The following is a 72,089-nucleotide window of genomic DNA, read 5'->3' as shown; positions in this document are numbered from 1 at the left end:
TGGTCAATGATGTACTGCGGATGTATCATTTCTCGTTTGAGGTTTGGCACTGCCTGGGCTTGATTTTGCAGACAGTGTTTGCTTCTTGAAAGTGTTGCGTAAAGTACGCCTAAAAACTACTTGGAAATACAAAGTAAATAAGAGGTTATGTACTTCAAGTAAAGTAGTAAGTAAACAGGCTGCAATATACCTGAGGTAAAGTACTATAAACACAAAGTACTTTCAAAGTAAACTAAAAGTACCTTTTAACACAATCTTTCAGGGTGCCCTTTCATCCCCTATAAAGCGTTTTTTTTAAAAACTGGTATACATTGCTTTAAGGGAAATCGGAGGTGCATCAGTTTTGTTTCGGAAATGGCGGCAAAATATATAAGTTACCGTCAGGGAGGACATCAAAATGCAGAGACACGTTTTATCCTGATGTTCGGGCCACTTGCCCAATGACACGTCTGCAACAGACTCACGATGCCTTTTTTTGGTGAAACAGACATTTTCGCCTGATTGTGTTTTTACCTCATACTTTTATGTATCTGTGTACAGGACAGTGCACTGCTGCTCAGGCCACTTGGCTGCTTGCAGGCACGCAAATAAACCCCATCTATCTATCTATCTATCATCATCATAGCGGGGGTAAAACTATGGCCGCCTCATAAGCTCGCCCATGTAGGCTCTCCGCTAGAGTATATGTCCGCGTGCACGTGCGAGAAACTACAGAAATTTACGTTTATTTTGCCGCATGGACATGTTGGGAAAGCAATTTGATCGGAAAATGGTATCATAACGTTCCGTTGTTCAGTGGAGTTTGAATCGTGGCGCGGGCGTACGGCCGAAATTTAAAGAAATCGTTTGTTTAAACCTGCGGCGTCGTCTCCTGCGGGGGCACGTTGGAACGCATATAGATTCCGGGGATGGATGCCTGTTTCTGGGACGACTGCACTGTTTTTGTTGACTTCAACTTGATATTTAAGAGGTTGCACTGTTTCGAGAGCTTGGAACTGCGACAAAACGAGAAATGCCAGGCCATATATTTAAGTGATTTTACTAGCACAGGCAGGCACAGATCGCAGCTTCCGCAGAAATATAAGTATGATGCATCAAGAGAAGGTTCCTGAGTGTTACTTGGAAATATACTATTGCCACTAGCTTCTAGAAACAAGAGGTTCGTTGCCGCTGCAGCCCATGCTTCCTTTCACTGCACACAGTGGCCATTGTGACTGTCGTCTTCGATATCCTGTTGTCCCCTCACCGAGAGCAATTTAACTTTTGGAGAAGGACCGAATAGGTTTAAAATATGACAGAAGTACGCATATTTACAGTTTGGAATTTTTAGCATTGATGTCAACCATATAAGTGAGCCTTTATTTTGCTGTTTAAATATAGCAGAGTTCTTGAAGAAACTGTCCTCTAAGTCGTGCGCTTGAATGAGCGCAACAAGTTTTCGAGCACACCACGGCGTAACCGTACACAACTGACGCCAGTCGCTGATTTCACTGCATGCCTGTTGGTCGAAAAGCGATTTCCTTGATTGTGAAGCATCGTTTTCAGCTGAGTGAACACACATTTTCCAAAGGGCAATTCATGACGACCATTGCAGCCACACGGGAACAGCGCAAAAACCAAAACAAATACTACGATAGGAAAACTAGCGTTGTTCCTGCCGTTTTACAACGTGCTTTGCGGCGAAGAAAAGACATGACTGCGAGGAACCGCAATGGAGCGGCTTGTTTTGTAGACTTTCGCAAAAAATTACGGCATGAGCGTTTACATTCACTAAAAGATTCATCCTTTGATCCGTTCAAAGTACTTCCAAGGGAACAACATTCTGATAAAAAAATCTACATATTGAGATTATTGTTTATTGCTTAGGTGCTCATGGAGAAAATTCATACCTTCGAAACCAAGAGGATAGAGGTCGGAAGCGCAGTGTACGAAGTCTGTGAGTGTAGCAATGTGCTTTTATGTTGATATTTGTATGTACTGTATCTTTATATGCTTCCTCTATATGAAAGGCTCATCAGCTGTCGCTATCGTATATTGTGGTACGCGAGAGGTCCATGTGTATGATAAAGATTCATGAGCAAACATTAATTTTAGGGGCTTATAAATCGGGCGGTACTTAGAGCCACCTATCCTAGCTCTTTGGAATTATTGTGCTTGAGCTTGCCATGTGAAAGCTAGCGATTTAGCCTTACTTCACGCTTCACGATGTTTTCTGGTTACCGTGCAGCAAACCAAGTAGGATGATTTGAATTGTATATCTTCAGAGCATCTTTTGATTTCGTGAATGTTTTTCCCGCTCTTCGGTGATGCGCGGTGCTGAAGGGTGTGGGTCGCCTGTCAATATCGCCCGATCAGGCCGAGTTCCATTGGCCCCGAGGAATATCATCAAGAAAGGTTTTATCTATACTCAAGGTGTGAGTCGGATGCTGAGGAGGGCCAAGGCTGCCATGTGGTCCGGGTCTTCCGTTGGAGTGGCTGCGCGGCACCGGCTCTTTCGTCGGTCTCTGCCTTCGAACTCTGCGTGTCCTCGCGCCCGCCACGAGCCTCGCCCTTTTCCCTTCTTCTTCCTCTTTATTCCACAAGGAGGAATTATGGGTCGAGGAATAGCGAAGGTAAGACGCGAAGAGAGCAATGTTACTGGGTATCAGTTGTCGCCGTTTAACATCACAGTTTTGACGACGAGAAGTCTGAGTGACTCTTTTCGAAACACGAGTTCACTCAAATGCACGGGCCCAGCTAGCTTCGGCAATACATGCAGTTTGTGGAAAGCGCGTGTTACGCTCTTATAGGGGTATTCACACGAGGGAGAAATCCCGGGGATTTGTCCCCGGCACGCGCATCCCACGACGAAAACGTCAGGCTTTGCGATGTGCAAAAGCCTCGCGTTTTCATCTCGTGATGCGCGCGTGCCGGGGAGAAATCCCCGGGATTTCTCCCTCGTGTGAATACCCCTTATATGGTGCTCCTCTCGGCCGGGGAGCAGTAATTTGCTTAGATGGGTGCGAAGCGGCTGGCTACTTTTCCTGCGATAGCTGCCTACAGGCACTGGGGGGAACGGGGGGGGGGGGGGGGGGGGGGAGGGTTAATAGCGCCGTTGATTTGCCTCTCCGTTAAGCATGCTACCTATCTTTGGTTGAGAACCGCGGTAGCGCTTCGTATAAAAACAGACAATAGACACAGCTTCATCGTTAGGACGTATTGAGCTCGATTCGCTGGATTTGTACCTTCATATTGAGAGGCAGACGACGGGGAACTTTGCTCTCCTGCTTTCCTGGACGAAAGTCTCTTTCTCTCTGAAGGAACGTTGGTTACAAGAGCGTTTCTCCCTTTAGGAATGACTATACAGAGCTTTTTTCTTAGAGTGTAGCAGGCTTGCAACGGTCGTAAAAGCATATTTGATTAGAGTTATTAGCAAATGTTATGCACAAGTAACTTGCGGTGTGTCTATTTTTTTTTTTTAAATCCTTTCGCCGGTCGTAGGAAAATGAAGAGAAACGCATATACGGGGAGAGGGACGCACATGCATAACGGGCTTTTTCGTACGCCAGAGACATTATTTTTATACACAATAAAACGTTTATCCGGTTTTGAAACGAGCTTCCGAAGCGTTTGAGACAATCAAAAAGCGCGTATGTAAGCATTAAACTCATCTGGTGGGCTAGCTGAATAAACATCACTAAACATAGCGCACGGTCGACTGAAGGAAGAAGGAGAAGAACGAAAGGAAGAACAGTTAGCGCTCTTTCCTGTCTTCTCGTTCTTCCTTCCGTCATCATTGCGCTATTTTAGGGGTAGTCAAGTATGTAGGGGTAGTCACTGGCCCCTTAGGGTGAAATTAATTATACTAATGCCTCGGCACCATCCTGCAATATCCTGCCTTTCTCCGAAGACCACGCCAATAATTGGTCCTCATCCGAGGCTTCCTTAAAACTGAAGATATAGATAAAAGGATTGTCTATACAGTTGCGATGAGAGCGGAAATTCTGTTGTGACGGTAAAAGAAACTTCGATCGAGCAACTCCCGCAATAAAAAAGTAAACCAATATCTCGGACAATTGTTGCATCGTAAGAGACTGGCGTACGTCGGGAAACTCGAGGCTTCGCGAAACCCGCTCGAAGAAAGCACGAGCACCTACAGAGGGGACCTCGCAACATTTGCGTAGTTTGTCAGGTGCGAATTGAAATCTGTGCGTGTTAAGCGTCAGTTTCCCATGGATGATACAAAGCCTGTCTGCGGACACGCCTCAAGAACGTTCCCTATGTCCGTAGAGAGTTTTGGTATGATTGGGACCGTCATTCGAGGAAGAAACGTCTTTTGTGTTGACAGCGGCGTAGAGGCGCCTCAAGGAAACACTTGGACCGTCAATACGAGGGAAACACGTTTCCGGCGTCCATGTCACATTGCGCCAACAGCAACTTCCGGGAAACGGGTTTATGTCGCTTGGCAACCGTGTTCACCGAATTGTTCTTCTATACAGTAACACGCGCGGCCAACGCCTTGTTTGCTTACCTTCTTTCGTGTGCAGTGCAGCGACGATGCAAATGGGCATCTTCCAAAGGCCAGCGAGTTCGAAGAGCCCAAAATTACCGCGCGAGACGGCATCCACCGGTGACACCGATTGCAAATATTGACGTTGAAAACTATTTCCGTTCCCCTATAATATCCTCTTCATTCACACGCAACACCCCTAGCCCTAAGCGAGGAAGACGAGACCACCGCGATTTTCATTCTTCGCGCCAGCGTAGGAAGCCGTCCTACGTTTTATAATATTTCCATTCGTAAACGACGCTGTCACCAACTGTGCCTCAAAGTGCTTAGAGTAGCGTGGCACTCGTCTTAAATCCTTTAAAAAGGGCGACTAACAATTTGGCCGTCGTAATGATCGATACAACAAATATTTTTAGGATCTATCTTTCTGCCTTTCCCGCCTGCTTTGCGATCGCTTAATTCGCAAAATATGTCCCGAGGTTTTAAAAGAAATTTACCTAAATTTACCTGTCTACGGCGGTCGTTTCCAAGCTCCAAGCATCAAAAGGTATAATCGTCGGCGGTCATTTTCACTCTTTGGCTTTCGCATCGCTGGTTTTTGTGAATGATGTTTAGCATGTTTTCAACGAGTAAGCATATATATATATATATATATATATATATATATATATATATATATATATATATATATATATATATATAAAATATTCTACCAATATATAGCGTGACCTTTGCCGGCAATTCGAAGTTTAACTTACTGTATAAATATGCCAAACCACAGCTTAGACATTTTCTACAAATGCTTTTAATAATTACGTATTGATTTATCAAATTCTCTCAGCTTCAAATCAAAGTTAAATTTAGTATTGTCAGGCAGCATTTGCCGGTGCTTTATGTGGGTAAATCTTTCGAAAGAAGCACGTTACTGCTCAGTCGCCTCACACTTCAAGCTATCTGTGTTGTGTTGTCAGCTCAGAATTCCTTCATTCACGTACCTGGTCAACACGGGTTTTCCGAGGCGAGTTGCTGCTGCTTCTACTGCAGAAATATGTCACACCCAGGCATCATTTTCGATGTAGTTCTCTTTGTGCTCTGTTACCGCAATGTGAGAGCTGCATTGGCCAACAGAGCCAAAAAAAAAAAAAACAAGTTGCCCGACTTTTGGTGATTGTGTTCATGTCGCCCACGTGTTTTCTCTAAAATGACAGGGCCTTTAAAAATATGTTGGTCTTTTGTGAACAGATACCAGCCGGCAGCAGCCTTAGTCTATCTAGCTCGTCGAGTTTCCGGAAATTCGTTAAAACGCCGATCGATGAAAGGAGCACCATTCGACCAACCGCTATTCGATGGATCGACGTTCGATCAAGCGTAATGAACCAGCTTCTATTTCATGGCTGACGAAGCTTGGGCACGTTTTATATTATGGGGGAATAAAGCATTCAAAACATATAGTTTGTTTTTTGCGCCACTAAAATCTGTGCCCTACGTAGGGATGTAAACGTTTCGAAAAATACGAAAGCCTAAAAAAGAACACTCTTGGTTTCGCAAATTGTTTTAAACATTTAAAATTTTGCATCAGCCAAAGTAATTTAGCAATCGTTCTGAAAAATATCGACATAGATCAACAGCGGTAAGATTTATTCACCAGTGTTTGCGGTCTTATAATATGTTTCAAGGTTTATGGGAGCTTTGTCTATTTAACATATGTTTAACTACGCCCATGGCAACAGTAGTACTCTTCATCATACTAAATGCTGTATTGGGTTTACTGTAACGGTTGACTTGCAGCCACCATTTGTTATTTATGATACATGTAATATTACACAATGTATATGGTGGTGCCGCTGCGTAAGCTACATTGCGTGTTATACGTGTCCCATGGTTTAAGTTGATCAAGGGCGTCTCAATGTATTAACCGGGAAGTATGCGATAGATGACGTACAACATTGGCCTTTTCACATACATGCACAAACTGCACAAGAAACATCAGACAGCACTAAGGCACCACTCCTCTGTTTTAAAGTTTGTGAATCTTTATTTTGATATGCTTTCGCTTTATAAACATACTGCTGCACAATAATACTAAAAAGCAGAAAAATACTTATTTGGAATGTGCTTTTGCGGCAAAGCAAACGGTTTGACGGCGGATTGAGGCAGCAGACAACCACACAACCTCAAGCGCTTGTGTTTCCTCCCATTTTCTCCCTTGCTCCGTCACGGCACCGTTTCCTTTGGTTTTTATGGACTAGCGCATCTTGAATGCTATAGTATGTTTAATTTTCCACCTGAACTCTCGACGAAATGACCTGCGATATGATTATTATTAGTTTTGACGTAATGATCAATGTAAACTGTACCGTATATTGCAGAAATCTGCGCAATAGGGTCGTTAAAAATTATAAATTGGAACTCGTCTTTTTATTTTTTAGCGTTTCCTGCGAAAAGAAAAAAAAAAAAAAACAAAGAAACGTGAAGATACAATATTTTCCACAAAAAATCTTTTTTTTTTCCCAAGCCCTTATATAACTAGCCTACGACAAAGTCAACTAGTCTGGCCGTTTTTATCCGTTCATAGAGCTCGGCCCATAGAGAAACCTGAGTTTTGTTTTCTGTGCGCTCAACAAGAAAGTATACTTTTTCAGACATTGTTTTTGGTAAGATTGGGGTTTTTATTGCACGTCACGCCATGAGGGAAACGCCGTCACAATAGTTGAACTCTACGCATTTTTGCGCGTAATTCACTTATCTCGTCGAGCGGCTGTTACATCAGAGGCGAACGACGTTTCCATTGTGTACACAAGGCGCCGGCGTGCGGCGGGCAGCCCCGAAGCGAAAGTTAACGACATGGAAATTGCTGTGGGCTGGCGCTCTCTCGCGGGGGGACGTCCTTGTGTCTCTGGCAAGCTCGGCGCCTCCTCTGCGCAAGCGCCGAGCCCGTTTAAAGACTCGCCTTCCTTCTTGTTCGCGAGTGTCACCCCCTCGTCGTTACGCAAGGAACCTCGTAATGTCAGGCGACGCTCCGAAGGACGCGATTGGTCGGCCAGATTGCTTTGTTCTCGGAGGCGGCGACGCATTGTTCTCGCGCCTCGTGCGACGTAATGCTCGTGGTATTCGGGGAGAAGGAAGGTTTTTTGTTTGTTTTTTCGTTAAAGCCAAAGCTTTTCGTTATCCACCAAATTGGCGCGAAATGCATGTAGGTTGTCTGTGAACGGATACCGTACCTTCTGGGAAGCACCTTGATATATCGTTGTCTCACGGGTGTTTCGAACGGCATCTATGCCGAAGGCCCTTTTGGAATCGGCTGAGCAGCGCATGTCGTGTGGCAAGCGCGGAATCGAGATCGCGAGCTGATTCGCTGCTCGGCCGAAAGCCTTTGACATGCGTGCCATTTGAATTGACCGTGAAACAGACTTGCGCAAAATTATTCAGAATCAAATTAGACGCGTTAAAGGGCGAGTGCCACGCTATTTCCACGTCTCCAAAACTTCCTATTTTCGACGAGTGGACTCTCTCAATAATATAATTTTCTAGTTAGAAAAAAAAGTTGTTTTCCGCGAGAAAACTGCTTTTTAAGACGATCTCAAATATATTCAAAACTTCTGCTTTTTTTTTAATGAGAAGTAACAAATTTGTGAGAGAAACTTTTACGGTATTAAAACATGCTGAGCTTAAAAAGCAGTTTCCGCTCAGTGTAGTAATGACAGCTTTAAGGCTTATGGTTATCGCAAAGCATATCGAAGGTTTTCAATCATCTTAGAATATCGAGGAAGCAAATCCTAGAGCACACATTTCTATATTTGGCAAAGTGAAAGAACACCTCGATGCTTCTTCGTGAATTTGATTCGAGGTTTAAGTAGAAACACCACTCCTTAGCTTAATTTCCCCGACATGTACTTGATATTATCTTAAACAGTATAAGTAGGGTTCCGTGATTTCGGAGTTTATATTTTTTTTTGTGAAAATATCGGACTTTATCGGATTTTATACTTGTTAGATTCTTAATTCTCCGGAAATTGAAGTTGAATATCGCTGTGTTCGCAATTTGTATTAAAATCCCGCTTTAAATTTAGAAGTGCTGTCCAGTATCAACTGATATTTGTTCAGCTGGTGTTGGTGTTAGCGCCCTTGACACGTAATACTAACTGCCCCTCAATAAAACTTGAACACAAGTGATGCTTCAAGAAACGTTGATGCTTTAAACCCTCTAAACTCACGGGCACAGAAGCCGGGAAAGTCGTTTTCTTCTGATACTACTCCACCAGCCTCGATGTTGCACAGAGCCGGGGAAGTAGCGAAGGGAATAGAAGCTTCAGCTGTCCCTTATTCCAATAAAATCTACGGGTTCATAACTTTCGCTGTTATAAAACCCAGCTTCCTCTTAAGTCGGAAATATATTGTGTTCCAAATTAGAATTTCGAGCTGTGGCTTTTGTTGGGACCCAGAAGCAGACTGACAAGATGTTGATCGAACTTTGAAGGGTTGAACGGTTTGTTTGGCGATCATTTGAAATTTGAAATCACACCAGTAGTCTCTCCTCAGCACCAATCACCCACCAATCACATTGTGCTTTGAACGAACTTAATGGTTGAACACCATTTTTGTTTATATTGTGATTCCAAAATTTGGAATTTATCGGATAAATCCGCATTGACAAACATTTTACCGGCAAGTGTTTTTGGAGATTTCTGGGTTTATCCGAAGACACAGAACCCTAGTTAATTATAACACACCCTCAGTCGAACGAAATTGCGGATGTCCTCTTCTTCTAAAATAATGTCGGGGCATGTTTCTAATTGTTGTCTATTTATCGATCGTCTCGTTCGCCATGCCGTCCGAAATAATAATAATAATAATAATAATAAGTTTAATTTTCCGTCAAAAAGTGTATGACGGAGGAAGACCGAAGAAAAAAGATGCATGATGCAGCTTGACAAGCCCTCGGCCCCCACCCTTACATTTGGCAGCAGTGACACAGAAAACAAAACAAAAAGACAAAAATTCAATTGAAAGAATATTCACAGAAAAAAGAATATATACAGCAAACCACAGTTCAATACAACGAAGTAAGGCAATACATTTATATATATATATATATATATATATATATATATATACACTACACTTTGGTATTTACGCATATATACTCTGACTTTTGCAATAAAAGTATCGACAGTTAAAGGAGCAAGATATTCTAGCGTCGGCTTGAGCATCCTGCAGGCTGCATCGAAGCACTCGCTTGCATACATTATAGAAATTATTGAGCTTCGGCCGTTAGACCGTGGTTTAACGAGGAGATTGAAGGTGCCCTGAGAAGGTTTCTGAGATCACTTAAATATGACGATAACTCACTCTGCTGGTTCTAAACATCCTAGAAATGCCTAAATCATGATGATATACGCGGACGACTTCCATACCAAAAAAAAAAAAGCAGTTAAAGATTGCAACACAGTCATCCCTGGCGGTGGGAGATGCATGTAGAAGGGTTTGGATTTGGGCTAGTTGGTTGAATATGTTTAGGGGTTAAAAGCGCAAAAAACGACGGACGAGTAGGAGAGACACACACCACAGAGCGCTCTGTGGTGTGTGTCTCTCCTACTCGTCCGTCGTTTTTAGCGCTTTTAACCCCTAAAAAAGGAGGAGCATGTTCCGAAACCAGGATCACTGTCAGCCAATAGCAAGCGAAGGATCCTCGCGGTTCTGACCAGTGGAACCGCTGAGTGATATCTCGAATGCGCGCGGCTTGTTGCCCATGCAGCCCGGACTACAATTCAACCCAGCGAGCGCGCACTCGAGATGTGACGAACAGACACATCACTCCCGCAAAATACAAAAAAAAACAAAAACGACATAGTGCTTTGTTTTTGAGACGATTATTGCAGTATTAAGTTCCCTCTCCAAGAAAATTTAACTTTTTTGCCACTCTTATTTGCTTTTATCATCTACAAAAGCATACATATTTTGTAGTAACATCGTTTGCAATCTCAACGAAATGTCGCGTTCTCATTGGTCACATATCGTTCTGGCTGCCGTATCAATGCTCCTCCCATCGGCGGAGATTACCTCGCTGTGTTCGATCTTTCATTGATTTCACGAAGGGGCATGCCACCGGCAAGATGGAACGCTCACCCCTTCTACTGTTCCAGGTGCTGCTCTTTTTCGGCATGCCAGGCGACAACATCACGCTTGGCGCCAACCGAACGGCCTCTTCTTCCTTCGCTTTCTTCACCACCGTCACGACAACACAACAGCCGGTTCTGGACCAATGGATAACCCTGTCCTGGCAACCTGGATCATCTACAACCGGCGGGACCCTATATAAGGAAGCCATCAACGATTTCTTCTCGGGGCATGACACCGGCAAGATGGAACGCTCACCCCTTCTACTGTTCCAGGTTAGTTATATGAACACGCGCTTATGTAACCGTTCCTCCGTAGTTACGGTGTCATGCCCCTTCGACACTCTAGGTTTTTGTAAGCGTGTCCGCTTGTTGTTTGAATCATTCTTCGCCTCTTGTCTCGTTCGCGACTGCTGGTAGCAGGCGACGTTGAATCCAACGCTGGCCCCTGGCCCGGTGCTCCTGACAATGTGCAAACGCAAATACTCGATACCGTCAATAGAAGGGCAAAAGGGAATTCTTTCAGATATAAAAGCCATGAAAGAACAGCAGAAGAACGCGGACGAACAGATAAAACAGCTATCTGCAAAAGTGACCGCGCTGGAGGCCGAACTTACAAAATACAGAACCTTGCACAAAGACCGCCCCTCCAGCGAAAATTTGGTCACGTTATCAGAAAAATTGAATGATATGGCCTCTAAATGCGACGACGCCGAAAACCGATCTCGCCGTTCTAACCTGCTGTTTTATGGAATCGTAGACGAACCAAGCGAAACGTGGGCTGCATCAGAAAGGAAGGTTCTAGAATTCTGTAGTCACCATTTTGGCATCAGCATTAACCCCGATAATATTGAAAGAGCCCATCGCATTGGAAGGCATACCACCGAGAAAAAACGCCCCATCATTGTAAAGTTTTCTAGGTTTAAGGACAAAGATAGCATCCTCTCCTCCGGTCCTAAATTGAAAGGCACGCCCTTCTCTGTAGGAGAGGACTTTTCTATCCCTGCCCGCAATGCAAGAAGGAAACTAACCGAGTACGCCAAGACGAAAAATGTTCCTTTTAAATTAACCTTCGACAAACTAAAGATTAATAACATTACTTATGTCTACAACTCTGATTCGAACTCTGTGAAACCATTATCAAGATAGCAAAGAGTAAACAATCCTACAAAACTGCCTTGCAATAAATCGGCCCCTTCTTGCAATGTCACTAACACCCTTTCACTTTCAATATCATTCACAAATATACGAAGCGTAATTCCAAAATGCGATATATTATCATCGTTCCTTTACGATAATGACTCTGATGTCGTCATCCTTACGGAGACATGGCTAAAACCAGAGATTCAAAATAAAGAAGTACTGACTAACAGTTCTAACCTTAACTTTTACCGTCGCGATAGGATAAACAAAAGAGGAGGTGGTGTGATGATCGCAGTCAAAAAATAAATTCCATCATACGTCATTCCAATTGATGGCGATATCGAAACAGCTTGGATTGGTTTTTATTCCTCGTTCCAAAAGAATATCCTGGGCGTTTGTTATCGCCCTCCTGACAGTACTTCCGAGTTCATTAATATTTTTCATGACCAACTTTATTCCATACGCGAATATTTCCCAAATGCAAACGTATTTTTATTTGGCGACTTTAACTTCCCACTAATAGATTGGTCCACACTAACTTCACCAGATGGAAAGGAAAGAAACTTTTTAGACGTCTGCCACAACTTCGACTTAGCACAAATAATTATTAATCCCACACGTGAGGATAATATTTTGGATTTAGTCCTTACATCTACTCCCGAATTCGTTACATCTGTATCTTTTCATAGTGGGTTCAGTGACCACAAACTAATAAACACATCACCATTCATACCGAGAAAAGCAGGTCACGACCAAGATAATCCGTGACTATAATAAAGCCAATTTTGCTTCAATAAAAGATGCTCTTTCCCTTTTTTATGAATTTTACGTTGATGGCTCTAATACTAGAACAGTCGAGGAAAATTGGAACCTTTTTAAAACTAAACTATGTCAACTCACTGATAATTTTGTTCCACTGGTTCACATTCGCTTTAACAGTAATCAACCATAGTCTAACAAAACGATAAAGGCATTAGGCAATAAAAAGAAAAGACTTTATCGCCTTGCCAAAAATTGCAATGTTCCCATGGCCTGGGTAAAGTATGCTCAATGTGAAAGCGAATACGATTCTTCCATTGTGCTAGCTAAGCAAAAGTACTTTGGTTGCGACTTGCCCTCTCTTCTAACAAATAATCCCCAAAAATTTTGGAAAGTAATATCATCACAGGAATCACAATCATCAATAACCTTATCAGATGAAGCGGGGAAGCCAGTGCGTGATGCCCTCTGTCCTACAGTCTTTAACGAATTCTTCACCATCTATATTTACTAGGGAAGACCAATCCAACATTCCATCTGTAACTGACCTTGATTATTCATACATGTTCCCCATTGTAATCACAAGTCTCGGCATCAATAAACTCATAAATAACCTTGAAATCTCTACGTCATCGGGTGCCGACAACATATGTTCAAAGATCTTAAAAAACACCAGTGCCATTTCATCCGACATACTGTGCCTACTGTTTCAACAATCATTGTCATTATGTTGCATTCCCACTGACTGGAAACTTGGGAAGATCGTTCCTATTTTTAAATCTGGCTTAAAATCGTCCGTAACTAACTATCGCCCCATATCCCTAACCAGTGTAGTGTCAAAATTGTTAGAGCACATAGTATTCTCCCATTCCGTGTCCCATCTTGAAAATAACAACTTTTTTTTATAAGTATCAGTATGGATTTCGCAAAGGATACTCGTGTGAGACGCAGTTACTTAAATTCACCCATGACATTCACACCAATATGGACTCTGGCTCTCAAACCGACGCTATCTTAGATTTTTCAAAGGCATTTGATCGCGTTCCCCACTCTCGCCTAATATCTAAACTCTCCGCTCTTAATTTAGATTCGCTAACACTTTCCTGGATCCGTAACTTTTTAACCAATAGACAACAATTTACCGTAAGAGGCGATTTTCTATCTTGTACAACTGATGTGACCTCTGGAGTCCCACAAGGCACAGTTCTCGGGCCCCTTCTTTTTCTTATCTATATTAACGATCTTCCAACCACTGTGTCATCTACCATACGACTTTTTGCTGACGACTGTGTGTTGTACAGAAACATTAACAATTCACATGACCATGATGTCCTTCAGAATGATATTAATATAATTTTTGACTGGTGTACCACATGGCAAATGCAACTTAACATCTCTAAATGTAATCTGCTTTCTTTCACTAGAAAGCGTTCAGTCTCGTCTTTTACATATTTATTAAATAATGTTCCCCTCCCCTCTGTCCTTTCTTACAAGTACCTCGGTGTACATCTTACCTCTACTCTCTCCTGAATCACTCATATTAACACAATTTCCGCTGACTCATCACGCACTCTTGGCTACTTAAAACGAAACTTAAAGGCAGCACCCGCCCATTTACGTCATCTAGCTTATAATACTTACGTTCGCCCTAAACTGGAGTACGCCTCGCCTATTTGGAACCCCCATCAGAAGTACCCAATTAATCAACTAGAATCTGTCCAGAACCGTGCCGCTCGGTTTATATCATCATCTTATTCTCGATTTGTTAGCGTCTCACTCATTAAACAGCACAACTCTATTCACCCCCTCGAAACTCGCCGCCTAATCTCACTGCTTCGTCTGCTACATCGTCTATATTTTAATCCTGGTCAACCAGGCTCATCACTTCTAGAACCACCGAATAGAGTATCTCATCGTCAAAATAACAGCAAAAGCTTCAAACGCATATTTGGCTCCACAGCCGCATTTAATAACAGCACTTCCTAACGCAGTGTTGTACATGTTCCTCAAAAAAAGGAACGAAAGCTCGTTCCTCGTTCCTTCTGATTTTTGGAACGCGTTCTCGTTACAAGTTACATCTGTGAAAAAGGAACTCGTTCCCGTTACAGTTTAAAAAATGGAACGTATCGTTACATATACGTTACATTTGTATTTTGCTAATTACTATATTTAGTTTAATCAAGCGGAGTTTTTTTTTTATCTATCCCATTAATAGTCAACATACGAGTTTGTATGTCGTTATGGAAGGGCAACAGGAGAAGAAAACAAGCGGAAGCAGGGTTTCATCTGTTGATATATTCAAATTAAAAATCTCATCTTTTAACCATATTCATGTTTGTAGTGGACGATTCAGACGAGCCGAATGTACTTTTACCCAGCATTGTATGAGCGTTTTACAGCAACCTCACACGTTTCAATTGAGCAAAGTCCCTTGTTCGAACTTAACAACAGTTGCTTCTCGATGTTGCTGTCCGCAAGACGAGCAAGTCGAGGAGAGGGTAGGGCTTTTGGAAGGACAGTCTTAAAAACTACAAATACTTCTTTGCAAGGTATCGGAACAAAACGAAAACCAAAAACGAAAAACGAAAAAAACGATATTTTTTGGCGGAACGGAAACGTAATCGAAACGTTATTTATTATTTTGTTCCGGAGTGAAACCGAAAAATTTTCTTATCGGTTTTCGGTTCAAGGGAAAATATCAGGTATTTCAGTAATTCGTTTCACGCAGCGAAGAGACTGCCGTTGGTTTGTACCATAATTAAAGAGAAGACAAGCAAGCCATCGCCCCCGCGTCTAAACTCCGGGCGAACAAGCATAGCAAAAACAAAGACAAAAAATACAACGAGAAACAAAAAAACATGACGCAAGGCGCCATTGCTTCCCACCAATGAGAGCGCGGTGACGCGACGCCTCCACACGCTCGCAATGCTCTCCTTGGCTCTTGCGCCCTCTCCCTCCATGCTTTCTTCGGACGACACAGACAGACAACAGATCACGGCAAGCGCGGGAAGTTTGTGACCCGGCGTTGTAGAAGTCCATCTTTTGTTTTTCTACGGATACGGCAGTCTGATACTCTGTTGCAAAAGTGTACTTCTTCATCCCTATGGGCCTTCAGGGCCTTTTCGGCGCTGAAATTTATTTTATCGGACCAGAGGTCCTGCCTTTCACCGAGCACACTTGATGACGTGCTGCTTCTGAGATCATGATCGGTGCCTTGATCATGATCTCATTCTCAAGGCAATGAACATGATCTCAGAAGCAATGTCGTTTCCGCGGATTCCTCTGGAGCGCCTGAATTATCTATTTTTGTGTAAAAATAAACGTTACGTTCCTTTTAATTTTTGTTGCGATTTTTTTTTTTTTTTTTAGAAAGAAACCGTTACGAACCGTTACGGAGCATTATTTTTTCGTTCCGGAGCGGAAACGGAACGGAACTTTTTTGTATGGAACGAAAATGAAAACGGAACGAAAAACATTTCGTTCCAACACCCTGCTTCTTTGTAAGGTTGGCTCTGTTGTTCATTTTGAAGGTGGGGGGACAAGAGAAGAAATAATGTTTTTTTTTTGTTTTTGTTTTGTATCTTTTAAGTGACCAATGCTCGGGATACAAGGGTGCGTTCGATGTCTGGCAGTCTGTGATTTTGCTGTAACTGTAGGTCCCGTTATGGAAGTTCACAAGTAGCTGTAGTCGGCCTTAGATTTCTGGGTGTATGAGGATTCGTGGAACCAAAGAAAGTAGTTGAGCTTGAAACAACCCTCTTTCTTTGTCTTTTCCTACGACTAAAAGCCTTGCTTTTTGTACCGCGGTTTCGGCAACTCAAAAAAGAATCAATGTCCACCAGCTCTCCTGCACCCGAAACTGTTAGCAAGCGAGGACTACACAAAATAATCCACAATATTAGTATCCAAAAAGGTAACGAGATCCGAGATCCTGCACTTCGTAATGATAACGTTTTTGTACTTTCAAAATTTCCCTGTTCGAAACAAAATAAAAATGACTCTACTGGAAGAAAAAAAGGAACGCCGTTACTCTTTCCGTTCCAGTAAAAATGTAACGCGTTCCCGTTCCAGTTCCAGCGATGCAAAATGGAACGGCGGCGTTCCTTCGTTCCTCCTAAAAGAAACGTGTTCCAGGAACGCCGTTCCTTGGAACGCTGTTCCGTACAACACTGTCCTAACGCAATCAAGAACTGGAACGGTCTTCGCGAAGCCATCGTCAACATATCTGATAAAAAAATGTTTCGCAATGCCCTCTCAAATCATTTCTTTCCCCCATGATCTCTCACCACATCCTGAAAATTGCTGTTTTGTTGTTCTATTGCCTTTTTTACTCTGTCATTTTTGCGTGAAAGTGAATTTTTTGTATTGTCATTGTTATTATTTGTAATCATTTAGTTTGAATCATTGCTTTTTGGGTTCTTGTCGCGCATGCTAGCATTATAACTTCATTTTCACATCCGTTTTCTTTTATCTACATACTTCCGCTTTGCATTTGCTTTCTTTACCTGTAATCCAGAACTTTTTTTTTCCTCGGAGCGCGCGTGTCTGTGTGTGTGGTTTATTTTTTATTTATTATTTTTTTATTGACTTTGTTTCTATTCTTTTGTTCTGATTGCTACTTAACCTGAATGTACCCCCCCTCATGTAATGCCCTTAATTGGGCCTTTGAGGTACCATGAATAAATAAATAAACAAATTTTTTAATATGAAAATTGGCCACGCTTCGTTATTATTTTGGGATTTCTAGAATGTTTAGAGCCCGCAGAGTGAGCTGTCACTCGGAAGCTTTCTCAGGCACCTTTAAGTATACCTGGAAGAGCACCTAAATATACGTGGATCTGTGAAAAAGAGACAGGAAGCGCTTGGCCTTGTCCCTTCTTTGTCTTGTCCACCTAATTTTGAGGTGCCTTTCCAGGTATACTTAAAGGTGCCCCCTGAAACAGAGCACTTTCTTAACGGTAAATGGTCTATCCTCCAAGCTTCAGAGGGTCGTCTCAAGTACTGATCTCTCGGTGGCGTGTAGAGTGAATACAATGAGAATCTGTTCTACGGTTTCCGGAGTGTTGCATGTTGTACAGTTCGGGCTGGTGGCTGTCTTGATTCTATGGAGAATTTTTCTTGAAATCTACTCTAAAGCGTTATATGTCGATTATAGCTTCTATTCGTCGAGGAAAACCAGATGTCGAAATAAATATCAGATTTGGATGCAGGGAGTCAAGGGGCGTGTGAAAGAAATCACAGCAACCCCACACATGCTATGTTAACCTTCAGACTGCTTGACGAGGCGCCGGTGCAGCATCTGTTCGGAAGTATGGGATGGCAGCGCTTGTAATGTTTTGGTGAGCACTTTTTTTCAGCTTTGTCAGTGCTTTCGTTGCAGATGACACCCCCATGACCTGGAATCCACTGAAGTAGAAGAATGTGACCGGCATGTAGGATGGTGTTGGAAAGTGTTGTGATTGCATATATGAGTACAAATTGCACACCACGTCTCAATATTGACTGGAGAGTTTGTAGAGCTGCGTTTGAGTCCGTAAAGGCGACCCATTTGTTAAGGCTTTATGTATGTATGCATGTACTTAAGTATGCATGTACTTAAGGAGTTAAAGAACTGTGCATCAGTTCTTTAACTCTTGGTGACGTTTGGTGAACGCGCTTAATGCTCAGCGTTGTTTTTTCTTGCTCGGCAAGAAAATTGCAGTAGTTGAATTGGACACATTTGTTGAACCATCAGTAAGTATGTGTGCGTAGGAACCGTGCGTTGTGTAGATAATCAACAATCAGGACTTTTGAAGTACTGATGGTGCAACTCCAGGTTTTTCTTTTATGCCCTGAACCTCTGTTCTTATTCTTAAAGTGGAAAAAAAGTCCATAATGGGCAGCCTTAATTTCTCAACATGGACGAAGCCCGCTGGCGAAGTTCGTGGTGCATGAGAATCAAATTTGAAAACAAATTGAATGTTTCCTACCAGAATGTGTGACGGCAAAGTGGTGTTTTGGATGTCTGATTAAGTGTCGTATGTGCACTTTCGCGGTTTATTGAATTTGAAGAACGTAATGGGATATTTGCGTGTCTCTGCAGGAGCGGCTTATGTAGAGGCTGGTCACAGAAGGCCTAGACATGTACGAAGGGCTTGCGCTTGCACGCTTCGAAGTATACATATATTAATGTTGCAGGTTCCATCGAGTGCTGGCAGCCAATATCCAAAATATCATACAATAAGTGACTGGTAAATATGAAGCATGGAGGCAGTAAATGAACCCTATGTAGATCCGGTTATGAAACTTGCCAAGTTGATGAATGCAACAAGTTTCCTTTTAAGGTGGACCCAGCAGACTTGGTCGCGTTAATGAAAAGGTAACAGATTAGAATTACATTTAGTTCACTGAAAAATGTAACTGTTTACTACAATAATAAATTACTGCATCACAGAAGTGATTGAAAAATTACCTGAAAGAAAGCGATTGCTTTTGACGCTACCTTTTAGCTTTTTTATTATGAAATGAAAAATGCATATATTGCCACGCGCGTCGATGAGCTAGCGCGTGGGTGGCCGAATGGTTACCGTGGTTGACTGTCGCGCGAACGGTCTAGGTTGAATTCCAGTTAGCGGACTGCATTTTTATTTATTGCTTCAACTTGGCACTCTCGTAAGCTCGAGAAGATTCTCGTCTGATCAAGTTCCGAATCTTCTACGCGCCGAATGTTCTCGGCTGAATGTTCCAGCGACACACTCGGGTACAAAATGTGCTCCGCGTGGCGAGCCGGAGTCAGTCTCGCCCCAGCGATCGATTCTGCCGGTATCGACGCCCGCGACGCTCAATGGTTATCTTCTGTTTCCTTCTTGTTTTGGGCACAAGTTCGCCTCATTAAACGTTTAGTTTACTTCAGTTTTCGTCGCCTCATCACTTGTCGTTGGTGACAATATTCAAAGTGGTTACATTTTGTTTCTTTTTGTCAGATTTTCCATTTTATGTCTCCGGAGAGAGCGGCTTGTCCTTCTTCGCGGGCGCATTGAGAACAAACTAAGCTATTGCTAATAGAATTCGTCACTTCCTCCAGTAATATATATATTAATGTAGAAAGAAAGGAAAAGTAAGAGAAAGATAATGATAAACAGCCACAGGCTGGACTTGTGAAAACCCCGATCTAGTAAAAAGCAAAACAAATTGTAGATAAGAAAACCTTTTGTTCTCAGTGCGTATTATACAAGTACGTGCTGTGAACCCTTTCGAGATGAAATGGGGAAAGGAGGGGGGTCTTTGTAGTTGCTATATGAAGTGAGTGCAGAACACAGTCGTCTATGCCACGGCACCCGGATCGTAATGTCCCATTCACAGGAAACGAGACACTCTCGACAGGTCGACATTTTAAACGTCGCTGAGCGCTTCAACATTCTAATCTTTCTGGAATCTTGATATCTTTTCTTAGTTTTTTAGGGGACAAAAAAAAGTGTCCAACATTAATACAACACAGACCACTGTTACATCTTTTATGCGAAAAAAAAAAATCAACTCACTCAAAAAAAATCGTAAGGGTGCAGGCGAGCTGGTGAATATTAACCATGTTGAATTAACCTGAGACTGGGGTAGAGAAGAAACATCACAACGTAGAAAGGACAGAAGACGTAGTGCTGTCTATTTTCTGTCCCTTCTGCCTTTTGATGTTTCTTCTCTACCCCAGTCTCAAGTTAATTGAACATGGTTAACTCACTCAAGTTCAGCAGGGAGTTCGTCATAATAGTTTTGTGTTGAGCCTTGCGAACTGTGCGAAGGTCTTTGGGCGATGGCGAGTGGGGAGGCATTTATCCCACTCGCCATCGCCCCAATGTACGCGTCAAAATACTTGTACTTGTAGTGGCGCTGCATCTCCCGGTGAGATGCTCCGAAGTCGCTGGGTCCGGTCCCGCACCAAGTGCAGCTACCGAATATTGTGTGAAGAACAGTGTCATTCAGTTATATTCTGACGATGTCTGAAAATGTATGGCGAAGTATATTGTTCAATCTAAGTGAGGTCATCTCTTAATATAAGTTTCTCCGGAATGTTGAAACTTAAGTTTGCCTTCTTTATTGACTATACATTCAATATGATATTCTAAAATGATCCTAATACATGCGTCTCATAAACAACTGTTTCGAAAATGTTTGAAGTCTATGATCGATTTTCTGAAAAATCCAACTTTAATTCGCTTTTTTTATTTCTTTGCAGAAGTGTATTGCAGTGGAAATAAAACGTGATTTTATGTAACCCCTATCACAGTTTGACCTTTGTGGTAGGTGCGTTTTGAATGTCAGTATAACACGAATATTGGGTTGCGAAAATATACCCAATATAAAATTATGCCTCTGATTTGAACTTTGATCTTTGTACTTTATTACGATACATTTGGGCCGAGGACACCGGACAAAAAGCTTCCAATAGGAAGCTTGACAAGGTGAAGTGTCACATGTAATTCAATGTCCAGAGTATCGGTATCTATTTTACGATGTACTTAATAAGGCGCATCCAACGTTTAATAGAGGGCATAAAAACAAAATAATATATTTTATGTGGATCTTCTTGATTGCCGTTATCACGGATCTCTAATCATTTTACGTGGTCTCTAAAGAGAAAATGAGTGCAAATATTGTTACAGAAGAAGTGATGTTCAGATTGGAAGGTTAGAAGGGAACACCAGTGGCGAGATACGCTTAGAATAAAGTGTAACAATATACAGGACGTTTATTTCCGCCAAAATTTCTGAAAAAAAAAAAAAAAAAAAAAACTTGGAGGGCGTTTAGGCTTTGCCTTTAACCGCTCATTCACGCTAGAAGCGGATCCGCGTGCGCAAAGCGGTTGCTAACGCGGTTGTATAAAGATTCAGTACAATTGCACGCGCACTCGATGTCATTGAATGCGTGCAATTGTACTGAATCTTTATACAACCGCGTTAGCAACCGCTTTGCGAACGCACGCGCACTCGATGTCATCGAGTGCGCGTGCAATTGTACTGAATCTTTATACAACCGCGTAAGCAACCGCTTTGCGAACGCGGATCCACTTCCAGTGTGAATGAGCGGTAAGAGTGGAACACAAAAGGCGTTATGGGGCCCCGTTCGCATGCCTTCTCATTCGCTCCTCATGCTCTCCCTGCCAAGTGCGGCGTGGCCTGCTTTGTAGCGTATATGTCTCGTATCAGAAGGGTCGTGGGGTCGAATCGCGCCTCAAATGCTTCAAATATTTTCTAAAACGAATGAATTACTTCATACAGTGAAATCAATTGAGACATGCGGCTACATTTAAATCGCATTATATGTTGTTTTATAACTTCCATTCTACGCGTGACGTCACATTTCGCGTGAGCGTGTATATTTATAAACAGGTCACGCGGCTGTGACGTCATAACCCTGTGGAACATTAAGGATTTTCGCGGCCCGCCACTTACGCCAGCTTTTCTGCGACGTTACCGAGGCCGGCGCGACACGAGCTCCTTGACGCTATCGCGTTAAAACCTGGACAAAAAGTTGCTGATGCAGCTTTTGCTATCGCGAAAGTGGAGCAAAAAAATGAAGCCATTTACAATTCCCTGTAACGCCGGTTGGAGCGCAGCCCTTGAGGAGGAGGATGGAAGCGTACTGAGGGACAGGTGACTCCTTAAGGTCACGTGACCTCATGGGAGGTCGGGTGACGTCAAGGGGGTCACGTGACCTCAGGAGAATCACGTGACCTCAGGAGAATCACGTGACCTCAGGCGGCCACGTGACCTCAGGAGGTCACGTGACCTCAGGGGGTTCACGTGACTCCAGGGGGTCACGTGACGTCAATGGGGTCACGTGACCTCAGGTGGTCACGTGACCTCGGGGGTCACGTGACCTTGACGATGACGATTTGATGACGTCATCAGTGACGTCACTGATGCCGTCATCAGTGATGATGACGATGACGATGCGGATGCCAATGACGTCAGCAGTGACGTCACTGATGACGTCATCAGTGATGATGACGATGACGATGCGGATGAAGATGACGTCATGAGGTTGCATGCAACATGTTGCATTCAACTCGTTCTATGCCAGTTGCATGCAACAGGTTGCATGCAACCTGTTGCATGCAACTCCCGAAGGAACCCGAGGTCCTCCCGAGGTCCTACTGAAGAAACCCAAGGTCCTCCCGAAGGGACTCGAGGTCCTCCCGAAGGACCTCGGGTTCCTTCGGGACGACCTCGGGTTCCTTCGGGAGTCCTCGGGTCCCTTCGGAAAAATTAACCCATAATGCACCGCGCGGTTACGCCGACGGCGACGCCGACGGCGACGGCGACGCCGCTCAAGCCGGAAACGGGCGCCTAAGAGCTGCGCTCTAAAAAGCGGCCCAAAACCAATCGTCAGTGTCATCACCCTGGAGTCCGCGCTACCGCAGCGCGACTGTGTTTTGTGCTGCGAAACACTTAGCTGATAAAATATTAAAGACACATTTTCGGTGTTTAAGATAGTTTTTTTTTTTTTAAATCAAAAGTATTATTTATTCATAATAACTCAGTTTAAGCATGTTCAGTTGGGGGAAGTTTTTCGTTAGTGTTTCATATGTATTATGTTGTACACACTCGCTGCGACCTCTACAACGCCGCTACTACGGGTGTTCACGCCGTCGGCCGAAGTTCGCACTGGTTTGCAGTCCTGATACGCCTCGTGTTTGCATCGTTTGCATTTGCCAGTGTGCCTGCATTTCTGTAGCTTGCGTCACACTTTCACTTTGCAATCGTCTAACGAGTCGCGGTCTTAAGTTTTCCCACGTATCCGAGTGCAGAACGGTTAGTACTGGTTAAAGCCTATTGCGCCGTTCTGCGGGTTTCGTCGTGACGGCCTGCCGGGCGCGTTCAAGGCTTCGTTTGTCGGGACGATAAGCCTGCCGCATGTAAAGAGGCGCTGCTCGGTAACGCGATGCCCAAGTAATGAATGCACCGCTGGCATCAAACTTCATCGTTTTCCTGTGGACTCTGCAAGGTGAAACCTGTAACAGTTGTGTCCGCTGCAACTATGTGTGATGTCCTGATGTCCATTGTCCGGTGATGTGTGGTAAGCTCTTGACCTCTTCTATGGACCCTCATGCATGCTCATTTAGTAATGGGCACCTGTTGATCGAGAGTTTTTGGGTCCAGCATTCGTTCCAAGCTGCGCGAGACGCAACTAATCTCAGATATTAGTGGCAGATTTGCGTGGCCTCTGCTGAACGGCTGCGTGACCACAAAAACCTAATAAGAAGCAATGACTGAACATTTCAGTTTTAACCAACTTTCGTATTATGGTGTAAATAACACTAAAACATCCTTTCTGCTTGAAACGTGGTTAGTGTTGTCCTTCTAACATGCTGGCGAATATCAGGTCTACTTGCTGTGGATGTGCTCGGGAATCTCGTAATGTGATCGTCTGCGTTGTGTACCTATCTAACCTCACGGGCACAGAAATGTGCTCCGCACTCATGGCATTTGCTGGACCCAGACGGGAGACCAGGTACAATGATGTCACCAGCTTATCGCTAACATTATTATGTTTAATCTTGTTCCTTTTTTCAAGTTCTATTGAAGGCATTTCGGCCTGTTTAGTTTAGCCCAGGGTATGTAAAGTAATACACTGCTTCACATTCAGGCGGAGGGTCTGGGCTCGGTTCTGCCGGAACAAAAGCCTACAGAACAAGACACCACAGCAGGCACTTCAAGACCTTTGCGTTTCTTTATCGAGGAAGGCTGCGTCGTGATGCAACACCAGCATATTTGACCACTGAAGGTGAACACGAAATCTTGTTTTCATTATTACTGAGAACATCAGCATATTCAGAAGGTTTTTCACATGCAGATACAAGGAACTGTTTTAGTGTACATAACGTGTGTGCTTAACTTTGCAAATCAACTTTGCATAGGTGCCGGAGATGTCGTCCAGTGCAGCAGCTTTGGCCAATTGATCAGCCAGTGCGAGCCCACACCGGCCAACAGCGGTAGCATCGGTGCGCCCACATCATCACGGGGTCACACGCACCGCACAACAGAACAAGGTGAAAGCAATTGCATATTGGCGGAGAAGTGTTGCAGGCCATGTTTCTTATATATTTCGGACTGTCACGTAGTAGCCATTCTTTCTATATATATATGATAAAGTGTGTTCTCAGCACTTCTGCTTTCTTGGGAAACTTGCAAAACATGTATGAACATGTTTTTAATCTAGCTTGTCACATGCCACAGGAACATCCTGAAACAATGCAATGATTGATATTTTGGCAGATTTTTTTATTGGCCTCGTCATTGCTTTGCAGATGTGGGGAGCAGTCTCACGGCTCTGACCTGTAGCGCGAAGACTAGCCCTCCAACCAGAGTTCATGGTAAGTTTTGATAGTGTGCCCTGTTTAGGACACTCTTTGAAGATTACTTTCTTGCGTAGTACTTGACCGGCTGTAGCCGGGTCAGCTTTTTGCAATCAGTTTGTCACTTTGTTTCCTTTGTTTGTTTTTTGTAGTGGATCACACGTACGCGTTGGATGGAAATGGTCTTCTTTCTGAAGAAAACGATCTGTGGGCACCGGAACCTTCCCCTACCGATTATGATGCTTCGGTGACTTCGACCTCTGCAGTTTCTCACCAACGTAGGTATCTGTCATGATGCGCAAAGCTTACTTGTACTTCCACATTTTCTACACTGGAGGTACATTGCTCCTTTCATTGTTTCTTGAAGCGTTTCATAATTGCTTTCGCTTTCCTCTTGCAAGGTCCTGTGCCACCTGTACCGAGGGCAAGGGGAAGATGGAAGTGTTGAGGGCCAAGCTTCGACGGCTTCGGAAGCATAGCAAGAGACTCCAGCAACGACTGCAGCGACGGCGTGATATGCTGACTGTCACTGAGATAGTTGAAAGTGTACGTAGCCTTGTGTCTCCAGCCGTTGCTGCCCTTCTGGAAGGTCAGCTGAAGATGAGCAATGCAAGCAGGTTCGGCAGGCGGTGGTGCAGCCAGTACAAAGCCTTTGCCTTGGGCTTTTACTTTCACAGCCCTAAGGGTTACCGTTACTGTAGGCAATTGTTGAGGCTCCCATCCGTTAGGTCTTTACAGCTTCGACTCCAGCGTGTTCCCCTGAGGGTTGGTTTTTACCCATAAGTTTTTGAACTTGTCAAAAGACGTGTAGCTTCTTTTTCACCAGAAGACAAGCCATGTATCATTGTCTTTGACGAGATGCACGTCATGAAAGAGGTCTCCTACAACCCCTCTGTGGACAGGTTTGAAGGGCTCGAAGAAAGTAGCACTGGAAGAGGCCATAACTTCGCTAAAAAAACGTCTTGTGTTTATGGCTAAAGGCCTTCACACGCCGTGGAAGCAGCCACTTGGCTATTTTTTTGCTAATGGGAGAACACCTGCCAACATTTTGCGACACCTCCTTTTTCAGAGCCACAATTTGCTTGTGAAAGCCGGCCTGGAGCCAGTAGCTGTCGTATGTGACCAAGGGACTGTGAACGAGAAGCCACTTTTTTCCGATTTGATGCTCCGCATCTGCTGAAGTGGTTGCGAAATATGTTTTTCAATTATAATTTTGAAGTTGGGGACCACACGTTAAAAAGCCCTTTTCTCAGGGAAGCCTACGAAAAAGACAAAAAAACTTGAAATCCAATTCATGCCAGGGCTCAATGAAAAACATTTTAATTTGACTTTTGCCTCCAAGATGTCAGTGAAGCTAGAAGCACAAATATTCAGCAATCACTGTGCTGCAAAAGTGTTTGCCATGGTAACTTTTCAGCAACTGCCAGTTGAAGCAACCCGCACGGCCCGGTTCATTGAAAGAATGGATCGCTTTTTTGATAGCTTGAACAGCTCACAGAAACGCGGGAAGAGTGCATATCTGTCTGCAATGCACGAGGGCTCTGTTCACAAAGAGTTTCTGAGGGAATGCCTTCTCATATTCGAAAGCCTTAACGTTCCTGGGTGCCCACGGCAGCCTGCTTCATTCGCGGTTTCTGCTTGACCATTCGTTGTGTGATGCTGATTTGTGAGCACCTGAGATCTAAGTACGGTTTAAGATACCTTCTGACTCGCCATCTCAACCAAGATGCACTTGAAAAGACATTCTCCATAATAGGGTCGAGGTCTGCTGCGAACACCAATTCCTCTTGCCGGCAGTTTCAGGCAGCCTTTAGGCATCTCTTAATTAACAACTTTTTTAAACTGCCCGACAAGAGCAACTGCGAAGAGGACATGGCAACTCTTTTAGCGGTTCTTCCTGTTGGTCTTTCAGTTCCGTCACCTTCACTTAATCTAGGAAGCTACCTTCCACAACTTTCAGCTGACCTCACATCCTGTAGTTATCCCTCTTTATTATCACTTAACAACATGGTTTACTCTGCTGGATAGTTGGTAACAAGGTTTGTCAAGTTCCATACATGTCAAAACGTGACTCAGCAATGTGAATTGCAAATGAAGAATGCCAGGTTTTCTAATGAGAGCCAAATGTTGTTGTATTTGAGTGTGAAAGGAACGGCTGAAGGGGGGACTTTGGAAGTCTCTCAGTCCATTCACCTTGCTTTGTTTCCTTCGTTCAAGCTTGTGAGAAGGTTTTAGTGGCGTCAGTTGACAGTCTGGTTTTAAAAGAAGGCGTTGGGAAAGCGTTGTGTATCACTATTCACGAAAATGTTGAAAAGCTGCTGACTCTCTGCAGTGAGGATGTCTAAAATGATGTATTTGCTTTGTTTGCAAGGGTGCGACTTCATTGGTTTGCCCGCAAAAAGAATACTGAGCTCCTTGATGCAGCTGTGAGACGCAAAACTATGCAACAAGTCCAGAGGCTGTGCAGATGAGACACCACTTGCGTTATGCCCACAGGTATTGCATTTACTTTATCTTATATGTTGCATTCAACGCTCGCGCTAGCATACCGGATTGTGTGAGTACATTCCTCCGAATAATCACATGCCCTGCCGAAGCTGTCTACAGTGATGACCAAATGAATATGGCGTACTTTGCATAAAGTGTAAAGATCCGTTTCGCATGCTCAGAAACTGCAATTAACGTATAGGTTCAGCTAGATAAACTTGAGTTTTCCATGGATCAATATCAAAATTTCAGTGTCGCAGCATGCAAAACTGCTTTTTAAAATTTTATTTAACATATGTTGGATTTATTCGACCCTCGTTGTATAATGCTAGATGACGTCACCCACTCGAATGATTGGAGAGGGTGTCTACCAAATCACTTATTCCAAATTCCCAAATTTTCCCAAGGTTGTCCTGACAATTTCGATAAAATATTGACCGTTAGTTCGGTTCAGGGAGTACTTAGTGGCCTGCGCTGCCTCGTGACGTGTCGGGCAACGTTATTCAGTGCAGCGGCATCAACGTGCAATCATCGGGCTTCGTTGCACGCTGCCGTTGCACTTTCACTTATCATTCTTACTGACTTGAAACTTTTTCTTATGGTTTCCTTGATGTTACCCTGTCCTTTCAATATAATCCTAATTACTTGAGAATTTTAGGTTTTCCGGGTTTATAGACACACTGTGCAACCCTGTGCACGATTGAAGAGTGTGTGAGAACAAGCGTTGGTTTCGATGTGTACTTGTGCACTGCGACGACTTGAAATATAAATGGATGAATGTTTGGTTGTCGGAGGTATACAAAAGCAGATCAAACTGCTATGAAAGGTAAGTCAGTGAGTCAGTATGGTGCTAACAATTTGCAACAGAGCAAATTGATAACCTTTTTTTAATGCTTTTTTTTTCTGTCAATTTGTGGCAGTTTCTTGCGTACTAGCGCTCACCTAGACAGTCAAGCTGTGGAGCAAAATATGTTTGTAGCAAGCGCATGTACTATAACGAAAGGTCTCAATCTTCAATCTCTTGAAGCATTAATTCATGTGGACATTCAAATGCAAAAGACATGCATGGCCCCGCACCTCCACCTGTGATTGATATGGTTAAATCTAGTTACGAGCTCTCAACGTGAATAGTGCAAGATAAATGCGTAAACGTGCCTCCTGTTGAGAGTATTAAGCAATGTTATTAAGTGCGTGCATAGAGTTGTCCAAACCTCTTTTCCCCATGTTTTAACACCACATCTCCATCTTTAAGTGTCCTGTGGTGGTGTTTTAAGTTCGTGTATATTAAACTGTGCAAACCAAGCTTGTGGCGTTCTGTCTTTCTTGGCAAACAAGCCATAGTTACAATGATAAGTATGTCTTCATAGGCGTGCTGTAACACCCTGCTTAGTTGAAAAGGATACTAACTTATTGGTGATTCCCAGAACTGGTAAAAAAATTGGTTCTTTTACAAAAGAGATTACATGGGAGTGATTGATACAAGTAAGGCTATTACGCGTGAAGCAAGGCATGAAGAACGGTACTTGCGCAGGAATGTAGAAAATCTGAATAAAAATAAAATAAAAACGTTTCAATTTCGTGCTGCCGGCGAAAATCATTTAAATTTCGCGCCAAAAACAATCGTGACGTCCCAATCATGAGGAAATTGCGTCATTTCGTGTTTCTTTTTAATAGGGTGTCACTTCCTGCACGTCGCAGGCGAGCATGACTAATAACAATGCCGCACACCTCACAGATGGCGCTGCACCCCATGAGCCGCCATCTTTGCGCCTACGGGCTTCTATGGAAGCTGCGCTACCATCTATGCATATACCTTAGAGGTTCTTGAAAAAAAAAACGAGTTAGAGGTGATTTCTAGCATATTTTCGTCCTATTCATATGAATATCGCAAGCATTTGACCGGAACGTATCAATAGCGTCTTTGACCGCTCAGGTAAGGCTTGTGGAAAGTGCGGAAATCTGAGATCTCCATATAATACGTACATCATTATGCCCTCCCCAGCACCGAACGTGAGGGGAACGAGGGGCTTCTTCGCCATTTTGAAGGCGCTGTTCTGATTACTTGGCGCATCAATATGACACATCGTTTCGATATTTGTAATCCTGGAGGTCAAATAAAATAACTTAAGTGTTTTATTTATTATAAAACCGCTTCAGCTTCCTCTTAAACAAGAGCACAGCGTATGCATGAAACGTACTATTCGTATGTATAAGCGTTGAGACGTCACTGAGAAACAAAATCTTTGGAGGCGAAGGTTTATATTATTTAGCTGCAAGATTCTGAAAGAAGTGACATATCATTGACTTGTGAGGTGCCATTTAGAATACGCCAGCACAGTTGAGACCCGCACCAAAAATGCGTCGTACATAAAATCGAATAAATGCAAGATAATGCAGTAAGGTTTCTTTCCTTTCGAATAGATACCGTCGTGAAGCAGGCTTCATGCTTTACGCAATCTGATTACAGATCGAGTTCCTCGGTTACGGAAATGTTAAACGAGGTTAGAAGAAAAAGAGCGCGCCCAAAGTTTCTGTTTCGGATTTTTTATGCTCAGCTAAAAATATATCCTGAGGGTTATCGTAAACCTGCTACCGACAGGACGGCTCGTTTAAAGCAGTCTAAAACATTGCAGTCAAATTTTCCTTGAATTGATGTGTTTAAATACTTTTTTTTTCCAAGATGATAAATGACTGGAATCCCGAAAACATTCTTAGGTTTATTAATCTGTCTACATTTAAAAATGCGTTTGCTCTTTTTTATTCAGATTTAAACGTACGAAGCTTCAGCGTTCTCTGCTATGACCCATGTATATGTCCAGCAATGTATTCTTTTCGTTGCAATGTTGTTGTTTTTTTTTTACATTTTTGAATTGTGACACAGCGTGTACATGCCTTCAAAAAGTGTTTATTCTTTCTTCGCATCCGCTTCTTCAGTCTTCAAACGGCGACGCACCAGACTTGCCTTCAAATAAGTGTTAACTGAGATATAACTATCATGTATGCTATATCTAGTATATCACCCAGTAATAGCTCATGGGCAGACAATATCAAAATATAAATAAATTATTAAAGACATCAAACGTAGCCATGGAATGCATATTTTTACTTGTATATAAAGTATATACGCCAAATGCTGTTTTTGTGGGCCAGCGAGCGCACACCAGCTCGGAGCACGTGGAGCGAAAGCTCGCGCTGCAGAACCCATGGATCCTGGGCTCAATCCCCACCTTTGCCCGTTTCGATCTGGATCAGCATCGTACTGGCGTGTGGCCAAGTATCACTACTGAGTGATGCACGTTAAAGACCTCAGGCTAGCGGTTATACTGCACTGGCAAAATTGCACATCTACAGCTGAGAGACAAGTCGGCCATTGAGGCAGATTAACTTCAGGCTGTAACACGTAACAGAATTTTGTGTGTGTGGGCCAGCAGTATTTATTTGCACAATTGTGATCAAAACAAATATGTATGCATGAGAAATAGAAAGAAAAAAATCTTTCTTATTCCATATATAACAATTTCACGTAATTTAGGAGAGATACATATCGTAGTATCCCCGTTGATGTCTCAATTAAAATGGACCACAGGGGAAAAAGAAACCTGTTCACTTACGCCATCATTGAAGGTGTGTTACAGCTACAGATGCTTATCTCCCAGCGTAATTCTTTGCGCACCTCGTGCGCTTGCCTACCTGCCAGATGCGCAAACGTCACCGGCGGCTTGGAGCGATCACGTGATTGATTACTTAACTGATGACTTCCCAGAAGTTTTTGCGGCGGACGACCACGGAGTTCTCCGGGGAGGTTCCCCCCAAAATTGGGGTGTGTGTATATTTATACAACCTAGCACTTCAGACTGCCTCAACAGGCGGCTTGTCTCCCCGCTGTGGATCAGGAATTTAGCCAGTGCAGTACAACCATTAGCCTGGAGTCTTTAACGTGGACCTCGCAGTAGTGATAGACGACCGCACCCCTGTACGATGCTCATTCAGATCAAAACGGGCAGGGATGTGGATCGAATCCAGGATCCTTGGGTTCTGCAGCGCGAGCTTTCGCTCCACGTGCTCCGGGCTGGGGCCATAATTCGTACACTTGGCGAGAAGGTTCGGCGAGAATTCCGGCGGCCTTGATTGGTCCACGCTGCACTTGACCTTGGCGCCGGCCAATCATAGCCGCGAGATTTCTCGCCGACTTTTTTTGCTAAAGCGCGAAACAGATGTACGACGAAACCTTCCGATCCGACGTGCGGACTGCCGGAATGACCTTTGGGGGGCGAGGGTTTTCGTAGCATCGGAGAGCGTTAAAAACCCTCGCCTCCGACCGTCGTATTGCGTGGTTGGACGTCAGATCGGACGGTTTCGTCGTGCATGTGTTTCGCGCTTAAGTGTCCGGATTAGGGCACCTGGTGTGCGCTAGACCAATCGGCCACCGATCCCCCCAGAGAGGTTCTCACAAAGAGCTGTAGCTGTTAAGTACGCAAAATAATATGTCGTATAGTCCATATAAATGTATCGTTCTTTCCAAGAATCACATCGAAGCGGAATAATCTGCCGGGAGATACGGCGTGAAGTGAAAACGAATTGCTTCAATGAATCATGCATTGTGTATACCCTTTCGCGACTCATGGTGTCTGCTGACGGCGGCTTCTATTTGTGTTTTTGATAATTTTTGGTTATTTGTACAAATTTTGTCTTCATGCGATCACGCGATTGTAAAACCCACTCCCTCACTGTCATGCTTCGGCGCTCCAGGTTCTTAAATAACTAAATGAGTATAAATACAATATATGGGACAACAATGGTTGCGACCGTAAATCCAACTTTCCACTTTTACGCGAATGTTTGTGCCCGACTATACTATATCTGGTATAAAAAAGGGACCTATAGTAGAAAAAAAAAAAAAAACTGGAAAAGCATCAAAGAAATCAAAGGTCTTGACGTTCGCAAAAACCATCCATTGTGTAACCATATTAACACAAAATAAATAAATTCAGTTATATTACGCAAGATCATGGTTTAATCGAAGAAATTTTCTGACAACAATGTCATTAGTGCAATAACTGGTTCACTCCCCAATTAACAACTGCTAATTCACCTGCGTATTGCAGTGATGCACTGAGCCCCCGATTGGAAAACGGGTATAGTTTCGCGTTTACAGTGTCTTTGTGTATTTCGCGACGGCATTGCGCCCGCTTTCCGGGAATGCGTGGTAAGTTGAATCCAGATCTGGTCCCGATCTCTCTCAGCCAGCCGACGAAAGCCGGAGCCGATAAACCAAAGAGTAGCGAGGCGTTAGTAGCGGTTAAACCGGCGTCGTCTCAAGAATCGCGGTTTGCTGATCTGGGTCCCCTCCCGCGAGGAAAGAAGAGGCGCTCTCTGTCCCGACAGTCCTCGCGTATCGCGACCAGAGATCTCTTCTTTTGTTTCTCGTCCTTTCCTCTTTTCCTACAATGACGCAGCTTCTGTCGCGATGTCCGTATTAATATTGATGAGCCTCGCCGGTGGTTTATGGAGAGTGCGGCTGTGGAAGTAGCCCTCGGGGGATACCGGTGCGGGTCGCCAGCCAAGCAGATGTCTCGCAATGTCATCTCCAGTTTTAGATACTGGCTCTCCGTCATTTGTTTTAACATTATCTTCGTTTCGTTCGCTGTCTTTATTTCCTTTTTTCTTTTTTCTTGGGCCTGTCGCTACGGCGTTTTCTATCCGGGATTCTTGCCGCGGGCGCAGTATGCAACCGGTATGCAGCTGCGGCGGTCTCCACTTGGTCATTCTGTTTTTTTTTTTCTTCCAGAAAGTACTTTTTTTTCCGCTGTAAAGAGTCTCAGAGATTACCTCAGTGCCGCATGTTTCTTCGCTTCTGTTTATTACAAAGTTATTTTGAGAGGACGTTGCGGTGGTCTGCTCGGAAGGCGAGTAAATAACCATCAGTGCATTGTTAGTTGTTTGTTCGCCTAAAAAAATCATAACCGAACTATTGACGGTGAGGTCAAACCGAAAGGACATCGAACACTCTTCGATAGTACCACGTGGTAGCAAGAAGGTTTTCATGTCATCGTTTATTAATTTTGACCCTAAGAAAAGTTGCCAACAACGATTATTGGGTAGCCTCGATACATCTGTGCGTGGCGCACCTACAAAGGTGTAGCGGGCAACCTGCGCGCTGTCAAATGTTTCTTCATATTGCAGCGTGTACGCAATCTCCAAAGGGCACTCGTTTTTAAAAGAAATTTGCCTTTTTGCCGCATTATTGTGACAAAGACATTAGTAGTGCCAGGTGCAGAGCGCGACACTGTTAGCGCGAACAAGCGGTCGCCGGTTTTTCCAGTTTTTCTCTTTGAAACCAAGGGATCTAATCCAAGTTAATATTGCTACGAAAAGAGCTCATTTAGTTCTATAAAGTAAGCGATAAAATTTCGTGCTCGCTAATACCATTTACAAGTAAAATGCGAAAATGCACCGATGTCGTGTTCGCGCTAACAGTGTCGCGATGTGTACGAAGTCAGAAGCTACATCCGTTGACTCGGTAGCTTATTGTCTCAGCTAAATCATGGCTGATCATAATAACAGATACCATTCGAACAACTCGTTCCTTGTTTGGTTCTGTCCTCGTAGCTTCCTTACCGCCATCTTGGCAGGCGCAGCGACAGCAGCGCCACTACAGGTTTAGCACAGAACGTAATAAGCGTTGCTTCGCGGTGATGTCTTACGAGATAACTTTGTACAAATTTTGTGTGCCTCGGCTTCACAAACATCGTGGTATGACAGGGCTGAAAGGAAGTCCTGCCAAAGCTGGAACGCTCGACAGGACAGCGAAATTGGCGTCTCTTGCGGTCGGGCACCCCAGCTTTAACCCTGCTACTCGTATTTCGCAAGTCCTCGTTTTCTCCGAAGCTCTGGGAGGTTTAGCCGAAGCATATGCCTCAAATCCACCTCGCATTTTGCACACTCTCCCACTATATGGGCGAGCGTGCTCGCCGAACAGCTCCAAGAACAGCGCTGGATTTCATACATCACCCACCTGCCACCATCGCTGAACAGAGATTATACACAATTGCTGCATCATCCTTTGGCCGGGACTTTATTCAGTGGGCCAAGCGCTTAAAACTTCTCTTTATGGTTTTTACTGACCTCGATTTTATTGACCAATCATCTTATATTATGCATCACCAGTAGGGCTGAGCGTCGATTAAAAGTTTTAACCCGATTAATCGCCAACCTTTAATCGATTAATTAATCGGTTAATCGGTCTCGTTTATTTCATTGCAAAATATCTAAAAGTCCTTTTTTGCTGAGTCTATAATAAACAGTGCAATTTACAACTTGGATTATGAATTAATCAAGATCAGTATCAGAGACCTTTCACAAAATATTACTTTTTGCTGCGTGAGGCAAAGATGTTTGTTGATATTCTCTAGAAAGAGCGACTTCCTTTCATTGTTCACAATAGTCTCTACTGCGCTAAACAAACACTCGAACGACATTGAAATGGCCGGGGACTTGCGTAACCTCTGCACTAAATCTGATGCTACAAATATATCGTCCCTATACAGTTTACCTTATTCTAAAATTTGACCTAAAGTTCGCCCTTCGTACAGGCGTAGTCGTCCACGTCTGCGTGGACGACTACGCAGACGTGGACGTTAATTTTGAGTTTTTTGGTTCGTTTATAATTTACCGATTAACCAGTTAAAAAATTTGATCGCGATTAAAGCATTAATCGATTAATCGGTAGGTTAATCGATCAATTACCCAGCGTCTAGATTTTCAAGAAACAACCACAGTTCGACATATTCAAGAATACATATATAACGAGGTGTGTTTTAAAAATTCATGTTTCCCTCAAGAATGTACGGGAGTGGAATTCATTGCCTGAAAGTGTTGTATCATGTCAAGATGCAGAAAAGTTTTTTTCTTCATTGAGTGTGTTTCTTAAGATATAGGTATATTACTGTGATCTGTATGTAAATGAACGGGTATGACTTTTGAACCAGCGCAGTTGCGTTTGAAATATTTATTTTCTTCCTACTCCTGTGAGACTCCTAAGAAGGACTGAGAGTATGTGAAATTAATAAATAAATATAGCTTCGACAATACTGAAACTTCTCCGAAAACCCATGGGAGCGAGGCGAACGGCGACAGTGGCGCCACCAGCGGACCTGGGGTCTTCTCAAGCAGACGACGCAATGGAAGAGTATAGGCTCCGCGACATTCTAGACGTCTACAGGCTCCGTTTCCTTATCCTAACAGCTGAAACAATTAATCCCTCTCAGTGTGTTTGCACAACGATACACACTGATCACAACCGTAACGACAACAAAATTATAGCGCATATAAAAACATGCATTTTTTTATATTCGCGCCGTTCAGAGCATTACGCTTTACTGGTTAGCGTCTGAAAACCGGAAAAGCGGCTTTATTCATTGGAACTAAGTTCTCAAAACTTCCCTTTGATGTGAGAGGTACGACGCGATAAGCTTGTCATGTCGCCATCGCGGTACAGGGAATCACAAAGAGATGCCCGAACTTGAAGGTCAGCGCGCCATCGTCCCAGTGGATGTCACTTCAGGGCTAACGCGGGGTAGCGGAAGCCGACCCGTAGCGGACGTGCCCACAAACACACACGCACATCACAACGTGACAAACAAGAAAAACAGCGATAATAGGAATGCGCGTACAAACACTTTACAAACATTGCAGCAGTCAAAATAAAGCGCCACCGGAGTATATAAAGGGCATTTTGGGTGCTTTATTCACACCAAAACAGAAAATGAACGCGAATGAAAAAAGGTTTGCAGACGGCACAAATGGAACGACTTCAAGGAATCCAAATCAACACATGGGCGTAACATACCAGACGACTTACGTTTGTAAGCAACGAAATGACTGAGAAAAAGTAGAAAACATACTAAACAAAACAATAATAAAAATAAACAGCCCGATGGACGCAGCGCAACAACATCTAAAAAGATATTTAAAAAAAATTACAGAAACGGTCTTAGTAGCGAAACCGTCCTCCGAGTGCTGGAATTTTTTCTTAGTAAAGGAAGTTAGCCATTGACTAAATTTGAGCCTTGTATTATTGCGAAATAGTTTAATTTTTATTTGGTACCATAACGCACTCTTTTATTCGAGTATGCGAGAAGTGGCACCTCTTATATCCACAATTGTCTCCACGCAGCATATTGACATCGTGGTAGTGAATATATTGTAACAGGCTATCTGCTGCCCTTTATTTTTATAGTTGGCGATGGCGTCGGCAGGTTCAGCCAGATTGTTTTTTCGACAAGACCGGTATCAGCAAGATTTTAATAGAATAGGTAATGTCAACAGCAAAGCTAAGACGAATTGACTGATTGGAACACTAGAGTTCGCCCGTAGCTCAGTTCTAAAAGTTTCAACGCTTAAGTACAAAAAAAAAAAAAAAGACAGCTCGACAATAAATTTCTACATTTCATGCCTTACATAAACTGTGACATCACAATGTTTTCTCGGCTAAAAAGAAAAAAATTGTGCCTTAGAAGTCAAGAAAAAAATTTCATGGAAAGAGCTCATCCTTAACTCATAAACTGATAAATAGCTTTTAATAATAAAAGTGCGACGAAACCTGTCGCGATGCTTTTTTTATGATCCCCTGGGCCCGTTCGGTCGAAGCACTAACCGCGGCTAAAGTTAGCCGCTGTACCTAGAAGAGGGATTTTGAAATCACGTGACCGGCTCGGTAGGGATGCGGGCAAACATGGCGGTGCCCCGGTGAGTGAGAGCCGCTCGCTTTAAAACTAATATGTCGTTGTAGCTGCAATATCGGGACCGTTAATCAGCAGCGAATGGTACAGGAGGCATTCGCTTTGCCTTTCCTCACTTAAATCGCAAAGCATGAGCAATGACCTCGCCGCATTTCTTAGATAATTTTTCGATTCTGGCCATTCCTGAGCCTAATGAACGCGATAATGGACCTTTTCCGAGAAGCGTTCTGCGCACGCGCGAGCGTCCGATGCCAAGCGGCGGAAGTCGGAACGAAAAATTGAGGGAATTCGGAAGGAGGCAGAGGATAAGCGAGTAAAACACGTAATTGCAGCATATATATAATTGTGTTATACAAAAAAAAGAAAGTAGACGGAAAGCAAATCACAACGTTTGGGTGGACGCCACGGATGCTCATCTTCAAAGTCGCGTTGGGCACGCGCCGCTGCTCAGAGAGCGAAGAAAATGGTAGCGTAGCTCCCAGTATCCATTGGTAGCGCAGGTAGGTCACTTCCTCGATTTTTAGTTCGTGCAGCCACCGCCTGGTGCCGTCGGTATGTGGAAAAGGCCCATTGTCGGCATGGCAACGTCTTTGGAAAGGGGATTGCATTGACTCAATCGGCCGGGTATTGGTAGCACACAAAAGCAAACAGCGTCCCCCCAAGCACCGAGGTCCATGCTACGAATGTAGTTACACGCGTTGCACGTGCTGGCGTCTGCAGTAGTAATTGTTCTAAAGCAAAAAGTCTAAAAAAATTAGTTTTGCACGCGCGTTCGTCAAAGCCTTATTATGATTATTTACTTCGAATCTTTTTATAAGAGGAAGGCCAGCGAGTGCGGGCCGTAGAATTACACTTCCAGCGTTCTCCTCGATGCTTGGGTAATTTAGAAAAAGGTTTATTGAGACGCTGTCTGATTTTGTGTGCTATGAATACCCGGCCGATTGAGTCAAGGTAATCAAGGCAATCCGCTTTCCAAAGACGTTGCCATGCCGACAATTATCGCGTTCACTCAGGTTTAGGAATGGCCAGAATCGAAAGACTATCTAAAAAATGCGGCGAAGTCATTGCTCATGCTTTGCGATTTAAGTGAAGTAAGGCAAAGCAAAAGCTCCTGTACCATTCGCTGCCGACTAACGCGCCCGATATTGCAGCTACAACGACATATTAGTTCCAAAGCGAGCGGCGCTCACTCACCATGTTTCCGCCACGTTTCCCCGCATCCCTAACGAGCCAGTCATGTGATTAAAAAATCCCTTTTCTAGGTACTGCGGCTAACTTCAGCCGCGGTTAGCGCTTTGAGCAAATGGGCCCTGGTGCGGAGGTGTGCAAAGCCAATGCATTCCGAGGAGTTGGTCTGCTAACGGAGACTCCAGGCTTTCCAGGGGCGCAGCGATCAGTTTTCATCCGCGCGCCGCGAACGTTTTCAGTATAGGGAGTATATTAATTTTAATTATCGCACTCCGGTGACAAAAAAGTGTCACACGAGTGCTCGTCCCCGTTCGGCTCGAACCCGTGTCCTCACCAAATACCTGGGCGTATTCACTGGACGCCATATTTGAGTGCGCTGTTTAGAGCAGGTGCTCAGAAGAAGCTCATATTCATAGGCTGCTAAGACCTGCACTCTTGATGGTCTGGAATGCACGTTGCAAACGAACCGCGGAACTTGCCATCAGCAAGCGCTCAGCATTCGTGCACACAGCAATGGCCGCCAGTGAATACTCTCTATAGAGAGTATTCACTGGCGGCCATAGCTGTGTGCACGAATGCTGAGCGCGTGCTGACGGTGAGCTTCCACAGTTCTTTTGCAACGTGCATTCCACACCATCAAGAGTGCAGGTCTTAGCAGCCTATGAATATGAGCTTCTTCTGAGCACCTGCTCAAAACAGCGCACTCAAATATGGCGTCCAGTGAATACGCCCAGAGGACACGGGTTCGAGCAGAACGGTGACGAGCACTCGTGTGACACTTTTTTGTCACCGGAGTGCTATAATGAAAATTAATATACTCCGTTTTATTGTAAGCCGCTGCCAAAAACTAGCTACAACAAAAACACAAACGTGCACACAAGAAAAACGCGATGCCATGGTGCATCCGTTGCGCTTGATTGGATAAATTGGCGGCAGCACGCGCATAAGAACACGAACAGTGACGTGATTTATGCCATGCTCCATATTAATTTTAAGTATGGAAGCGGCTGACGCTACGAGCTGATTGGATCGATCAAACGGTGTCAACAACGCAATTCTTTTAGACCTTTCCTGTTCATATTTGGTTGAGCAATGATAGAATACGTAGAGAAGCCTGACGAGAATGTACGATTGGTGCCATCAGCTTGCTGTGGTGGCTTCGTCCGCAAGGGTAAACGAAGTATCGGTCTTGCCGATATGTTTGACTGGCACTATTGACTTAGCATATTGATCGCACATAAGATGAAGAAGGGCATATGAGCCAGTCATATGGCACACTCTCAGTCAGGAGGACGTTCTTCCCCGAGGGATCTTTTAGTCGAGGTAGGAAGCATACTCGCACGCGTGCACGAGCAACAACGCCGTGGGATTCGCGCGCCGACTTTCCGTTCGGAGTAGACAGAGTGTCGCACTGTTCCAGTGGCCACAGAACTCACGCAGAGCCACAATGTATCCAGGCGGGCGAGAGAGCGAAGCGCACAGGCGGCTCGTAAACGGTCTCCGCCCGAGCGAGCGCGATAATATGCAAATCGGCAGAGCGACGCCGTATGCTCTCCCCTGCGGCAGCCCGGGCAGGGCGCGCGGAACTTGGTGTGCGTGGAAGTACCTCGCGGCGTCGCGCTAGTCGCAGAACGAACGATCGTCTCATTCGAGGACCGGGCAAGTGAACGACAGATAGCAAGCCGATAACCAAGAGCCGGCCACTTTTAACGACACGGGACCATCTTTTCACCGTAGTTTCATAGCGGCGGAGCAGTCGCGTCAGGGGTCACTTTTGTAGACTGCCTTGTTTTTTGGCGTTGTCGCTAAAAGCCCGAAAGCTGAGAGAACCTATCGCGTGGACTGGTTCTCCTCGTTCTCCGTTCTGGATAACTTAATTTTTGTCCTTTTGGGAGCCGCCTTTGACGCCTCTTCAGCGAATCCCACCTCAACGAGGGCACGATGCAAGGATCTTTGAGTCAAAGCTTTCAGAAATCGTGCCGCTCGAGGGTTCGTGCGACGGAAGTCGCTTCCGAGTCGAAGATCTCGCATGTTAGATTCTGTCGTCTGGCGCGAGTTGCGTGAAGGCGCTTTTATGGTGTCTGGAAGGGCACGCGTTCTTAGTGTTGTACCTTGAGGCGCATTGTGTCAAAAGTGAGGAAGAAGGATCACTTACTGGCTACTTAAATACTGAGTGGAAGGAAAGATAGCTATTAATACGGCAGAGAAATAAGACATGCGTTAGGAAATCTGTTTGACAAACGCCATTCTGCAGAAGGGGACACTGTTAGCCTGGCCAAACACATAAATAACTCTTTCTGAAACAACCGGAAAGAATAAACACAAATTCGGGGCGAAAACAGACGCACACAACGCATACCGCGATGAAAGGGTTGTATGCGTCTGTTTTCGTCCCGAATTTGTGTTCATTCTTTCCGGTTGTTTAAGTATAATTACCGACTCGCTCGTTTTCAATGTTAACTCTTACTGTTCTTGTTGTCCGGTTAGAAACGTTAAAAACTACTAGTATGTAGTTTGCGTACGTGAATCGCCAATTTCCTGGTAATAAGGAGTGGGGTTCAACCCTAACACATATGGCTGAAACGCAAAAATTCAGTGATAACACTACTTTTGTACAAATGAAAGAATTTAGAAAGGAGTGATAAGAGTGCTATCTAAACCTGATGAAATGTGTTTTTTAGTGGGCTCGATCAACTACCCAATGCGTTTAACTTTCGAGACAAATGATTTTTTTTTATATAAATAAAATAGAGCACGCGTTAAAAAAAAAAGATAACAGTGCATTCCCCAGCTACCCCCTTTACACAATATGTATGGACACTCTGAGGACGTTATATGGAGCAGCGTCCTTAGGAAGAACATAGGAGATCTATAGGCACACCTCGACTGCTTGTTCATTCTTGAGGTCGCCCTATGGCCACCCTATAGAATATTGGCCGACGGACGTTCTATGGACGTCCTATTCTAGTGACAACGTAAGGTGATCCTATACCCTATCTATAGTACGACACTTTAGGATGCCCTTACGATGTCTATAGGGCTGGTGTCACTTTGCAAGGTTGACCACATAATGTCCATACGGACTCTATAGGGCGCACACACAAGATCCATGTGGTGTTCATATGTGCCTCCAGAAAACCCATACAAAGCCTACAGGGTCCACGGCAAAGCCATATACATGACGCTGAAATAAGTAAGTCGCATTGGCATTGCATCAACAATGGCTGCTGCGCTCGCTGCAGCGCTGGCTTCCACTAAGTGCTGTAACGGGGGCTGCGATCGTTATAAAGTCAGCTCTAACCGCCGAATTCAGAAACCTCACTCAAACTACACTCAAACTGAAGGGCCCCTCCACTTCCTCGAGGAAGGCGCGAGGGCCGGCGCTGGCCAATCGCGAGGACGGATCCGCCGTCGCAATTGGCCAGCGCCGGCCCTTGCGCCTTCCTCGAGGAAGTAGAGGGGCCCTTCAGTTTGAGTGTAGTTTGAGTGAGGTTTCTGAATTCGGCGGTAAGCCTTAAACGTGCCCCCTCATGCATAATGTAAGTACAATTGTGTGTGGATGCTTCCCCCTGCGATCCGAAACCGTAAGTTCGTCGCAACGTAACTAGAACAACTCAGTTGGGAAACTGCCATAGAGCCTGCTCTGAAAAAGTGGCTCTTATCCGTACACGAGAACCGAACTAATGGCGATCGCAACGCCTCAATTTCTTCCACAGCGGCCACTAGGGGAATTGTACGGGCGTTTGTTTTTGTTCGAGAGTATCGCACTCGCTAGCGTCCGCTGTGACTGCTCTATTTTGGCTTTAATCGGCTATTTTGGCGCCGAAACATAATTACCGCGGAAGTTAGGACGCACTCAGATCGGGACGCGTTACCGGAAGTCACCGGTGAGATATAGCTGTATAAAAACAATATTAATTGGGCCGCAAAACCCTACAAGCTAAAATGTTATGCAAACATCACGCTCCTGTCATTTAGTGCTAATCTACAATAAAATGTTCTACAAAAAGAGCTTTTTTCCTCTTTGTTTTTACGCAAAAACAGGTTTTGTAAAAGCTTTTTTTTTAAAGAGTGTAGGGTCTACACAGGGTCCTTATGGGGTCTGCAAAGAACCCATACAAGGTCTACAGGGAGCACCTACAGGGTCCGCAGGGAAGCCATACGAAGTCTACACAGGGGGCTATTGGGGTCTGCAGAGAAACCATGCAAGGTCTGCACGGAGTCCCTACGGAGTCCGCAGAGACCCACATACACCTACCTCCCACTAAGAAAGTAAGGGAATTATTTTGGTACCTACTGAACACTCCCACCTCCACATTGAATATGCCTCGAGGTTGGACATGTCCCCAGGCATCAATGTAACATATTCATGCCCGGCGCTTAATTAACAACTATGTAGCTCGGACAACTCCCTACACCTAACGAAAACATCTACCCGACATCACTTTAGTAATCTACCAATCTATAGCTCACACCATACAGAGGTACTAGGATGTCCATATACTGACCAGGGGCATAGCATAGCAATAGGAAGGAATGAAAAATGTTTTCTTTTTTTTTTATCGGGAGATCCCTATGTTGTTGTTGTGGCCGTTATATGGCAAACCAGCGGTTCATGAATGGTTCAGGAACTGTCTCCAGGAATCCATAGGATGGACATAGGGGTATTAGAATTGCACTAGTATGAACATAGGGCGTCCATACCTATTTTTGTTAGGGCCTTTAACCTCTTCTACTTTTTCCTTTGCCCTCTTATAGTCTCCCTCTCTTTACACTTTTACCCTACATTATTTTGCTATGCAAATCAAGCATTTTAAAACAGGGCCATTTTATTGAGTCAAAGATCTATTCAGTCCAGTTTCAGGGCAAGAACTGGTCGATCAATCCGAGGAACGGCTCATTCGGATCTGATCATTTTCTTCCCTCGCTGCAAATACGAAGTCATTGTAGTGTGTCAAACTCGTAACCTTTTCGAATCTGCTTTCCACCAGTATGCGTTGATATGCCCAATGTAGGGACCAACACCGTAACCAACAACGTAAAGGGAAAGATAAAAAAAAACCTAAATATCTTTTTCTGCTCGATATGTTACAGGTGGGAGTTCGCCAACTACAAAGCGCACAAGCATTTCAATGAAGTAATGCTCGCCCCCATGTAGCGCAACTAGCAATCGTGAGATGGCAGATCCGAACGCCGCACCACCTTCCGATCCAGCGATGCAGATTTTCGCGACAACACCCAGGTAAAAACGCAGTGTAAAATATCGCAGTATTTTATAGGCATCAAAGCTTATCCCAAGCACTCTTTACCCTCATTCCTAAAATCGTTTATTGACCTCTTAAGTTCGAACTAAGCACACCAGAAAGAACTGGTGGACCGCGCAGGCACCTCATAAAGGCGCGGCTAAATGTGGCGCTTCGTAACATGTGGGCGCACATGTGAAGACATTGAGCGTTTCATCAATCACTCGGAGTATACTTTTATCTGATCGCCGGCTAGCTTGGCTGTGTACACCGCACAGGCGCTCTGTTTATCCTCACGCGGTGTGTTTGGCCATCCCTAAAGAAACCTCCGCAATGACCGAAGCCGTCCTTGTGAGTACACAGAACGCGCAGAACCCCATTTGCTTCTTTACGGGTTCAGTTTATTTCTCGCCACATAAAACGGGCATTAAATTAGTTCGGGCAGCCGACTCTTTGGGTCTAATCTTCCTGCTGGACGCTCGACGTTAGTACCCGTTCGTGGCCTCTACGAGCCCGCCGCTGACTTTTTTTGGTGGCGTTAGTCGTCGCACACTCTGGCTCGGAGACACAGTTGCGAGGGCCGGGTGGCAGCCTGGCGATGTTTACGACTTGGCGTGGGTCGCTGACACGCGACAGCTCAGCTCCGAATCGGGATTTCGAAAGAAGCAGCGGATGGGCGGGACGCTTCTTGGAATGGAGTGTGGCGCGGGTTTTATGGACAGCTGACGCCGACCAGCGTTTTGAGTCTTTTGCACATACGCTGCCCTTCTATTTCTTTTTTGTTTGTCGCGTGTACCGATCTAAACTAGTCAGGCTTTCAAGATTTTGCCACGCTGCTCTTTGCTCATCGAGCTGGCTACGTCGCTATGGGTGCACTGCGCGACGAAGTTAGCGCGAACACGGTTATGGCGCTTCTCCGTGGTTTGCCTTAAACTACAACTAAACTCTGCTTCACTCTAAGTTCGACATCAGCCTACGCTATAATTTGACGGAGCCAATCGCGCAGGCCAAAAGGTTATCGCTGTGGAGAAGGATAGAGGAAAAGGAGGGAGGAGGAAGGGGAGATGCCAGCTACCCGTTGTGCAGGCAGGTGATATCACCATTCATAAATCACAGAGAGGCACGCATGAAAATGTGGTGTACTCTTTACCAAATGGCCATCGTGGGCACGGGTCTGAACGGTAACCATCGATCTCTGAGGCACGTTAGACGAAGTTGTTAAATTGTGTGCCACCAAGGTCGACAACGGCTTGCTCGTGTTAGCTTTGTATCTCCCGCCTACGGCACTCACCAAATATTTCGTGCAAGGCAAATAAGAACTTCATACCAGTCATGCAGAAAAACACCCTATTGGACCTGAGGGACGTGCAATCGCTGTTCTGCAGTGCCGTCTCGGGGGAGCACGCTCAAGACTAATGCTGAGGAAAGAAAAAACGCCGAGCAGTCTTCGACAGACCCGTCAACAAATAGAATGACATCGAGAGTATCACTTGCCTCGTCAAAGTGTTGACTCTAACGCTGTCTCGTTCTCCCGCCTTGCTCCTGCTGTCCTGTTTCCTGGCACCGGCAGAACTGAGATTGGAGCTTCCAGGTGTGAGAACTATATTTCCTTTCTCCGGACAAACATATATATATTTATTTATTTATTTATTTATTTAGTTCTCAAATTGTTCAGTACGGTATGTCGCAAAATCATCGAAATACCTCAAGAGAGGAGGAGGAGAGGAAAGAAGGGAAGGAGGAGGAGCAAGGGAGGGGAAGAGGAGCACGGGGGAAAAGAGGGTACGTGGGTACGGATGAGAAGGAGGTGCATACCCTCCCCTCCGTACCTTTCTCTCCTCCTCCTCAAGAGCTGAGCTCTAATTCGGCATTACAGGGAGTTGTTAACGCCTTTCATTTATTGTTTCGGGCTCAAGTCTGCCCTCTTAAACGTTTCAGTTTGTTTAGTTTTTCTTTGTTTTATCACTTCATCATTCGTGACATTTTTGATGGAGGTGCGAGGTACCGCATTCTATGCCAGTAAAACGTAGCCCTCAGAAGATCTGTCGGGGTCAATCTTTTACAAGTGTCGGAAAGCTGATCCCCTCGGCAAACCCGAAACTCGTGCCAGCCGGCGCCTCCATGGACAGCCCCCTTAGTTTGAACTTTTACCCGAGAACTCGAAGACCAAGACGTCGACGATGCCCCAGTAGAGCCCGGCCGCCCCATCCGTCGTCTACCTGCCCGTCGCTCCTCGGACACCGGCTCCCTTCCACGGCGAAAGTCACGAAGACATCGACGACTAGGTCCAACAGTACGAACGAGTTGCCCATTGTAAAGGGTTTACTTGGCCTTTGAAGCAACCACGCGAAACTGGTTCGAAAACCGCGAAGCATCGACCACCTCCTGGGTGGAACTCAAAGCTGATTTACGAAGAACATTAACCAACCAACAACGAAGAGAACGCGCCGAAGACCTTCTTTAAGCGAGGGTTCAAGGCCCTAACGAGAGCGTCGTTAGCTTTGTCGAAGATGTTCTTCGACTGAGCAGCGGATACTGACGCCCCTGAAGCAAAGAAGCTGATGGTTGTAAAGCGAGGGGTGAAGGGAGGCCTTGTGCGGAACCCACCCACGATCATTTAGGGTTCCATCACGGAAGCCACGAGCATCGAGCGTGCTCTTCTCACCAGAGCCAGCCACTACCATAGTCTACCCGGCGTCAGTGCGGTTACGCGGTCCCCTTGTGACCTTGCCCACGGCATTCCCGGCATTCGTGAGTTTATTCCCGACGTCGTCCGGGAGGAGCTTAAGAAGCTTCTACCGACAGCTGAGCGCCCGGCCTCAATCTTCATCGCCTAGGTTGTGCGAGAAGAGGTTCAGCGAGCCTGCCGGCATGAAGCTCCTGTCACCGTGGCCGAACCCGAAGAGCCGACGCTGACCTCCGCCGCATTGGCCCAATGACCGCCGTCAGCTGCTCAACATTACCCGGTGGCGCCATGACGGGACTCAACATTACCCGACGCCACGACGAACGACACTAGTACGACCGCCGAGACCAACCAGCGTGAGTGAAAACCGACGTATGGAGGACAGCGGATCGACGACACACCTGCTGTCACTGCGGTGAAGCCAACCACATTTACCGTCGATGCTCCTACCGACAACTGGGGCTGAGCGGGTGCCACCCGAACGACTCGCGCCATCGCTCTGGTGAACACCCTCGGGAGATCGACGAGTAGCTGCGAGGACCTCAGTTCCCAGCGCCTGCGTCCCGCCGAGAGTTCCGGTCGCCGTCGCCACGACGTCCAGCTTTGCCGATGCACCGACGCCGACGTGAAAGCCTGTCGCCCCTCGCTCCTCACCGGGGAAACTATTCGCGGCAACCCCTGGAGGCGGAGTTGCTGAAGACGACCGATGCTAAGATCCTCCACGAATGTCGGAGGTCCCCCACTCGAACGCCAACAGAGACCGAAAGGTCGCCCCTGCAACAGTAAAGAATAACATTAACGTCGTAATCGACGACCACAACGCGTGGGCTCTCGTCGACACCGGAGCCGACTACTCCGTCCTGAGCGGGAGTCTTTCCCAACGCCTTCGAAAAGTGACGACGGCGTGGAATGCCCACAGATACGGACCGCCGGGGACATCTTATCACGCCAGTCGGAAGATGCACTACTCTCATCGAGATTCACGGCGAGAAATGTCCGGTAAAGCTCGTTGTTCTACGAGACTGTGAGACGTTATACTCAGAATGGACTTCTTGTGTGAATACGGCGCCGTCATCGACCTGGAAGCCAACGAGTTGAGGCTGCGAAAACCGATTGTACTGCACGAGGATCAGAAAACTACGGAAGCCACGTCAGCTATAGTGCTTGCACTCTCCGACCACGTGAACTTGCCACCACGCTATAGTGTACTTGTGCCTGTCAGGACCGAAAAAGGCATCTGCGGAGAAGCTCTGCTGGAAGGTAGCGTCCAACCGCTCCTAGAAACAGGGACCGGTGTCGCAAAAGGCATCGCGGAGCTCCAAGACGGGCACACTGTTGCACTCATAACGAACTTCCGACAAAAGGCTCAGCACCTTACGAAAAGCACTGCCGTGGGTTACGCCGAAGAACTCCCAGAATCAGCTGCAGTCGCCAGAATATCAGAAGTTCTTTCTTCGTGGCCTCACAAGACAACGCCGCCTTCGTAGTTTGCCATCGATCCAACCGTGCCTACCCCACAACGACGACAACTCAGTTACCTCTGGCCGAGTTCAATGAGTGCTCTCCACGTTGTGAAAGATACACCAAATGACGGTTCCGAAGCATCTAATTGTTACTAATGACGACGCGCTTCCTGTTCATCGGTCGCCGTACCGTGCATCTGTGAAATAGAGAGAAGTCATCCAGAAGTACGTCCAAGAAATGATCGACGACGACATCACCCAGCCCTCAAACAGTCCGTGGGCTTCACCGGTAGTCCTGGTGAAACCAAAGACGGAACTCTTCGGTTGTGCGTGGACTATCGTCGACTGAACGCCGCAACAAAAAAGGACGTCTACCCGCTGCCACGCATCGACGACAGTCTGGACCGGCTGCGCTACGTCCGATAGTTTTCGTCGATGTACCTGAAGAGTAGGTACTGGCAGATCGATGTCGACGAACGGGACCGTGAGAAGACTGCCTTCGTCATGCCGGGCGTACTGTACAAATTTAAAGTGATGCCGTTAGGACTGAGCACAGCATCGGCGACCTTCCAGTGCGTAATGGAAACCGTCCTTTCCGGCTTGAAATGGCAAAGCTGTCTCGTCTACCTCGACGACGTCGTGGTATTCGCAAGCGACTTTAACGAGCACCTGAGACGCCTGCGAGCCTTGCTACAGGCTATCCAGAATTCTGGACTGACACTAAAGCCGTCAAAATCTCGGTTCGATTACGGCAAGCCCAAATTCCTGGGCCATGTCGTGAGTGCTCAGGGTGTCAGCCGTGATCCTGCAAAGACATCCGCTATCGCCGAATTTCCAAAGCCATCGGACAAAAAAACCGTACGAAGATTTCTTGGACTGTGCGCTTACTGCAGGCGTTTTGTTCGCGATTTGGCTAAGATTTCCGCACCGCTCACAGATCTTACGAAGGACAACGTGAACTTCCAGTAGTGGGGAGGCGCAAGAACGAGGGTTCAACCAACTGAAGGAGACTCCAGTCGCCCCCTTTACTCGGACACTTTCACACGGACGCCGGACGCCACACGGACGCCAGCAACAACGGACTTGGCGCAGTACTCGTCCAAAGACAAGATGGAGCAGAGGGGGAGATCGCTTACGCAAGCCGGGCACTCTCCAAGGGAGAGAAAAGTTACTCAACGACCGACAAGGAATGTCTTGCTGTCGTCTGGACTTTAACCAAGTTCCAACCTCACCTGTACGGGATCCCGTTCCGCGTTCTCACGGGCTACCAAGCTCTCTGTTGGCTCGCCAACCTCAAGGACCCGTCAGGACGTCTCGCTCGCGAGTTTTCAACTCCAAGAATTTGGCGTAACCATTGTGCATAAGTCTGGCCGCAAGCATAATGACGCCGACTATTTGGCCTCAGTCAAATCTCCTCTCGGCAGCACCGACGACGACGATGGCGCCTGTTTTCTCGACGCAGTCACAGAGACCGATATGGGAGCACTTTAACGAGACGACCCGGAACTTCGCGCCGCGATCGACCACCCCGAAGGTCAAGGAAGTTCAGTTCGGCGAGTCTTAGCCGGAGACTTGTCAAGATTCGTTTTGCGGTGAGGCGTGCTCTTCAAGAAGAACTTTGGAACCCCCAATTCTGCCTTGCTGCTGGTAGTTATTGCTAGCGGAAGAAATATATCAATCATGCTATGACGACCCGACGGCTGGACACCTTGGCTACAGCAGGACGCTCACCTGGATTCGTAATAAGTACTACTAATCGAGACTCCCGAAAACCGTCCATCTGTACACTCGGTTGTGCCATGAGTGCAAACGACGTAAGAACCCTCCGACGAAGAAAGCAGGACTCCTTTAGCCGATATCTGCCCCTACTAGGTACTTCCAGCAGGTCCAAATGGATTTACTTGGGCCGTTCCCAACATCGACGCAAGAAAGCAGGTGGATTCTCGTCGTGACCGATTATCTTACACGATACGCCGAGACGAAAGCCTTTCCATCCGGAAAAGCGGTGGAAGTCGCCAAGTTTTTCGTCGAGTCCATTCTCCTTCAACACGGCGCACCTGAAGTGCTGAAGCACGAAGCCAGCAGAACTCCTTTAGCCTATATCTGCCCCTAATAGGTACTTCCAGCAGGTCGAAATGGATTTACTTGGGCCGTTCCCAACATCGACGCAAGAAAACAGGTGGATTCTCGTCGTGAACGATTATCTTACACGATACGCCGAGACGAAAGCCCTTCCATCCGGAACAGCGGTAGATGTCGCCAAGTTTTTCGTCGAGTCCATTCTCCTTCAACACGGCGCACCTGAAGTGCTCATCATGGATCGAGGGCCATCTTTCATGGCGTAGATGACTCAAAAGGTTCTTCGGCCCAGTCACACCAGCCATCAACGAGCCACCGCTTATCCGCAGACAAACAGGCTAACAGAGCGGCTCTACAAGACGAGGACTCACATGATCTCCATTTACGTCGACGTGGAGCACAAGACGTGGGACGAGGTGTTGCCGTATGTTACGTTTGCCTACAACACAGCGGTTCAAGAAACCACGGGAATGACGCCGTTCTAACTGGTACACGGCCGGGCGGTTACCACGATGCTCGACGCCATGCTGCTTTACGTGCCAGCCGACGATGGAAACGACGACGCTCAACTGATCTCTCAACGGGCGGAGGAAGCTCGTCAACTGGCAATGATCAAGGTTCAAGACCAACATCGAGTTGACGCACGCCGGTATACCGTTCGTCGCCGGGACGTCCACTTTCAACCCGGAGACCGGGTATGGGTATAGACACCGATACGGCGTCGCGGTCTCAGCGAGAAGCTCCTGAAACGCTATATTGGACCCCTCAAGATCATCCGACGCCTCTGCGATCTGAACTACGAAGTTCTTCCCAACGGTGCGCGCCCATCTGCAAGACGCCAGCAACGGACCGAGGTGGTGCACGTCGTCCAGATGAAGCCGCATTACGAACGATAAAAATGTGGACCCTCGTCAGAAAGTTAACTGCAAATGTGGCTCGCGATTCTGCTATCCTTTTGTTGTGGTTTTGTGGTTTTTTTTTTCGTTTTGTGCTGCATCGGGGCGATGTGCTTTTTTTAAAGGGGGAAATAATGCCGCGCGCGCTCGTGGCCTAACGGTCATTGTGTTGCCTTCCACACAAAAAGCCAAGGTTTGATGCCTGGCCGCGGGTATACATTTTTATTAACTCTGTAATGTAATGCTCTGGTAAACTAGAGAACAGTGTTTCTGATCCCAGGTAAAATGTTCTAGGCGCCGATCCTTTTACGCCAATAGACCTATTGCTATAGTACCCAAGCATCAAGGAGAATGCAGGGATTGGTGTTCCACGCGCCGCACGTGCTGGCCTCAACAGTAGTAACTTTTCTAAATCAAATATCTAAACGAAACGGCATCTTGCACGCGCGTTCGTGAATGCTTTATATTTGTTATTTACTTCGAATCTTTTATACGGGGAAGGAGTGCGCGTGTGGCGCGTGGAACACCAATCCCTGCATTCTCCTTGACGCTTGGGTAATACAGCAAATGGTCTATTGTTCCAGAAGCCTACGCGTGTACAGAAGTGGCTCCACGTGGCAAGCCGCAGTCAGTCTTGCCGCAGCGTTCGATCCTGCTGTTACGCCGACTTCGACGCCCAAGACGTCCTGTTGTTGTTGACTTCTGCTTCCTTTCTGGTTTGGGCACGAGTTCGCCCCACAAAACGTGTCAGTTTCTTCAGTTATTTTTTATTTCGTCACCTCGTCATTTGTGACAATGTGACATCATCACATAATCACCGTCACTATACGCGGCACCGCGGGCCTCTCTGATATGGGCTGAATTTCTGCGGTGCCGCTGCTCTCCGAAGGAAATAAAGACAATTATTATTATTATGTTCCAAGCCAGCGGGGCGTAAAACGCTTTCTTATTGCGCAGCTCTTAGGCGTACGTTTCCACGTTTCCTCGGCGTCGCCGTCCCGTAACCGACACGGTAAATTTAGCGAAAAATTTAATTGGTGTTGAGGTCACGTGACGTCAAGTTTCCTGCTAAATCTAGCGGAGAAACTGAAATGGTTCCTTGGATGACCTGGCGCGACGTCATGTGACGTCATTTTCCCCGTTAAACTTAGCGGGGAGCTTAGCTCGCTAAATTTAGTCGGGAAAGTTTCCCGCCAAGTTTAGTGAGAAAATTTTCCCGCTCAATTCAGGGTGTTAAGGTTGAGGAGAGGAGAACATAGAGAGGCACACCCCCTCCTCCTCTCCAAAGAGATTCGCTTTTATTTCGCATTACAGAGATTTGTAAACGTCTTTCATTCTTTTTTTCATCGTCAGAGAGCCAGCCAGACCTGTGGCTTCGATTGACAGGGTGTTCACGCTGCCCGGTTACAAGCTCGACCGCAAGCTGGGAGATTTCAAATCCCGCTTTCGCGAAGACCGCCGTCCGGCCAACACCGGCGCCAACCCCTGGAGCCCCACCACGGCGGTACCGGGCCCCTTGCATTGCTGGAAATTCGGCCGGTTCGTCTACGAGCTGGGCACGCTGAGAAAACTCGCCAGGCGCTCGAAACCGGCCTGGTAGAAATCAGCCGCTCATGGCCTCCTCGTGAAGACCATCATCGCGAAGGCCGTGCTGGGTCTAAGGCTCTTCACCCTCTTCCCCATCCCGTCATCATCATCATCATCTCACATCCATCCAGCGAGCAAGCCCTCATCAGCCGCAACATCAACCCGGACATTTGCCCACAAGATCCATTTTGACATCTTCGTGCATCTTGTACATTATCTCAGCCAATAATCACCCTCATAGATGCGGCACCACGGGCATTTATAGTACGGGCTGGCTGCTTTCTGCGGTGCCGTGGCTCTCCTGAGTCATTACAGAATGCTATTACTACTATTACTATTTTCTGTGCTTATGAACAGCCGATGCTTTGGAAATGATGCACAGTGGTATTACAAATTAGTCAGATAGCTGAAATGCTAAATGCTTTCAGTTAAAAGCGTCATCATTTGTTGCACCGAGTGTGTTATACAAGTGCTGTACGCGGGTCATGGGGATAATTGACATGATTAACAAAAAAGTAGGAGAAACTCGCAGAAATCGTCTTGTTCACGTTGTTCACTTCATGCAATGAAGTGAACCAAGTGGTGGCTGCCAACACTAAACTTTACAAAATTTCGTGTCACGTCATCCATGAATAAATTCAGCGGCAGGAGGAGACGAGGAGGGAAGGAGGAGAATGAGGAGGAGGGGAGGAAAGAAGAAGAAAAAGAGGAGGAGGTGGAGAGGAGGAGGGACAGAGGAGTGCAGGAGGGGCATACCCTCCCCTCCGTACCCTACCCTCCTCCTCCTCAAGAGCTGCGCTCTAATTCGGCTTTGCGGAGAGTTGTAAACGTCTTTAAATTTTTTTTTGTGCTGGTGTTATTAAATTTTCTTTGTGTGTAGCATGAATTATTAAAAGAGAGCTTTTTTTGGCTTATGCATTATCAGTCAAAGCTTATAGACTAAGAAATGTCTGAATTGATTTCATCTGGTAAGCATGCGTCATATGAAAATAAACACAAAGCCTTGCAAGATAAATGAAGCAGCTTCAAACTGCTGTCTTTATTAAAGAGGAATCCTACTTGGAGAAGTTTTATTTTTCGGACATGTCAGACAGGCCACACATTTTTCTTAGACAATTTTTTCCCTCTTCGTCAGTTTTGTTTCTTCGCTTGGAATCACACGATCTCATTCGCGAACAGAGAGGCGTTGCTAGGGGTCCAAAATAGGGAGCGTTTCTCTTTCCATGTGTCGTAACCCAAGCTGCACCCCACAACGATAGAGCACCGCTCCGTCGTTTTCTTCGCCGTATTTGACATTTTTGTGAGTTCCTTGTCTCTTCGGCACAGCCAGCAGCCACACAATATTGTATCGCTTCACGCAAGACGCAACGCAAAAAAGGGATAGACGCACTAAAAGACCCCATGCCAGCCTCGCTAAACGCTACCTGACCAGCCTCCAGGCCCCGCGGTGAGTGGCAGCACCGTTCCAGGCAACTGCGGCAGAATTTGGTCGCGCGACTCCCAGCTGCTATGGAGATGCCGATGTGGTTGGCACACCTACCAGTTCTAGTACACCGTAAGAGGGGTACACCGGCACCAGGGGGAATATAGTTCAGTCACAGCCAAATTACCGCAAAAAGGCAACTTATTCAATCAAAGCCACCGAAGGCTGACAAACGCAGCAATGAGCGAAATCCAAGATTGTAAACGCCTCGAGCACTCGCATGTTTGTGTTTCTTTGATTCGTCCAATGATTGAGGTTTATTTTCAAAAGATGGTAAACACGTGCAGTTCTTACAACGGGCCAAAAGGTGACTCCTACAGTTGATGTTAAAAAAAGATTGTGCTGTCGCAGCCGATCCTTCAGACACCGTCCAGTTTCTGCAACATAGCAAAGTCCACAGGAAAGAGGAATAATATATACAACGTCCGGCGAGCAAAGAAGAAAAGGCAGCACTTTTTTTTTTTGTGGAACGTGTGTTTTGATAAATTTTCCATTTTTGCGCGAACCTTAGAACAAATTTATCGAGTTTTTAGGGGCTCAGAGTACTAAGGGCACACCATACCTACTCGCCACTTGTTTTAGATTATGTGATATTTTGTGTAGATATGTATGGTTACGCTTTCTTCACTACACGTCCTGGCACTCCAAGGTAGTGGAAAGAAACAGTTATTTTCTACCTCACTTAAGCCCTAAAAATTAATATTTCCATGCCATTAATGATAGTTTCTTGATCCAAATTGACAGAACGAAACCTTCAAGTTTCCCGAATCAGGTCCTAATGGAAATAACAGGAACGCTGGTAAAAAAAGGCAGAAGGGGGTGAACAAACAAGGAGCTCTGTTGACGAAAAATTCGTGGTACCTATGAAAGGTATGTGCGGTATTTGCACTGCTCTGATTCGCGACTCTAGCACATTGCTCGCCCTCTCGCGGCGAAACTCGAAACCCCTCTAGTGAGAATCCACCCCTCCCCTCCCCCCAACATGCTATGACGGATCAAGGTGGAGCTCTCGGTCGTGGCTCAGAAATATACATTTCTAAAGGGAACAACATTGTTCAGTGCCCCAGTGCACTGCTGCGGCGTGGAAGGATAGTATTTTATCGTTTCATCGCTTGCGAAAAGCCAATGAAACGTGCCGCAGGGGCACGGACATCGTGAACCAACGCGAGGAGTGGGTGCGCCTCCTTCGGACCGTAAAAACGATGACCGAAACCATCACACTGTGCTCGCGGCATTTCTTTTCGGGAGATTTTTTTCTTCCAAGGAAGTGTGTGCAAATCTGTCGTTCGTTTTTTTTATCTTGCGTGACGGTGTCAGAGGTTAGGCTGAACCGCGACAAGACGAGTACGACGACAAGCGACGAGAGTCAGCTACGAGGGACAAAGATATCTCACTGTTGCTCGTCACGTCGCTCGGTTTTCGGATCTATAGAAAACGTCGCTCATCGCCTTGGTCGCTTTCTCCCGTCGTTTTCACGCGGCGGGAGCGACTGACCGAGCTACAGCGTGTCCTTGTCCCCGCCGCTTGTCTTGTAGCTTGCCAAATTGTTTACATGCGGTTTAAGAAACTTTGCGGCGATGAGGGCAAGCGATGAGTTTCACAATCCTGATTCTCCATCTCAAATCTTCTGAGAATTTCGGTGGCGCTGGGCGCTTCAGTCATGCCAATAAATCAAGTAGTGTGCTTGAATGTCCCCATTATCGAGAGCAAGTTCGGTGTTACAGCTTCGCTCTCGATCGCCGATAGAGACGGGAAATTTAAAGCAAATTTTCGATTAGTACGGTTTGAGGGCGTGTGAATGCAATTTAAACAAACCGGGTGTGCGCGCATGCAGCCTGAAGCAGTCTTTAGGTCAAGAGGCTTTATGCCTAAATGAGCAATCTTAATAATATCAAGCTGTGAATTTTAAAAAAAAGCTGAGAATGTTGCAGCTTCAGTAGCACAACATTCGCTCTATATGTTAAGTGCACTTGCGCCAACAGACGTATCTATAGATATGCCGTTATATTAAAAAAAATATTATGTTTGTTTGCTGTTTAAACTGACCAGTTAGTTTAAAGAAGCTAGGTCTCCCAGTGAAACGTAAACACGCCGTTCCCAGCTTTACCAGAAGCTCCCTCTTCACGTTCTTCGTCCAGCTTCGCTCTCTGTGGTGTTTTGTTTTGACCGGCCAGCCCTCATCATAATCGGCTGAGTCAACATTAGAATGTTTTTATATGTTTGTTTATTTCTCCAAGAGCATGGAAGCCAAAGGCGCCGCCTTAAGAGAGGAGTGGTGCCATCTGAAAACTTGCCTGTCCTCTCAACAGAGAATCGAGAAAAGAAGAGGCAAGCCATGGACCGAGACGACAGCCGCTAGGAGCGGCGCAAGAGCGCCACAGGGGAGCCTTGTTAGCCAAGGCAAATTCGTGCCAGATAATGAATTTACATGCCTGCTTCACCCTAAGTTATTTCTTATGTTCAGTTTACTTTCATAATCTTGCAAAGGACAGCACCTTTCTTTTAGACTGCTGGTCACACAACATAAGTTCTATGGTCAGTGACAGGTTAAGAACTCTGTAGATGCTCCACGCCACAGCTGCAACGTGCCCGCTGCAAGTGCCTCCGCTCTTGAAAACTAGTGCGGTTTTATGTGCGGGAAGGAAGAGCGAAGCATGCTGCTAATCGAGCAGGATGACATCGCCGCAAGGCGGTAAAAGTAGCTGCACCATTCACTTAATGCAAAGTGCCTGAAGATTTTTTACGTGTGCCATCGAGGGTGACGACAGGACAGAATTGTAACTAATCGCTGCTTACATGATTAACCACCCCACCACTGATCACAACAATGAAACTTTGCAAGAAGGCTTATTTTGCGGATAAATAAATACTGCTTTGAAGACGTTATTTCAGAGCATTGCTCATATAATAAATCAAACAGGGGAGCAAAAGAAGACTGGTGAGTCAGCAAGGTGGCGCTGGCTTATTTCTGTGCTGCTCACACCAGCATAGCGGTGGTGTCACGCGAGTGTCTCACGCAGCATATCGCATCGATAGTAAAGACCGCAGTATTTTTTCTCAGCGCTCTACAGGAACCATCGGAAAGAAATGCACACACCGCGACAATTTTGCGACATACTTGTTTCAGGGGTGAAGACTGAGCGAACGAAGAGAAGCCACCGGCACGGACAAAGGTTCTGCAGGTCTCGACTAACACCATTTAGGAGAGAAGGCTGTAATGCTGACATTTCTGCATTCACCAGCGTAGGCGTATGCTGGACACAGATTAAAAATGAGTGCTACGTTAGCAATCGATTTTGAGGCAAGTTTGAGCCGAACGTTCACACAATCGTCGTGTCCAATCTGTGACCAGCATTGGCCTTCGCTAATGACGGAGGAAGGTGGAGGAGGAGAGAAAGGGAGGAGCTGAAGGATGAGGGGAAGGGGTCAAGGAAAAGGAGGAGGGGAGGACGAGGAGGAGGAGAGATAGGAGGGGTGAAGGAGTCGCAGGGAGGAGGCGGAGGTGAGGAGGGAGAAAAGTGGTTTACCCTTCTTTCAGCACCCTTCCCTTCTCCTCAAGAGCTGCGCTCTAATTCGGCGTTGCAGGGTGTTGTAAACGTCCTTCATTTTTTACCTCTAACATTTTATTCCGGTAATGGTAAGTTGACATTTCGGCATCTCGCTCGAACGGCTGGGGCTACGTTTCGGCAAGTTGGAGCTCCCCGCAATGTCTAGTTTATTTTTGCGGTGCAAAAAGCCGGGCTGGATTCCTCAAAAATACCATGTATATATAGTTTTATAAGTAAAACTTGCTATATTAATGACAACTTTTGATAGGTGGCGCGAGCTATCACCCATCACTATGTTATCGTGCATTGTGCGTACGCTCGTACGTCCGGCCATCGTATCGAGAGCTAGTTGCGCCCATTGGATTTGTTGTCAAGCGCACGCAGGACACCTACGACACATCTCTTTGCGGTGCAGTGTCCCTTTCATCGATCGAGGACCTGGTGATCTGGAAGGACAGGAACAAGCTGCAAAATATAAAGGGCGTCAGATTGAAGCCAGATCTGATTGCTGCACCTCTGAACACGAACGTCTAAAATGCAGCGCTCCGCTCGCGAATCGAGGTAGATTTCTTTCAATTACTAAGAGCACCAACACTGCTTAAAAAAATATTTTTTTTTGCTAGGCAATTTATTATGGTGCCAGAAGATTACCCAATAAATGTTTTGCTAGAGCGCCACGTATGCTTTTAATAGAGTGCAAAAACGAAAATTCTTGAAACAAAAGCTGAAACTGAATTGGGGAGGAAGAAGAAATGTAGAGGACGAGGGAGTTTCCGGAAGCCACGTGGCTACACCCGACCACGTCTACTTTTTAGCCGAGGCCACATCTACGCGCGGGGACGTAGCCGAGTCGGGAGGAGATAAGGCTCCATCCATGCAAAAGGTCACGTGACTTATAATGCAAGGACATAATTTGTTTTTATGTACGTATAATGTATTTCCTAACTAAATATAGAATATAAAAACGAAGAGCTTAGATTGTATTGTCATTTTAAAGTTAAAGGAGCTTTGCAACGATCTTAACGTCGAAAGACATGGTATCTTCTACTTTTGACATTGTTTATCTTGCCACAAAGGACAGAAAACACACCTCTTTCCTTCGAAATATTGCGATTCCACCGCGTAATCGCGAGGAAAAAATTTGAATATTCCCCGACCTGCAGCCGTGAGAGGCGACCATGAGAATCACGTGGCATGACGTCAACGGGGGTATAGTATAAAGATTGCAAGTTGTGCAAATACCTGCTCGAGAAATGGCAGCTTTTTTATAAATCTTGACGTTCCATCATACATATAAATGCGTTAAAAACCTGGTATCATCGACAAACTTTTAGTATACGGGGTTATAGTGGCGCCATCTATCATAGGTACACAAAACCGCCAGCTCTATCTGCTACCGCGAACAGCCGCCAGAAGCCGGAAGGGGACGGGTGCTAAGCCGGACGGGTATGGCCAGACCCGGATGAGACTTTTCTCCTTTCATCATATTGTTTGCGCTGCGCCCGCACGTGGTCACGCGGCCGCGAGCGGATGAGTTCTCGCTGCTCACTGATGGCTCTAGTGAGAGAGCTTCACCGGAACCCCGCGCGACCCCCCTTGACGTCACAGCGCACGTGACTCGGAAGATGGTGAAGGAGTTGAAAGGTGCCGAAAACCTCAATCTTTGTCCATTTTTAAAATAAAAACTAGGACATGCAGGCAAAAACGGTTTTTAGTTCTTTACTTCAGAAAGGTCTAGACGCCAACTCCCAAATTATTTAAGCAAAGCACTGAAATTGTTGCACAACTCCTTTATTATGTCACGTGACCTCACAAATTCTTTGACAATTTAGCAATTTTTACTGTTTTCTAAGACTAATAGCAAATACATTGTGTAATAAAATTGTATCAATAGATATCTTTAGAGTGATGTTGTCCATGAGTCGCATACACGTGTGAGCGGTGTGCGTGACATCCATGCGTGTGGGCGTGCAGCCGTGTGGTGCGGGCTTGGTTGGCTTGGTGGAGGTGCGGCTCCCGGGGCCTTCGCTCTTGTGTGCATCGCTGCCGAGGCGAGGCGGTGAGGTTTCGTCGTGTGTGTGTTTGGCTTGGTTCGATGCGTTTTTAGTGTGAGCTTGTGTGCATTGAAGGGGACAAGTGCGAGCCCACCGCTCCGTACGTTCTTGACTTGCGCGTACGCTCGCAATCTCACGAAAATTGTGAGTAAAGGGAAAACAAAGGGGGAGGAGGAGGAGGGGAAGAGGAGGAGAGGAGGGGAGGAGCTTGAAGGATGAGGGGAGGAGGAGGTGAAGGAGGAGGAAGAAGAGGAGGGAGGGGGACGGGGAGTAGCAGGGAGGAGAGAGGAGGGGTATACTCTCCCCTCAGTACGCTTCCCTACTCTCCTCAAGAGCTGCGCTCTAATTCGGCGTTACAGGGCGTTGTAAACGTGTTTCATTTTTTTTCCGCTATATATAGTGGGGAATGTTTCCGCTAAATTTAGCAGGAAATGTGGCGAAAATTTTCCGCTAAATGGGAGGGGAGCAGGAACGGAGGAGGGCAGGGGGGGAGGAGGAGCATACCCTCCCCCCCGTGCCCTCCCCTCCTCAACTTCCAGAGCTGCACTCTAATTCGACATAATAGAGAGTTGTAAACGTTTTCATGTTTTGCAGTCACAGTTTGGCCCTTCGTAGAGGATTTGATTTCCAGTAACGTGTGACGTCTCCATTGACCTCCCTCCCTCAAACAAAACTTTGTCCGAGGAGCAGCCTAGCCAGGGGTTTATTGGTGAGACATGGATGCCACAAGTAAAGACCCTCACTTGTGTCTCACTCTCATACTTCTTTCCTGCTCGTGGTTCCCAGAGCTGGTCATAGGCAGTTGAAGCGTCACTACAGAATGACGGCTGCATTAAGGAGCGAGCTTTCTTCTCCCAGTCTCCCAGTTTGTACGTGTGCGGCGGGTAACATGTTATCCCTGCAATAAGACGGGACGAACAGGTGGTCTTAGGTTTTTATTTTAGTGAACACAGTGCAGAACAAATCGAAACTTGCCTTGCCTGAAAGTTCCATCACAAGATGTAACAGTTTAACACAATAGCTGGTCTTCTGAGATCGTTTATGCAGCATGGCGGCATCCTATTCCGCGTATCTGATCAGTGAATTGATTTAGTTGGGAACGAATTAACTCGGTACTTTTCTATCCTGGCTTGATCTACGAAACACTTCGCACTAATGGTTTAGTCAGACGGTCACATTGTGAATGACTATATTGAATAGAGAATAGAGCAGGTAACTTATTAACTTTCACGCACTGTGAACCTTAGACAAGAAATTACGACAATCATGTTCTGTCTTTTCTGTTTCTCTGGTTCAGAGATTTTGAAATAACTAGAGTTTGACAACTGACGGGGTATGCTAAATGTTCATGTTGCCTTCCAATATGTTATCTAAGCACTAAAGAAAGTTGAAAAAAAATTATACTTCTATACGAAACTTGAAAAAAAAAAAAGAAAAAAAAAGTCGATGACGGCCAAACAAGACGGGTAACTCTTTTACTGATAATTTCTGTGGAGTTTTCGTTGTGATGAAGACAACTCATCACATGTGCGCTCATCACAGGTTAGCAAGTAAAATGATGATTTGTCACATAGAAACATTTGTCTTAAAGTAACCCGTTTTTCGGACAATTGGTCACAGTGTTAGTGCAGGGAATGACAATAAACTGTGTGGGGATTCCTGTAAAATACTTTCCACGATGGCTGCGATAACGGCCATGGGTCGGAACGCTTGGCTTATTTCGCCGTGAGCTCCGACCTGTTCATGAAGTGGAGGGTCCTCTGTCTTGGAGCGCCCTCCTCTCACTCTCTCTCGGGGGGACTTCTTTCCGTTCCCCCGCTCGGATGCGGATCACTGCAGACAGGCGAGGAGGTTTCGCCTCAGCTTTTCCCGCTTTCGGGAAACGGACTCGTCCAATGACCGCGAAAGAGATAGGACGTGTATCGGCGACTTCTCCGATGCTTCCCGATCTTGGCTCTCCGGAACCCCGCGTCTGGCAGGTAGGGACCTTTTCTTACCTCACCGGCATGGAGGGCATTTTGGATGGGGACATTGTAGTTCTTTTAGAAGAGTGTTCTAATAAATGCACATGGACTCTTTTCTTACTCTGGTACGTGTGTCTTCTCTTCCGCTATATTCGAGAGAGTGAGACAAGGTAGTTGATCATTGACCCCGTCGGAGATATCTATAGAACCTACCCGCCGTAGTGTAGCCCTAAACGTCGTCTATACTGCCGCGCAGATGTGGGGACCGCGCTACTAGGTTGGTCGTCGCCTTTGATATATCGCCGCTGTTGAGATAGCCCTTTGGTTATTCTATCGGTACCTCTGTTGGTAGCAAAATCCCCCAACTATAAAATGTGCTGTTAAGCAGGAGACGCACGTGCACAAACACCAAGTGGTGTCGAGCATCGTGAGATGCACCACACGGAGATAGTCACAGAACAAGGGCTCTGTACATGGAAACAAAAACATTTCTACACTGTAAACCTATTTATTGAGAGTTGTGACTACAGTGCAGTGAGCACACACAAAAAAAACTATTTGCTGGTTTTACGTACTAAACAAACAAAGGGCATGTGGCATGGTCTAGTGGAGGGCTAAGGATTAATTTTGACCACCTGGGGATCTTTTGACAGGCAACAGAAATCTTGGTTACAACGCACCTTTTCTGCAGTATTGCCTCTGTCCGATTGCAGGCACCTCGGCTGGGATTCGAGCCCAGCAACTGTGGATCTGTAGGCCGGCGCTTTGCCTGACAGCCACCTAGGCGGCGAATACGCCAAGCACCACTTGTCGTGTTGATGAATAACATGGCATGTTGACTACATGTTCAACGAATAAACAAAAAATGGAAGGGCCCAAATAGCAAAGGCACATAATCTGGCTCGAAAAAGAAGAATTTTTTTTATATGTCTATATTGGCACGTGAAGAGAAGCGTGAGTGGTTTCATTGTAAAATTGTATATAAAGTTGTGGAAAATGTAAACTGAAATGACTGAGCAATGATCAAAAGATACCGGTGGAATTGTCCAGGTTCACAAAGTTTAAAGAGCAGATCCTCTTCATTTTTGTTTTTGAACAAAACAATGCAGTATCACCTAGAAAGACCACACGTCAAGAAGTACGACATTGTTCTGTCTAAATGTTAGTTAAACGGTCCAGCAAATTTTGCAACACGCCCAGTTGCCGAAATCGGCTGACTCTAGCGGGTGAATTGAGGCGCTGCTAACAGGGGAGTGAAAGGCCTACGTCGGTGGCGTAGCCAACATTGAGCTAAAGGTCATCCCCAATGCCCCTTTTTTATTTTTTTTTGTTCACCGGGCAGGCGTAACGGGTGATTTCGGCAACGTTTCCTTTCTGAGCTCAGCGGTGTCCACGTGATTGGCGTAATGCGCCTGCGCTGCGCGCTTCTTGGGAGCCGTCCCGACGTTACCGCTGTCTCCCGTGTCGCAACCGCCGTCGTCGTCGTCTCAACGTTTGTGATTATTGTCTCGGAGTTTCGTTCACACTAAGTGCACAGACTGATGCCGCAGTTGTGCAGGCGTCGTCGAATGTCGTAGACACCAAGACGGGTTGAAGACTGCGGTGCAGATGACACTTGCACCTGGTACACACCCGCCCCAACGGTATCCCGCCGGCTCGCCCCAATCCCTCCCGTTGTTGCGTAGAGAATCACGTGACACCTCGTACCACGTGATAGCCATGTTATTAACGGTCCCAGGCCAATGTTGCCAGAAGGAGCCGGAGTTTCGGTTTCAATTTCTGCACATGTTTAAAATAAGATTTAACGACATATATCTCATCGTTTGCGAAGCAGATAACGTATTGTCTCTAATTAGTGGTTTTTAATGTAAAAAAAAACCCATTATCCCCAAATTTTTGAAGTTGAACGGAGTTGCTTTTTAACTAGCAACCAAAGACGGCATGCGGACGAGATTGCGGTGTGTGGTGACCACTGTGAGGTTTCTTTTCTGTGTTTCAGGGCCATTTTGATTTACTCGTCTTTAGTCTTTGCTACCGCTTACCCACACTTGTTGCCACCTTCATTATCTGGGTGCGTAGCCCCTGCATCAGTCAAATAATTTTTCCGATGACTCAACAAGCAAAAGTGAAGAGTCACATAGCATGGCACTGCAATCCCTTATTTGCAGTTAAACTTCTCGAGTGGGGGCAGGGCTAATAAAACCTTTAGGTTGTTACTCGGCTGTGTAAGTTTATCTTGCCTATGACTGTACGAACAATTCTACAAAAAAGCAAAAGGAGAACAGAGTCGCGTAGCTTCATGATCGTGTGATGAATGGTGAATGGCTTTTAGGTCTCAACTGCCACAGAAGCTTGCCAAACGTTACTGTAGCAAGATGCCATAATTGCAAGAAGTGCATCTGGTGAACTGGAAGTGCAGTTATGGTGCGGTTCAGGGCCAACCGGTTCATGCTGCCTGCATTCCAGTGTTGGTGGGGCAAACATGAAGTAAGTTGTGAAATCAAGACATGTGGTGCGACAACGTTCTACGACTTCGGTGGCTGTTTGAGCATGTTGGGGCACCAGCACATGCAGCTGACAACGGAAGTGCCAACCATTCTCAAACAGACACCCAGGTCGTGGAAGGTTGTCGAATCACATGTGTTGATTTCACAACTTACTTCATGTTTGCCCCAACAACACTGGTGTAAGTCTAACTTTTCATTAACCGCAACGTTCAAGAATGCAGGCGGCATGAACCGGTTGGCCGATAAATGCACCATTTTATGCAAAATCTTCGCTTTCAACCTACCTTGCAGACCTTGTATGGGTTGACATAATTAGAACAAAACATTGCTTTGAGAAGAACTGGCAATTATTGTGTTACGGTTTTTGTTCTACATCAACCTATGACGAATGTGCTGTGATGAAGGGGCCTGTGGCCAGTTGGTCTACAACAAACTGACATAAGAAAGACAGACTGCATCCCGTTTCTGTCCATCAGGCTCCATTGTGTCATGTATGAAGTTCACAAGTTCAGGCACAGATTTTTGTTCAAGTCTTAGCGTTGGTACATCTAGAAAGAAATTACTGCTGGCATACTCACTGGCCACAAATACATTACTATAGTCATTAGTACAGAAGTCAATTGCCTGTAACCCGGTACCGTCGTTGCAGCATCCAGGCAGCTTTGTTGTCTTCGGTGTCGTGTAGCATGACACCAGCTGAATCAGCCTGGACAACCACCTCCATCTCGTAGAAGTAAGAGCAGGCTTCAGGAGGAGATGCCGGAATCTTCCCAAGCCTTGTCAAGACGTTGCTGCCCTCACAGCATTGTAGGACGAGCCGGTATTTCTCGTCCAAACTTGATGGTTCCGGAGCGTTGGACAGAGCACACATGGAGGTCTACTTTTATGAACAAGGTTACTTGTGGTTTCATGACTGTGGCAAGCCAAAATGAGGCATACAGATTCTGCAGCATCTGCCTAGCTTGTCTTGCTCTTTGCCACTGATAGAATGTGAAGCACCAACCATCTGCGGGAAGTATCAAAACGGTAGCTTCACGAGCGACACTTCGCAGAGGTTTCGACCTCGTCTCCTGTCGTCGCCGCCACAAATAAAACATTCTCTGCGCTCTTGGTCTGGGGCCAGGGAAGTCGGATTCTCCCGACGGCCGTCCGGCATATCGTCAGTAATGACGCGACAAAAGAAGAGTTTTCCGTGTCGGTTGCTTGAAAGCCTTGTTTTAAATCATTACTTGCGTTTTGCGAAATCGCACCGCGGCAGTGTGCAGCTGCTACTCTCAATGTTGGATGGTTTTAGAAAATTCCACCGTGCTTAACAACTACTTCATGGATCACTGGTGACAGTCGTCAGTGGCATCCATGACGCCAACAACGACGGCTATGAGAACCGACCACGTAGCACCTCCGTCCTCATGTACGTGACGGCACCATTCCACCCGCACTGCGCGTCCGTGCTACAGATATCGCTTTTGTTTCTTCGCTCGTTGTGGTAAAAAAATACGGTTTTTTTATGCGGCCTCACATAATAGTTTTTGGTTCGATTTGAGAAAATCGTACTGCTGCACTTTTTCAGTTCTGATTTGCGCAGAGTGTACGTAATAGTGTTAACTCATGTATGGCTCCTGGGGAAAAACGGCAAATTTGGGCATCTGACACACTCATGCGAAAGTCTGAGGATTCGTTTCAACAATTAAGGGGCCTTTCGACCTGAAACCTAAATCGCGGTTATGCGCCAGATAATGACTAAGGGTTCGTTCAAACAGCACAGTTTGGTTATGTTTTGTTGTACTACGAGAGCTCACTTAGAGTTATGGGAAATGTGTGTCTTGTATGGAGCATGGCAAACAGTTCAAAGAAAGCTTTGCACGCAACATTCAAAACACGGACGTCCCAGTGACTGATAATGAAACATAAAAAAGTGGAAGCAAACACTCTTGTGTGAACAGGTCTTGCGGACAGGGCTCGTGGCACACTTTCCACAGGCAGCCTCCATCAGACTACAGGTACTCCGGCAGGGGTTCGGGCTCGCCAACTTGAGATCCGTAGGCCAGCGCTTTGCCTCGGAGCCAGTGAGGCAGCTAGCTTCTGGGGATTAAATAGGTATAAGGTTTAAAAGCGCAAACAGACAGGGACAAGGCGCTTTCAGAGTCAACAAAGTTCTTGAAAAAAGCGAAAGAAAAAAACAGAGCTGGAGATTATAGAGGCTTTCTTTATTAAAAAGAAGAATGACAAGTGCGTCAGCGCGCCATCTGTTAGCCTACTAGATAAAGAAGTGACTTATCTAGATGGGTGTCTGTAAAGTCTTCTTGGCTGTTGGCGTTGTTTGAAATGTAAACGGTAGATGAGTTGCCCATATAAGCGTTGAACGGTCTTGCAATAAATCAGTTGAGAGTAGCACCTTGTCCCTGTCGTTTGTGTTATTTTCTATTGTCCCTGTCTGTTTGCCCTTTTAAACCTTTTACTTACCATGGACAAACTTGCCCAAACAAAAGTTTTAATGGGATTAAATAAGCACTTTTTAGCTCACCTGCATGACTCTTCTGCCCGCCTCCTCCTCCTGCAGACGAAAATGCCATAAGCCATTGGATTAATTGTGGCAACAATCAATACACAACTGAGAACCAGGTTCCTGGTCTCATGGTGTTTATTCGGTATGCGGTTGGATGCTGATTAATTAAACTTAACGTTGACAAGACTTCAGGAACTACTTATCATGAATGCTGAATATTTAAAATAAATATTGACATGGTTACTGACACTAGTAATGATCAGTGCTGAATAATTAAATTAAATGCTGACCTGATTGCAGTCAATATTCATTATCGATAAGGTCCATGTAACGTAAAACTTAATTAGATTCTCTGAGAAGTTTGGCAGTGTCAAATTAAGCTCAAGACCTGCTTGAATCTTTTACCAGTGGGACAATAAAGTGGGAGAAGCAAACAATGATAATTTTTTACCAGTGAGACAATAAAGTGGGACAAGAAAGCAATGGTAATTTGTTACCAGTGGAACAATAAAGTGGGAAAAGAAAGCAATAATAAAGGTTATGAGATAGCCCCACTAAAACGCCTGTGGGTTCATTCACATATTTCTAAAATCTGACGTATGTCACTATCTGTGCTTGGCAAGCGCGGAGTTGAAGCATCTGCCCATCAGCTGATTTGAGATCTCCCCATGTTCTTGAGTAGAACATTCCAGGGAGGCTGGTTGCAATCTTACGTGACAAAATGGCTTCACGGGCACGGGCTATCCATACAGCGCCTTTCCAGGCGTCTTCCTCCACGAGCATTCTTCATCAGTGCAGCTGAAGTTCTCGAAAGCATGGATGTCCGTCCTATAAAATGAAACCGAAACCAAAATTTATAAGCTTGCTTACCTCTCTGGCGAAACGGCGAAGAGCCTGTTCCGTGTTTTGATATGTGTATTAAGTCGTATATTTTCTCAGATTTTCCACCGTGCCATAAACAATTGTGTCAGGTTGAGAAATGAGGCAATGCAACGTTCGCATCGACGTGCCGTGCGCGTAATCAATCTGACATAGACAACTCCGGGAGCTACTCAATCACGGCGTATTTCAGAAGTGTTTTTCAACCACCGCCGCGCAAATAACTATCGTGCTTTGATGAGCGACATCAAGTTATGCAGCTGTTATTGCTACCCGGCGTGCCTGTTTTCTGTGGGGGCCAGTGGCAGGCCCGAGGAAGAGGGAACAAGTTTAAAGACCAAGATAACTGTTTATTGCGAAAAAGAAGGTCTGTCTGAGTCAATGGGATGGGCGGAAGCAACTAGAAGAGAAGAACATGGGCATGGCGAATCTTGAGGCGAAGAGGCGATGTCAGCGGGCAGGGCCGAGGGCGTGAGCGAGGCTAGTTTATTAGCTGAGGGGTAAGGTTACAGCTGTGGCGAAGAAGTCGGCTGCCAAGGCTATCGAGCAAAGTCGACCTGGCTGGTGTTTACATTTAGGCGGTGGGTAGAACCAAGGACGAGGAGAATGGACGGTCGGTTTGAGCGGCGATGGGGCGTTGGCTGTCGAAGACTCGGGTTGCGGGGAGCAATTTGGGAGGAAAGAACGGAGCTAGGGCGGCAGAGGGGATGGAAAAATAACAGATGGCTACGGTTAACATATGCTCACAATCCGTATGATATGAGCGAGCAACGATTGCAGATCCAGCAAGACGAACTCGAACTCTCGCTACTGTAGCTCAGTACAAAGTCCCGTAGGTAGGTGCATACCTGTTGTAATGCAGGAGAACGGCAACTACGTACTTGCAGCACTCGAAAGGTCCAGCCACTTACGAGCAGGCTGCTGTTTCTACACAAAACTTAAACACATCATCTTCCGAAACGAGTCTGAGAGGAATGTCGTGCGTGTCGCCCCTGACGCTGCTCGTCGCGGGACACAGAGCGAGTACATCCACGCTGCACTTGGTTGATGAAGTTTTTCCACAGAAAAAAAAGGTGCCTTGCCTGCAGCTAAAGATTTACTTCCTCGTAGCAGCGGGATAAAAACGTCGCGTTTGTAAACGCTAAAATACTTGAGATTAGGAGGAATCGCCCAGTACCTCCGACCCTCAGTAACTCGGTCATCTTGAAAACTGCAGCGGCGCTCCCTATAGACAGTTTGAGTCGCGAATATCGTGCAAACGATTTATCGTTCGGTCCAGGGAGTACACTCGGAGTTTTCACTGCTGTGCGTGAACGTAAGGATGACTTTGACCTGCTCTTGAAAAGCGGTGTAAGCGAGTACAAGCGCGACGCTTGAACGAAACAATGGACTTCGGAAATGTTTATCGTGAGTGGTGCATCGACTTCGGCGGTTGTGGACGGCATCAAGTCACCAGGACAAGTGACGACGGAGGAGGGTAATCTTCACGACATTGTGCATGGACTCTGCCTCAAAATTTGCGGTCTCCCCGAGGAAGTACTACGTTTCCTACAAACCGACAACTAGTCTCGACGAATGCACCTTGCAACGGACACCGAACTTCTTCGCAAATGCCTTGCTCCGGATAACCACGATAGTGCACGACAGAGTGATTCGATAAGTTGTACGTACTCGGAGACGCTGCAGACAGTGCAACCGCTATGCAGAAGCTCACAGGTTGGCTTACTCCTACCGAAATTTTTAATCAACTACCGAGAGGAAAGTCCAGCCAGCTTGCTTCATCCAACCAGGGGCAAGACTACCAGGAATGACGGACGGCGTTGGGAACAGCCAAGTCTGTGTCATGGGTCTTCTGATGACGATGTGAGCACCTCCCTGTCAGTGCTTTCGGATGATCCGGGGCCAGCTGGTGCCGGCAGCTTCAAAAAAGGCGTATCCACCAGAGGTCGACGAGGACGGATTTCAACAGGTTCAGCCACGCCGCTGCATTGAGGCTACCGTTGGTTCGGACAAGGCAAATAAGCCACCTCAAAGAAAGGCTCTTTTTTCTTTCCCAGTTGTATCCCGATACAACTTGCGAGGACCTTTCGGAAACCGTGCCAAATGTGTTAGGGAGTCAACGTTTCTCTTTCACGAAACGTCCTTCGAAATATAATACGTATGCTTCTTTCCATCTAGTAGCTGTACACGAGGAAGATTTTGAAAAACTCGATTGCCCGGATTTCTGGCCATAGGGTTGCCTTTTTCGACCATTCTTTGGTCAGCTTAAGCTCGACGATAGGCATGAAGCTGAGAAGTCTTCGCCAAAGCTGAGCTCAAATAAAAACCGCCCTTTAGACTAAATCAAAAAGTGGGAAGTGTCGTCAACAAAGCCGGGGAACTGAAATGTGTATTTTTTGGCTTTCGATCTCTACGTAACCCTAATAACGAAAATTTGGTTACACATCCAAATACAAGATAGTGATGTTTTCCTAGGCTTTAATGTGTTCTGGCTATATTGCGGTTCCAGGGAAGGGGGGGGGGATTGCTCTACTGGTGAAACGCAGCATTGCATGTAGTACGTTTGTTGAGCACGGGGATGATTGCGAAATGGTTTCCGTTTCCTTTCGCTATGACTGCCAGCCATTGCTTCTAGGATGATTGTACAGGAGTTTTCAAGCAAGTACTTCTTTCGAGTTTATTGGGTTTCTTTCAAGCCAAACTTAAACATTTTTTACCTGCCGTATTGGCTGGCGACTTTAATTTGCCAGATATTCAATTCAATTCAATTGTATTTTCAAACACATTGGTGGGGGTCCCCGGGCGAGAAAGCTGTCGTTGACGGCTTGAGAGTGCCTGAGGCCCATACAGACAGCAACGTTTTGTGAAAATATGCAATAAATATGACGCGTAATAATATCAGTACACGTAAACACCAATGTTTTCCTGACTGGAACAATGCTATTCCTAAGGGCGGCTGAGAGCCACTCGAGGCTACTTTTAGACATAGTTTTTAGCAATCACTTGAGCCAAGTAGTAAAATGCCCCATGCGTGGTTTTCACGCTAAATATAGCGAAGAAAATTATGTCACATGACTTGGTGTAACGCAGTGGCAGATCCAAGGGAGGGGGGGGGGGGGCGACGGGGGCGGCCGCCTTCCCCCCCCCAAACAAAGTCGACCCCCCTCCCTCCCCCATTCTCGGAGGGCAATTTGACATGGGTGGACTCCCCTTGCACAAGAAAGAATGGGAGAATACTATCCTTAAAAATTTTCCGCCCCCCCCCATCCCAAGAAAAAAAAAACAAAAAAAAAAACGGAGTTCTGGATCCGCCCCTGGTGCAACGTCACCAATGCCGTGGGCCAATGTGTGATGGGCCAATGGTGTAACGTCACCAAGAAAAGCCGTGGGCCAATGAAAACGCCCCTTTCTTTCCCTCCCCCCCCCCCCCCCCCCCCCGCACAAAAACGAACAAAAAAACAACAACACAATATAAACCTAATGGAAAGATTTCTTCGGAATGAGCGAATGTCTGGGGGAAAGATTTCCTCTAGACAGCCGCGACTGAGCACTGTCCCGGCAGGCCTTCAAGGTCAACAAGGCCCGCATAGAAAGCGGCGCATACTGCTGGTTCGCATTCGTAGCAATCACAATGCACGCCGCCTGTGTGTTTGTGTCTGTGTGTGTGTGCGTGTGTGTGTGCGTGCGTGTATGTGCGTGTGTGCGTGTGTGCGTGTGTGTGTGTGTGTGTGTGTGAGAGAGAGAGCAAGAGAGAGGGTTGGAGCTGTATAGTGGACCCCTCTGATACCCCCAACGGCCTCCGGCCCCACTAGAACTCGAAATTTTGTTTATTAATTTGCTGTTCTAAATTTATGCGTTACTCGTTTAATAGGCGTCACATTAGGGAGTTCTAGAATAGCGCACGCTAAAGCGTTGCGTACGCGAAGAATAGCGTCGTCACCACTGCGCAGGCTCCGAACGCAAACCAGGTTTTTCGCTTTGCATGCGCAATCTTAGCGTGCGCTATTTCTCGGAAATAGCTTGCGTACGCAAAAAGTCTTTGCGCTTCTCCAAGGAGGATTCGTGAAGAGGAGTTGACTCAAGCCAAGACGAGCAGTGTTAAAAAATGGCGGCTTCCAGGATTTTGTCGGCGGCTGCTTTGGCGGCGTCGTGAGTGCGACGTCGGCGGCATCCTGGCGACTGCGTTTTTCAATACGGGACGACATTGTACTCGGTTTGGCAACAATCCCCGAAAACTTGATGCTTGCGACGCGCGAACATTTCTCGGCGAAGGTACGATGTGCGAAGGTCAGTACACGAGACCTCTCTTGCCGAGGCGACGCAAGCGGACACGACCGATCAACCGCTCGGGTCGCATTCTCATGTTTAAACAAATTTAAAATAATACTTTGAACCAAAAAACCTTTTTTTTTTCTCTCAAGTTACAGCATTTTGTGTGTGAAATGGAAATTGTGACTGTATCTTGGTGGCGTCGCAAGCGCGAGCTGCTTGGGCTTTAGCCTCGCGACGGAGAAACGCTATTCTAAAACTCTCTTGCGTCGCGTGCGCTAATACAAGCAATAAATTTAGCACCAGCGTGCGTTAAAATGGCGTACGTTATTCGAAAACTCCCTATTATCTGCGTGCATAACAGACCGTAACATCGATGGTTTGCCGAACTCTTAAGATTGGGGCTATAATTGCGGTGCTGTATCGCATAAGTAATCTAAGGATTTCTGGAAATACCAGAATGTCACGGCTACTTTTAAGATCACTATTTGTTACGTCAAAATATGTCGCATGTCACGCCTAAATCGGCTGTAAGCGTGCCATTAGCCGTTACCGGACTAAGAGTGTAGAAGCTCGCCTCTTTGCAGACGATTGTTTCGTATGCGTATTTGGGGAAACAACTGATGACCAAATAATTCTTAATCACTTATTATCAGCTATCTTTAGCTGCTG

General features: G+C 45.9%; 1 pseudogene; it reads right to left on the bottom strand.

Moving 5' to 3' along the window:
• Positions 1 to 25,189: 25,189 nt before the first annotated feature.
• LOC120836285 lies at positions 25,190 to 68,350 on the bottom strand (annotated as a pseudogene).
• Between the last annotated feature and the right edge of the window lie 3,739 nt (positions 68,351 to 72,089).

Source organism: Ixodes scapularis, unplaced genomic scaffold (genome assembly GCF_016920785.2).
Source record: "Ixodes scapularis isolate PalLabHiFi unplaced genomic scaffold, ASM1692078v2 ptg000324l_1___fragment_1__unscaffolded, whole genome shotgun sequence".
NCBI lineage: Eukaryota > Metazoa > Arthropoda > Arachnida > Ixodida > Ixodidae > Ixodes > Ixodes scapularis.
The sequence above is the reverse complement of the archived record's forward strand: the minus strand, read 5'-3'. Positions and strand labels throughout refer to the sequence as shown.